The following is a 72,089-nucleotide window of genomic DNA, read 5'->3' as shown; positions in this document are numbered from 1 at the left end:
AATGGAGGAAAGGAATAATTTTCAACAACATTCTACCTTTCCCAGAAAGAGAGATGTGTACCAGATCCAAAGTGAATCTATCTAACCAACCATTAACTTCTCATCCTGTTCATCATCTTGTGTGTCAGTTGTCTTATTTTCCTGTTATACAGGCATCTGCTCTTCATTTTTATGTCTGAATTTATAACTTGTATGCATATTTTTTTTAAAAAACACCAGAACCCACAAAAGCAATTATTTGCTTTTAACCCTGAATCCTATTAGCTTCTGTCTCATCTTTTGACTTTGTTTACTACCAATTTCTTGAAAGTACTGGTTGAAGCACAAGCTGGAATCAAGATTGCTGGGAGAAATATCAGTAACATCAGATATGCACATGACACCACCCTTATGGCAGAAAGTGAAGAATTAAAGAGCCTCTTGATGAAAGTCAGAGAGGAAAGTGGAAAAAGTTGGCTTAAAACTAAGCATGCAGAGAACTAAGATCATGGCATCTGGTCCCAACACTTCATGGCAAACAGATGGGGAAACAGTGGAAACAGTGACAGACTTTATTTTTGGGGCTTCAAAATCACTGCAGATGGTGACTGCAGCCATGAAATTAAAAGATGCTTGCTCCTTGAAAGAAAAGTTATGACCAACCTAGACAGCATATTAAAAAGCAGTGACGTTACTTTGCCAACAAAGGTCCATCTAGCCAAAGCTATGGTTTTTCCAGTAGTCATGTATGGATGTGAGAGTGGGACTATAAAGAAAGCTGAGCACCAAAGAATTGATGCTTTTGAACTATGGTGTTGGAGAAGACTCTTGAGAGTTCCTTGGACTGCAAGGAGATCCAACGAGTCCATCCTAAAGGAAATCAGTCCTGAATATTCATTGCAAGGACTGATGCTAAAGCTGAAACTTCAATACTTTGGCCACCTGATGGGAAGAGCTAACTCATTTGAAAAACCCTTGATGCTGGAAAGAGTGAAGGCAGGAGGAGAAGGGGATAACGGAAGATGAGATCATTGGATGGCATCACCGGCTCTATGGACATGAGTTTGAGTAAACACTGGGAGCTGGTGATGGACAGGGAGGCCTGGTGTGTTGCAGTCCACGGGGTCGCAAAGGGTCGGACACGACTGAGTGACTAAACTGAACTGAACTGAACTGAACTGTTTGGTTGAAAACTTGGTGTTTCTGCTTCCTTTTCATGTCAATCATCTCAATACCCTCCTGGCTGCCCTCTGAAGATATCCTTCAGTGCAGACACTCCTCATCTAGAGCTCTTTGAATTTACTGTTTCCAACAACACTAGCCCTGGGACACACTGCCTTAGATAGGGCAATTAGAGTGCCATATTCTTCTGGACTGAGTGGGACACATTTGGAGCGGTCTGGACTATGTGATAATATTTTGAGTCCTCTCTTTTGCATTGCAATATATTTCCATCAGCAAAAACTCCTGCTGAGAGAAATGGGAAAATTTGAGCTACATGGATTTCAGCTACTTACATTCTACCATCCTCATTAACTTTCTGTATCTTATATTTGAATAATTTCATGTATTTTTTTTCCCAGAGTACAAACTATCTTCTTAACATCAGCTGTAACATTACATCTTAACTTCAGTGAATAGAGCCCTAAATAAATCCAAATCATTAAAAATAAACACCTTGCTGAAAATGTCCAAGATAAAATAATGATATTGTTCTTTTTCTAATAACAAAAACAATGGGCTTCCAAAGCGAAATAAAACAGGCATAAGAGGAGATAGTTAATCTGCCTGCCAATGCAGGAGACATGAGAGATACAAGTTCAATCCCAGGGTCAGGAAGATCCACAGGAGAAGAAAATGGCTATCCATTCCAGTATTCTTGCCTGGAGGATTCCATGGATAGAGAAGCCTGGCAGACTACATTCCATGGGGTTGCAGAGGAGGACACAACTGAGTGACTAACACTTTCACTTCCAGATGAGGTGAAGGAAGTGAGAAAGTGGCTATCATATAAACCCTTATGACCAGCATTCGGTTTCAATATTCACCATGATTTCAAATTTCTACTCTTAATAATATTTCCCCCAGTCCTATTTTCTTACTCCCATTAAAATATATATATATATATATATATATATATATATATTTTGCAGGCCTTTCTGCTGTAGCAACAACTTTCACCAGGGGAAAGTAAGACAATGAACAAATAAATACATAGTAACTAAGATACATTGAAAGTTTTACTCTTCTAAACATTAAAGCAAAGTGACTTATGGCAACATCCTCCTGGGTGGATTTGAGGAGTGAGTGTGAGGTGGTCATTTGAGGAGTATTTGTATGAGGAAATACCCTGGGTGGATGTGGCATTCACTTTATAAGAACAGTAAAAAAAAAACAGAATAAAAATAGTTGGGGGTTGAGGCATTTGTGGCTATATTTTTTACATAGCAGCTCTGATGTTAAAACTAAGCATAATGTGAAGAAAATCACTTACTTTTCTTGCAATAACTTGTTTTCATTTATTTTCCCTCTTGGCTCTAAGAAGGTACCTACTTTTTATTTTTTAAGCTGCTCTGAGGAATCTTGCACTCCAGCACCCCAAAAGGGGTGGTATTGCTGAAATGCCTTAGAGTTGCCCTTCTTGTGTTGAGAGGGGAAAAAAAAGTCAGTATTCCAATCTCAAAGCCCAATGAGAGTAAAAGCTTTACTAGGCTTCATCAGCCAGGCCTTAGATTAAAATGTGGGCCTGTTTCCCCATTTCATTCTTATCTTTGAAAAGACATGGAGAGGGCTGCAAAAGTTAGTATCCAAATGAAATCTTGAGTTAAAATTGTGGAGAGTTACCTAGTACAGTAATTAATCTGAAATCATTACTTATCATTTATCTGGTTCCCTGAGTATGCATTCAGGGAGTGCTATTAGTACCATTAAATATTTCTCACAAATTCCACTGGCTAAATCTGAACACTTCATTTTAATACAGTCACTGACAACTGAAATGTTTCCATAGGAAACAGTCCTGTGATACTAAGTCTTGTGAAGAACAGGTTAAGGGAATTTGCAATTTTGAATCACAAAGAGAAGATTAAATCTCTTATCAATGGAAGATCAACAAAAGAGAAGGAAGTTGTTCAGGGATGTGCTGCTAGTGATGGCAAATCTAGAAACAAATTACAGAATTATAAAAAGGCACACTTAAAATCACTGAATGATAACCAACTCTCTGCAATGTGATAGGCTGACTCTAAGTCTCTGTCCCAGGTGGATGATCCCAAGACAGTGGCATCAAAGAATAACTCCCACTCCCATAGCATAATTGCAGATGCCAGTGAAACTTGGCTGGGGGCAGACCTGCCCATGATACCTGTAATATTCTCCCTTTGATGGCCCAAGAGACTAGATTCACTCAATAATATAAAAGATCAAAAATCACTTCTATCAAAAGGGTTTATTCATTCATTCAGAAATAGAATGGCCTATGCCAAAAGAAAATGGTTTTCCTTATTTGGGCAGTATTCTTCATAGATGGATTTAAATTGACTTCCATAATGTAAACTGAGACTAACACGGAGTCTAATTCCAGTTATTCTCATTAAAGAGAATTATCAAAAGTCACAGTTTGGCAGAAAGTTCAGTTTATTCAGTGAAGAAGTTGATGAGGGAAAGAATGGCTTGACTCTGGAGTCAGGTAAATGTGCAAATTATGTATGCTTTGACCTTGTTAGAAAAACCTCCATTCATTTTACAACTATCTTTTTACAGTATATCCCAGACACAGTGATGTGTTGGATACTAGTCTATGCACCTAATACAGGGATAATAGTGTCCCTTCTTTCAGGGACTTACTACACCTGAGGGAGGACCCTACATGCAGACATAAAATTTCCACAGAAAGACAAGTGCTGAAATTTTAAGTGTAGTATAAGAAGTACCTTGCCCTCACGGGATCTCAGTTTTTCCATTTGTAAACAGAGTGTTGGTACTTTAAGAAGGCTTTCCAGTTCTGAAATAGTTGTGACTAGTACTTGATCATCAGCTACCACCTGAACCCTCACTGGTAGGTGGGCTTCCCAAGGTAACAGTGGAATCCCACCGCAGCCTCCAGGCACATGCTAGAACAATGAATCTCCACCAGTGTCATAAACTTTCTGTCTGTTCACAATGGTAAACATCTCACCACAACAGTTGACTTATGCCTGCTTTTTTAACAATTGCAGCAGATGGTTGACACTTGAACAGAATATATAATTAGCTTTGCAATCTAACACTTCATTCTTATTTGTTCTTTCTCAAAGGAGAGAAGCTGCGCCTTATGCCATTGGGTCTAATCTGTTAGTTTAATCAGAAGCAGCACTAGGAAAGCTCTCAAGAGAGATGAGCTGTGGGAGGATTCCTAATCCCAGCCTTTTGAGGACATTAAAAAAAACTGGGAGAGGGTGGAGAGAGAAAGCTTAGTACTTTTTTTAAAACTGATGCCTCATTCTCATTTGTGTTCCAGATGAGGAAAGTTTTTATACATGTTTTTCTCTCATTTCTTCCACTTTACCTTCCTTAGCCTCAATTGCTTCATCTGGGTTTGCAATGCCTAATTCAGGGGCTGCTCTGATTAGTAAATGGAATAACGCCTGGAAAGACCTAGCATAGAGTTTGGCATGTAGCGGACACTGCACAAGTATCGCTATATATGATGACTCGATGGACATGAGTCTGAGTGAGTTCTGGGAGTTGGTGATGGACAGGGAGGCCTGGCATGCTGCGATTCATGGGGTCTCAAAGAGTCGGACCCGACTGAGCGACTGAACTGAACTGAACTGAATGGGTCCTCACTTCCTATTTGTTTTGACACTGTTAATATGATTCAAGACCTTGCACCTGCCGATTGAACCAGTGACCTTTCTCAAATGCACATTTCAGGAAGAAGCCTCCATCAACATTTCCTTCCTCTTTCATGGAATCTCTTCTGCAAACACTGCTTCTCTGCCCTCTTAACCAAGGCAGCTCCCGGGCTGATGTAGGTCCCTGGAAGTCCAGACATCAATATACTTTTCTTTACTTAACCATTCTTATTCTCCATGTGAATCTATTCCAAATTCCATTCCCTTTCCTGATTCAAGAAATCATAAATCTAATATGGCACTCCCTCCAAAGTTTAAATTTATATAATGGAGCTACTGTCACCTTACTTGTTACATGTGTGATATATTCATGGGGATTTTGATATTCACCTATCTCAATCTTGTCAGTGAATTATGCTATTTAAAGAACAGAACAAAGTCTAAGATTGAAAGGCATGGCGTTGTTAAAAAAAAAAAAAAAAGATGGAATTTGTTGTATCAGAAGAAAATTCCACTTCACCCAAAATATCCTAAAGTGTTCAGATGATCCTTGACCAGAGATAATGCCATAATTATTCCAAAAAAGATTACATGCCAGCAGAGTCTACAGTAAACTTTGCTGATCCAATGAACTTTAGGTAACTCAAGAAGGGAATGGAACCTAGAAGTCTTTAGAGAAAGGGCAACAGAGTACAATTTAGAATAATTTACAAAACCTAAAGAAAATAAATTAGGTAATATAAAATATATAGAAAGCTAATTGGAGGGGTCTTAAAAATTCAGTCACCATAGAAGAGAAATGCATTTTTACTGAGTTCTATGCTTAGTAATTCAGATATTTCACATACTAGAAATGTGGAAACATATATAATGTTCTTAGCATAGGGGGTTGCATGTAGTGAATGTTTAACAGAGGCTGAATACTATTATCTCAGTCAATTTCAGAAACATTTCTGTTTTGCAGAGGAAGAAAATTGGTATCTGAATATTTGGGCAGCCAGGCAAACTTCACAAAGAGAGAATGTGGTGAAATCCGGATTCTAAGTGAATCTTCCAGACATTAAATTTTTTATCTCTTTTTTCCTGTGGTGCTACATGACTTGCCATTTGAGCTAAGAAAGAGGATTTTTCTTTCAAATAATGTCCTAATACTCATCCACATCCTATCTTAGCAGATACAAACATAATTCTATCACAGGTAGGGGATACTTTAAATCTGCTTCCAAGTTGTACTTAAGCCCACTGTGAGAATTTTAGTGTACTTCAAATGTATTCACTCATTCAACAAATATATAATGAACACCCTACTCTGTGTCAGGAACTATTCTAGGTATGGGGAGTACCATGGGAGAGAAAATATTTACTCTGTATATGGAATGAGCTGGACTATCTATTGCTATTCAAAACTTATGACTCAGAGTAACAGTTCCTTTACTAGTCATTGGTTATACTCATTTTTGGTATAATACAGACTGTAAAAGATCCCATGCATACTGAAATCCAATGATAACAAAAACAAAATTCCTGCATTTGTTTACTAAATATATATAATCATGAATGAAAATTATGCAAAGTTTAAGACATAAATACAAAACTTCCACAGCCCCGGCATCCTAAAACAAACACTTTTAACGTGTTTGACATATTAATATGTTTAATATAGTTCTAAATAAGTAAATACCCTACTACACACATACTTATGATTTATAAACCATTCTGTACATTGTTTATGGTTTGTTTTTAAGTAAGATTTAACATGCAATGTAGCAGCACGGGCAAAGCTTACGCATGTCTATGTGCCTGAGTTTCCAGTAACTAGATCAAGGACATTTGAAGCACAACATCCAGAACACTCCTGCCCATCCCAGTCAACACCCTCTCCAGGGAAATTGGTATTCTGATGTATCACCATATATATTAATTCTGGCTGTTCTTGAACTTCATAAAATTTGAATTAGATGGGTTGTACTTTCTTGACTGGTTTGTTCCAACAATATTTTATGCTTTACTTTTAACTTAGCATTACATAATAAATGATTTCCTTCAGCAAATTTCATTCAACAGAGATTTACAGGGTGTTAACCAGGTGCTCTGCCCTGATGCAGACACCATGCAGAAATATTCACTATACCCATTATTATTCAACAATATATTGAGGTTCCAACAAGTAAGAAAAGAAGGAACATTTTTTAAAAAGGATAAAAACACTTGAAAGGAAGAGATTAGAATAATTTAAAATAGAATACTAGAATTAATGCAATATTTGATAATGTTGATGAAGATAAGATACATTTGCAATAGTCTTTTTCTGTTGTAATAGTGCACTTTTTAAAAGCACAATAAATTTATTAATTTTTAAAGATATTATTTGGTACTTACATCCATGTATTTGCCCTCTGTGAAACATAGGGATAAATAAGTTAACAACAGAAATAAATACCTTGACCTCATCAAACATGTATTCTAGAAAGGATAAATAAAATATAATCAATAAACACAATCAATAAGTAAAATTGTATTATAGGTTATAATTTGAAAAGTATGTCAGAAGTGGAAAATTAAGCAAGGTGGGAGGAAATTGTCAGTACAAAGGGGATGCAGTTCTAAATAGTGATCATATTCCCAAACTACCTTAATTGCATTAGTATAACACTGGATGGGGAAAAAAAAAGGGTTATGGAAAAAGAAATGAGGATCCGGTCTTGGCTTTAAATATGCATCATAATTTAATGTATAATAGAGATGCTACTTTAATTCAGAGGAAAGAGGTATGTTATTTATAAAATAAAGCTGAAACAACCACCATCCATCTAGTGGATCCTCTATTCATTCACTTTTATTAAGTGGACCACTCTGCTATATTATGCAGGAAAATAAATACCATTTAGGACAGAGACCAAATCTTAATGTAAAAATAATAATGCAATACTAAAATAATGTAAGAGATCTCTCATTAAAAAATGAAAAGTGAATACATCCTTCATTCCTACCTATTTATTGAATCTTATTTATGTTCAGTGTTTGAGTTCATCAATGTACAAAGCTGGACCATTAGGAAGACTGTTGCTGCTTCTGCTGCTGTCGCTTCAGTCGTGTCCGACTCTGGGATTCTCCAGGGAAGAATGATGGAGTGGGTTGCCATTTCCTTGACAATGCATGAAAGTGAAAGTGAAGTCACTCAGTCCTGTCCGACTCTTCCCAACCCCATGGACTGCAGCCTACCAGGCTCCTCTGTCCATGGGAGTTTCCAGGCAAGAGTATTGGAGTGGGTTGCCATTGCCTTCTCTGTAGGAAGACTGAGGACTGAAAAATTGATGCTTTTGAATTGTGGTGCTGGAGAAGACTCTTAAGAGTCCCTTGGACAGTATGGAGATCAAACTAGTCAATCCACAAGGAAATCAACCCTGAATATTCATTGGAAGGCCTGATGCTGAAGCTCAAGCTCCAACACTTTGGCCACCTGATGCGAAAAGCCAACTCATTGGAAAAGACCCTGATGCTGGGAAAGACTGAGGACAAAAAGAGAATAGGACAACAGAGGATGCCATGGTTGGATGGCATCACTGACTCAGTGGTCATGAGTTTTAGGAAACTCAAGGAGATAGTGAAGGATAGGGAAACCTGCAAGGAGATCCAACCCGCCCATTCTGAAGGAGATCAGCCCTGGGATTTCTTTGGAAGGAATGATGCTAAAGCTGAAACTCCAGTACTTTGGCCACCTCATGCGAAGAGTTGACTCATTGGAAGAGACTCTGAAAAAAAAAAAAAAAGAAAAGACTCTGATGCTGGGAGGGATTGGAGGCAGGAGGAGAAGGGGATGACAGAGGATGAGATGGCTGGATGGCATCACTGACTCGATGGACGTGAGTCTGAGTGAACTCCGGGAGTTGGTGATGGACAGGGAGGCCTGGTGTGCTGCGATTCATGGGGTTGCAAAGAGTCGGACACGACTGAGTGACTGAACCAAACTGAACTGAACTGAGGGAAGTCTGGTATGCGGCAGTTCGTAGTGTTGCAGAGAATCAGCAAAGTCATTTTATCATAATCAGTTCAAATATTTATATAAAATTTAACTCTATAACATGATAGTATATGCATGTATGTTTGTGTGTGCACAAAAGAGTGCATAAATGCACACATACTCATATAGGTGTTTTGGGATAGGCTGAACACTGGAAGAAGGATGCCCAGTGATTTTAGTTTTGGCTCCAGAACCCGGGTTTAGTCATGTACTTATCTGTTTTTGTTTATACATAATTATAGATGTATAAGTGTGTATATATATATACACACACACACACACACAAGTCATTTTAGCATAAAAATTCAAGCTAAAAAAACAGGCTTTTTAAACTTCCAATATTTTTTTCTTGTTGTGGAAACTAAGGCCCAAAGAAATATCCAACTTTACATAGTCTGCGAATAACAAAGCCAATACAGCCTTTTTTCTTTCTTTTTTTTAAAAAAGCATTTCAATTTTCATTTTGGGAAAAGAGTTTGAGCAGTTTGAATTAGATGTGTTCACATAATATAAAGCCTGCTTTTCTTCTCTGAGCCCACTCTAGATTTTTTTTACTGTAGTCCAGAGACTTCCAAACTTTTTAAAGCTATGTTTGAAATAAAGTAACATGGACAAGTTCTCTGTACTGAGAATAGATTTGTTCTTGATTATTGTTTTATAATATTTCCCATTATAGGAATATCAGAGAGAAACATGTAGACAACAAGTGGCCATGGGGTGGAAATGAGGGATTACTGGAAAATGCATGCAGTTCTGTGGGCAAGGGATGAAGGATTCTGGAGGCATTTGATGCCAAAATATTCACATCAGAAAAGAGCAAAGAAAGAGGATTTTGTCCCAAGATTTTCTAAAAAAAATGACAAATACAAATATCAACAAAGGTCCGTAGATGTTTTAAATTTTATTCCAAGTGGGAAAAAGTCTCCCAATTTTATTCAATACTTTGTTTAGGCAATAAAGCTTACATTTTAATTACAACCTCACATTTAATCATCCTGATCTCTGTCTAGATTTATATAAAGAAAATAACAAGACCAAGAGAAGTAACTTGCCTAAGGTCACACAGTTAGTTATCAGCACTTCTAGAACTAGACTTGTATATTTCAACACACTCATTCTCCCATCTCTTCCCTGACAGAATAACTTGGGGTGAGATACTGAATGACTGCATAAAACAAAGAATCCACAGTTCCAGCAAAATAAAGGTAAAACACAAGCATTGATAAAGACATATACCTACTATAACTGAGTAGAACCTATCTTCAATTTTTTATTTCTGAACACAGATAAAAGTTACATGCTATACACCACCTCTGACGTAGCTTCTTGAGGGTGGAAGACAGATGATTCATCTACTACTATTCTGTATGTTTTTTTAATAATATTTATATTTTTTTCAGTGAGCTTTGAACACCTTGAAATAATGAAATATATCTTTAATCTTTGGTCCTTGGGGCAAGATTAATACAACGACAAAGCAGGTGTGGGTAAATGAATGGATGAATGAATGGATGTGTTTCCAACTTGTAAGTGGAAAAATACTTCTACTTGTGGACATGTGACCTCAGGAAGTTGTTGGTGATTCCAAAATCTTTAATCACTAAAATCACTTATTATCATATGTGTGTGTGTGTGTGTGTGTGTGTGTATGCACACTTTACATTCTGGTATGACTTCAGAATAAATTTATCTTCTTGAGCCATTGATCATCTTTGATTTAAAATATAATTTGGGATTTTATTGGTATGTTTGTGTAGTGTATATATTGATAGTTCTTTGAGATTTTATCATCTGAATAGATCTTCAGAATAGAAATATAGAACTGTCCTGTCACCACTAAGAAACTTCTCTGTGCTCCCTCTTTATAGCCACACTCACTCCTTTTTACCTAATCCATTATAATTATTGAACTGTTCCCCATTGCTGTAATTTACGGTATTTCAAGAAAGTTACATAAACGTAATCATGCAACATGTAACCCTTTAGGACTGTAATTATTTACTCTTGAAATTCATCGAACTTGTTGAATTTATCTGTAGTTTGCTCCTTTTTATTTCTGAGTAGTATTCCCTTGCATGGATGTACCAAGTGTGTTTAGCCAGATGCCTAAGACTTTTATTTGATTTTCCAAAGTTATCTATCATTACCACTTAATGCTTATACCTCTCACAGATGACATAGTTAAATTTTTTCCTCCCCAGGATTCTTTGTGTAAGTGCTTCCAATCAGCTTCTTTTCTATCTTAGCTATTTTACTAAATCTTAAGTCCTTACTGTGCCAGCAAAGAATGACTAGATACCCAACTTGGCCCTCTAGCATTCTCCAACCCTGCACCAGCAATAGTTCCTTTCCAGTAGTAAGGACATAATATTTATAGACTCTTGGCAAGAGTTTGGAACTGTACAGGTTCATAGTAAGTAATTTTGGTAAATGTTCCTAATTCATTCTAACTCCTCTTGCACACATTCATCTTTTACCTAGGGTTTTTTTGGCAACACACTTTTAGATATTATCATAAAGAATTTCTTCACATCTAAAGCACGAAATAACTCAGCGAGTCTGAAAGTTTTACTTTGTGGGGAAATATTTTTAAAGGAAACTCAGTGATATTTGAAACAGCTATTGGAAGAACTGAATTTAACAAATCAATAAACAGTTGCACTGATGGCTTGGGGGTTGGAGAGATGGTTGCGGTATCAGTGGGAAAGGTGGGGACAGCATTTACTTACTCTAAGTAGTGGGGTGGGCATTATTTCAGTACAATAATGATTCAACCACACAAAACGAATATCCATGATGCTAAGTAAGGAACATTTTGTGTTTTCTTTTCTTTTCCCATTCTCACCCTGAGATTAGGGCAAATAATGGAAAAAAGTAATGAGAATCTTACTTGGTGAGAGCAAAGTGCTTTCTCTGTTAGGAGTACAAAGAGACATCCCCAGGACTCTCGTGTATATTCTGGAAGGAAAGTCTGCTTCAGAAATGGCAAGCTTAACCTTCTCAAAGTTTCATTTTCCTGAATTATCAAGGCTCAATCTTGTTCTTTTGTTACTGAATACATCTCCTATAGAACTCAGCCTTTTGCACTGACCATGATACTGAGGGTAGAGGCAGCAAACAAGTGGGTGAGGAAGGGGCCAATGTATTTCATGATTCTTATAATCAGTTTATTTCAGGGGCTTCTTCGGGGACTGCCTGATCCCTTCACAATAGTTCTGCTTCTGATCAAGGGGAAAAAAAAAAAATAAATGTGATCTCATAGTCTCCTTGTGGCTCTCCTTCATGGAAGCAATTCTCTTGTACTGAAACCAAAACGAATTCTAGGGCATGGCTGAAAAGTAAGCATTCTTGGCTTGTTTTCAATTTCCTCATCCCCAGCCACAACTGGAAAATTGTTAAGCAGTCTTTCTCATTTTTTTTCTTTTCTGTTTTTACTATTTCAGTTTCCTTTATATGAATCATTTTTCATTGCAGCAGAAAAAGTGAGGGAGGGAAAGGTAGCAATGCCAGGGAATATAATGCTGGTCTCTGTTGAGTGCTCTAACTCAGATGGCTAGTTGCAAGCACTTCTAGGCTGGATTTCTGGCTGGAAAGGGATTTTAAAAATTAGAGAAACTGGAAATAGCTCTCATGACGATGACTAGGATTAACTAGAAGCCTACAAGAATGTTGGGGAGATTTCCAGAAAGATTTTGCCCAAGAAACTTCTCACTTGTGATTTCCAATTTTTTAAGTTTAAGATTAAAATAGATATTTTATAATCTCTAATATCTGTGAAACACTTTCTATTCCATAAGACGATAGGAGAGACACAAAATCGTGGAATTTTCTAACTCTTGGTGCATGTAGTGAGTAGAATTTTGACTTAAAAAGAATTGGATTTTGTAGATAGGCCTTACTATATTTTCTCAGTGTATTATGTATCAGTTGTTGATTTTTAGAAAAGCCCTATTAGTGTTCTGATATGGGACACTATAATGCTATCTTTCTTAAAAGGTTGTTGTGATATTATGATGCACACAGTATATCTAGCCCAGTGCTTGGCACATGGGCTCAACAAAATGTAATGTCCTATTGGAAAAGCTTAGATCTATTGTGGACCTTAAAAACAGTCTACTTGAGTCTCCTCCATTTACAAGCAAGAAATCAAAACCTAGAAACGTGAATTTACTGACACAGAAAGTTAGTATTAGGGACCTTCTAACTTTGTGGTTGCTATATGTAGAATAATTTTAACTCACATTTATAACTTCTGTGTGTACACTTTTAAATATTTACAGTACATGGATACTCTATAATAAATAAATTTAGTGTAAATTTGGCACCTATCTAATAACACAAAACATAAACAAAGGTAAAGGATGATGACTACTCAAATGAGAATAAAACAGATTCTGCTAGATCCAAATCAAAGACTGAATTCAATACGAGGTTACAACATGAGCTCGCTTATTTTTATTATACTCAGCCTGCATCTTACTTTGTCATCCAATACATGTTATGCTGGAACTGTTATGTAACATCCCTGAATTCAGCTGTTGTTCCAGCAGATGACATTAAAACTCCTTGAATTACCCTTAATATAACATAACAAATGAGTTTCACTTCCTTAGAATTTCTGGCAATGATTGAAAACTTATTTAACATATGTCCAGAATGAAAAGCTGCAAAATAGGACAGAAAAATGATTATTCAACTTATTAAGTATATTCCTAAACTTACTTCAAAATAATTCAACTGACAGTTCCTACTGAGTGATAAGACACTTATGGCCCATTCCCTTTGACCTCTATACTGACTGATGGGAAGGTCAATGTTGGCTATACACATACACAGAGGTTGAGGTAAAAATAAATGTTTATTCATGTCTAATATATGATTTAACTTTTTAAAATGCATCAATTAGATGATACATAAGATATATACTTATATCTTTTCTAAATCATACTACTTAAACAAAATAGAACTTTAGACTTATAAATAGCTTTCACAACAACTTAAGTGGACTGATGGCCAGGAGATTTTTTTTTTTTCCTTTTTAACAAAAGTTTAAGTTTATAGTACAATATTAACTATATGTACATCATTCTAAAGCCAGTCTTTAGAACATTTTCATCTTGCATGACTAAGAATCTACATACATTGAACAGCAACTTCCCATTTTTCCCTCCCTCTACCCCCCAGCAACTGCCATTCTACTATTCTCTTCTAAGAATTTGACTACTTTAGATACTTTATATAAAGAGAATCGTGCAGTATCTGAAAGAATTGAGATCAGGATCTCGGGGAGATATTTGCAATTCTCATGTTCATGGCAGCACTATTATAAACAAGAGATGGAAACAACCCAAATGTCCATCAATGGATTAGTGAACAAAACCATGGCATATACATACAATGGAATTTTATCCTGCCTTAAAAAAGAATGAAATCTTGTCCTGTGTTCTAACATGGGCAAATCTTGAAGAAATTATGCCAAGTGAAAGAAGGCAGTTACAGAACAACAAAGTAAAAATGGTTGAAAGTGAAAGTTGCTCAGTCATGTCCGACTCTCTGCAACCCCATGGCCTATACAGTCCGTGGAATTCTCCAGGCCAGAATAATGGAATGGGTAGCCATTCCCTTCTCTAAGAGATCTTCCCAACTCAGGGATAGAACCCAGGTCTCCTGCATTGCAGCTGGATTCTTTACTGTCTGACCACCAGGGAAAGTTTTTCACATGCCATATTTTAGCATTATGATCTACGTTTCCTTATGAAATGAATATTTTTTAAAAGATAAACCAATGTTACACTCATTTGGACAGGGAAATTTGGAGACATCATTAAACAGAAGTTTACTTAGACTAATTATCTAAATGCTTCTCATGAAAAATTTGAGATTAACTTCTTACAGAAAATGTAGAAATGATCAGGAAGAAACATTCAATGTTTTATTAGTGTTTCATAATCTAAACAAGAACTTTTCCCTCTTTGGGTCTTAATTTTCTTAGTGACAAAAAAGAAAATCGTGTTAAGTGATTTATGTACATTATTTTGTATAATCATCCTGATAACCCTATCAGATGAGGATGTGTATTCTTGTTTTACAGATGCAGGTACTGAGATGTTTACAGCCATGGAACAAAGAAAGGACCTGAGCCCAAAGGATTGACTGATATATCTATCTACCTCTCTTTATGCCTATTTCTGTATCTATAAAATAAGAAAATATAAAATTCAAATCATATGTTCATATTGGTGAATCTATGTCAAATAAGAGAAAGGGTTCATTACAAGTAAAATTCAACCTCAGGATCATGTGTGAGAAAATAAAGAAAAATAAAATGAGGAGGGAAATAAGAAATCTGAAATAATTTGTTGCTCTAGTAGGCTAGTATTTCCATGAACAATACTAACAATAATAATAACAAACATTTTTATAGGCTTGTATAACTCCATGGAAGAGATTAAAAAAAAAAAGCGGGAGTAGAACTGAGTGTACATTTGAGGTACATGTTAACACTTAAATCATACTTCACTAGAATAAATCAGTTCTAAGGAATTCCTCAGAACAAGGTATCTTAGGAAAAACCCTGATGCCTCGGCAGTAAGTTATTTGCATTATGGCTTAGCTAATGACTGTTGGAAGAAGACAGAACCTGACCATATGAAGAAAGACATCACAGTCTGTTATCTTTGCCATCAAAAAACTTGTCTACTAAAGGTAAAAAACAATTAGTATATGTGTAAAAACATATGTGGGGAATCTTCAGAGAACATAAATGATTCATCATGAAGACATATTTGTTCAAAGTCTATCGTTTTTTACGAAGCCTACCTATTATTTGAGTCTTTTCTCTCCTTTCTGAACGCTGTTCCTCAGAACTCACTGTGTGTCTCAAGTAGTCTGGGTCCTTTCTCTCCAGTTTGGTTGGAGATTTTTTAATAGATATATGGTTCTCAAACATCACTGTAGGTATGCAAAATAAGCCCTAGACTTTAAGCATTGTGCAAGCCAGATTCTGAATTATGGAAGGAAACTATTTTTTTTTTTTTTGGAAACGCTTTCTTTACTTCCCTGCGGTTTCTGGAAATCTTAAGTAATTTGGCATCATGTCATATCTTGAAGGTCAGACTGACAGCAATGGACATGCTCAATTTCCTTCTGATTCCCAAGGAGATTCAGTGACGTACTATATTTTTAGTGTGTGATTATGCCCCTCATATTAATAACGGAACATAGGCCATCTGCGATTCTAGTTATTATTCTGTCTTAGAAAAATGAAGGGATTTATTTAACTAGTATTGAAGAACTAATTTGAAATTGACTAGCAATTCATTTTTCCCGATTATACATTATAGATCATTGGATTTGAAATCAGCATGGATCCTTAATTCACAGGTGGAAAAAAACTGCTAAGAAATTACCTATAACTAGTTTAAAATATAAAAAAGATACATTTCTCAATTAAAATTAAGGAGACATTATTTCCTGAGATTCTATTGACTGAATTAATGTTAGATTCTAGCCCCTTCAAGCAGATGCACAACTGTACATATTCGTGAGAATGCAGGGGGAATAGTACAGATTTTAGAATCAGAATAATAGAAGTTCAAATCCCAGCACTGTCTTTTAGTTACAGCCAGATCTTGGAAGACTTATTTATTTAATTTCGCTTATTCTCAGTTTTGGGGTCACAAAGAGTCAGACACCACTGAGCGACTGAACTGAACTGATGATTCTCAGTTTCCTCATTTACAAAAATGAACAAAATAATTTTAGACTTATGGGGACTTTTCACCTTTATAGCTATCAATCACTTCTTATCCCATTCTTCTCTCTGCTAATGTCCCCAGGGATGAGTGTGTGTGTGTGTGTGTGTGTGTGTGTGTGTACAACTATCCTAAGGATTTGCAACATCATGTGCATAGGTTTGATATAAAAATATAAAGAATTATGTTTGTAATACCCTTATACCTGATGAATGACTTGCTGAAGAACAGAGAAGGATACAGAGAAAAGAAGTTTATTATTTTTTTAATAAGAAGGTGGAAAACTTATAAACAGGGCATGATTGGTGGTACTGTTCTACAGGTAAATTTATTTATTATACAAGGAATAAATTATTTGGTTTCTGGGAAATGTACATTCTAAGAGTTTTGTTACATAGCTATGCATGGAATATATTCTGCTTTATAGATACTATACAAGCAAACAAACTTTTTAGATCAAAGCATGATAAATTGGGACATACAGAAGAGATAGTTTTGGCATTATTGCTAACACAAAAGAGGAGTAATACACTGAAGCTTTGGAGGAGTCTGTGCAGGAAGAAAATTAAATCCTAAGTGGAAAATGGACATTAAACAATCTCCTTGACTTCTGGTTCTCTGCAGGACTTGTAGCCAACAAAGATATTCCAATTCTTTGTGTGTCTTTGGACTCATGAATCCTGCTTGCTGGCATCTCTATGGATGGAAAACCTGAGGTAAGAGATGTTGATCTTCTCTTTTAGGAAACTTCCTAGATTTTGGTGGAGGTTGATTGAGGAGATCCTAGGCCTTCAGTAGGTAGGCCTTGCACCTGGCCAGGACTAGAGAGGACTCAGCCTTGCCCTTAGTACCTGGGTGTGTGTCTGTTTGTGTGTGTTTAGTCATGTTCAACTCTGTGACCTCATGGACTGTAGCCTGCGAGGCTCTTCTGTCCACAGAACTTTTCAGACAAGAATACTGGAAGAGGTTGCCATTTCTTTTTCCAGGGGATCTTCCCGATCCAGGAATAAAACCCATGTCTCTTTCATCTCCTACATTGGCAGGCAGATTCTTTACCACTGAGCCACTAAGGAAGCCTCCACATTACCCTTGATCTTAGCAAAAAGGCCAAGAGTCTACTGCACTCTAAGCAACATATTAAGAGTTCTTCTCCTTGTATTTAGTTCTGCTGACAAGTGGGTTGGGCTCCATCAAAGATCTATTTAGTGAGAAAGAGAAGGACAGAGAAGTATTTTGGATGGACTAAAAAAAAATGCAATCATCAAAAAAAAAAAAAAGAATTTGTGATGAGTCTGCCATCCCTCTGCCTACTAGAGATTTATTGTATCTGCCTTTTAGAGTCAATTATCTATCAAGTACCTTTTACCAGCTAGCTGGGACTACCATTATCTGTTTATTTAAAATCTTCCCAGAAATATTTCAGTAAGTGGCCAATTTCCCCTCAGCATTTGAGTTATCTTATGTAATAAATGTTGAGGCCCAATATGCCTGGCCTGCCTCTTTCTGGGGTTTCCTTTTTTTATTTCATTTTTACTAAAAGAGAAGATTGGAATTCTCCCTGACTCTGTGTTACTTAATACCAATTAGCATGTCAGCAATACTTTCTCTTTAAAAATACTGCATTTTAATTCATTCCTGGAGGCTGTGCTAGCTGAGAAAAAATATTTGCAAGAGCACTCTAATATCTGATTCAAAAGTGTTATTCTTGGTTGCTACTATTCATATAGTTTTCAGTCAGGACTAATATCCTCTGGTAAAAACAATCTCATTAATACAGGCATTAATCCAGATTGTGTTAACTATTGACTGTTCTAGAAATTTATCTCACATGAACTCATGTCTGTACACTGGACAACTGAATAATTCCTGTTCAGTTATGACATTTTTCATTGCTCCAAACAGGTATATTTAAATACAATTATAGTTCATCTCTTTACTTAGATATTCACTATATTTTAGCTTCTCTAAATTTTGGTCATTTTCTTGTAATAATAAATAACAGAGGAAGAAAAATAAAGAATAGTGATAGATGAAACATAAAAGTAATGCTAATACTGATAACTGCCAACAGTTACTAAGCATCTACTATGTGTTAAGCATTTGGTTAAACATGCTATACTCAATAGCTAATTTAATCCTCATATAGCATATGAATTAGAAATTGCAATTTTATTCCCAGGTTTCTATTGAGGAAATGAATACCTGGAAGGCTAGGTGCTACCAGCAAAATAATACACAAGTATGCAATATATAGAAGTGGGTGAACCTGGACCTCATACTAGAATCTGTTCTATGTCATGTTCTAGCTTGTGCTCTGTATCCTTCCAGGGACAGAGGAGCCTGGTGGGCTGCCGTCTATGGAGTCACACAGAGTTGGACACGACTGAAGTGACTTAGCAGCAGCAGCATGTGCTTTTACCTTTATCCTGGATTTTGAATTTTCTCTGGGTCTTTATATCACTCAGTCGAGATTTCAATCCTGAGCAGAAGTAACAACTTGCTACATACAATGGTCAGTTTCCTCCTGTGGCCGATTTGCTGCTGCTGCTGCTGCTAAGTTGCTTCAGTCATGTCCGACTCTGTGCGACCCCATAGACAGCAGCCCATTTAGGGCTTGCATAATAAAGAGTGTTCTAATAAATGCTAACTGGGTTATAGTTAGTTCCTAAAAGATTATCTATTTTAAGTGATTTTTGTTCAAATATACATTACTTTTTTACTTAGACACACAGTATGAGATTAAAATACACCTAAGTTAATGGTTTTAATAACATTGAAGAAAGTTCTGCTTATTTTTGTTATGGGAGAACAAAGTTACAGAAAAGTTTTATGTTTATAATTCTGTTGATGATGTTAATAGTTTTTTTTAAAGCACTATAATTAAAATCTCTAGTGTCTGCCATCAAATAGTAATGTTATTGGGTATTTTGAGTAACTGAGAATAAATCTCTATACCATAATACTTTTTATGAAAGCGACATTTTCTTCTTTAAATTTTTATGTAAACAATGCTCTCTTGGAATCTGCTTCTTTTATGCCTTGTGTTATGGCACCATGTACACTAAAATTTTGGCCAATACAGTGTTAAAATCAATTAATTATGGGCATTTTAATCTCAGCTAGAGTGTGTGTGTATAAAACTCAAAACTTTTGTATCAAGACAGTATTCTGGGAGTTGATGATAAGGATGATATCTTAATCATATCTGTGCCAACAAAGTACTGAAAATATGTTTCCTCCTAAGTGAAAGTTATTGGCAGCATATACTGTTATTTTGTCTCAAGAGCTAAAATATTTGTATCAAGTTTTTGTTTGTGGACAACAAAAGACAGACAGTTAACTCAAGAGGAAAGTAAGTTTAGTAGAAGGATATTAGCTTGTTCCTATGGAAGCAAGGACTGATACTAAAGCTGCAATACTTTGGCCACCTGATGCAAGCAGCCAACTCATTGAAAAAGATCGTGATGCTGTGAAAGACTGTAGGCAGGAGGAGAAGGGGATGACAGAGGATGAGGTGGCTGGATGGCATTACTGACTCAATGGGCATGAGTTTGAGCAAACTCTGGGAGAAGCCTGGCATTCTACAGTCCATGGGTTTGCAAAGAGTTGGACACAACTGAGCAACTGAAAAACAAGGGAAGCAAGAGAACTAAAGAGGTTGGTCTACAGCCACAGTAGAGTTCACCACTATTTCTGCACCTACTCCTTACCTCAAGAAATGAAAGCTGCTGCTTATAAAGCACTTCAAAATGAATTATAAACTGTCTCCATGGTCTCCATGCTTCATATCCCTAACTCAAGGTCCCAAGTTCTAGACAAAAACACTAACTTGCTACAGAGAGGTCAGGTCATCTGGTCATGGTCTATCTACCATGAGAGTGTTGGACTTGTTGGCTTCTGAGATCAGAGCAGCAGAAGTACAAAGAGATGGCAACTGTTTCCTGGGAAATGATTACATAGGCTTAGTCTTTATTAATCAGTGACAGAGTATTTTCCATTGAAATAAGTTAATTGGTAGGAGGGTGGAGGAAGGCAACAATATAAGGACAGAAAACCTATGTTCAAACATATTCTTTGCTACTAATTAACTTTGGGATCGAAATCATGACAACTCTTCATTAAAAATGATAAAGGTCAAACTACAGAACATTTTTTAAGTAGCAGAGATTATCTGTCAAATTTTCGTTAGCAAACTAAATGGATGGGCCAGATTTATCACAATAGTTTTGAAGTCTCTTTTCACTTGTATCCCTAGGCCCTACAAGATGGAAGGAAAGCAAAATCACACTTTTATGTTAACTGAGGGCCTCCTTTCTGCAAGTTTGACACCTGAGCTCTTAAAAAAGATTTCTGAGAAAACTGAAATCAGAACCGAATTCTATGATGTAGCTGTTGCAGCCAATTTCCCCCAGCCACACTCTTCAGAAAAGCTAATGAATCTAATAAAATCTTATATGTCCTGCCAAAGAACCAATACATGAGTTAAAAGTTGAAAAAATTCTTTTAAAAATGATCAGTTGCATGCCACAAAATCTCTGGTAAACATCCCAGAGTGGGTACTAATAAAGGTAAATGCATATATTGGATTTGTTTATTCTAATAACACTTTGGTTGCTTAAAGGCTTTCAGAGTTACAAAACAGTTTCTTCTGTCTTAATCAAAGTAGCAATGATTACATCAATAGTCAACATTAACTTGTCTTTGCTGTATCAACTTCATATCCATTTTCTTCATGATATGAGGAAGAATGAATGATATTCCCCAAATATCTATGCCTTTAAACTAACCCAAAATGTACAGGTCCCTAATGCCCTACTGATAAAAATCATGGGCAAGCCTTGCATCTTGCCACTCTAAGAACAGAAACAAGCAATAAGAACAGTTTCCAGGGGAATGACTATTTTGTTGTTGCCCCTGTTTCTACTCCACTTAACTGAACCACTTGCAACTAGTTTAATTTACTTTTCCCACTTCTGCCATTTTGGACATTGTCCTCATCTTGATTTCCATGCATTAGTCGTGAAAGTCTCTAAGACTCATATTTACATTATTTTCCTTTTACCATTTTCTGCTCTGATAAGCAGATTCCAGAAAAATATAATTTCTAATCCCAGCTAAACAACCCTGATATCATTCCTGGGGTCCAGATGGGTAGATATTATTATCCTTTCTAGAGAAATGCAGTAACAGAAATTTAGTGGGTTAAAGTCACTTGCTCTAGTATAGCTTTTCTGCTATTTTTATATAAAAATCTGCTTTTAAAAACATCCCCAAATGAATATAAATGTAGGAAAAACTTTATAACTTTTATAACCCATAATCTAAAGGTTTACTATGCATTTTTAAAAATAAATAAATAAAATATAAAGCAAAACAAAAACAAATTATAGAAAACCTGAAGAGTTAGTTTAAATAACATAAATTCTTTGAAATTTTACTAGTGATCTTTGTCATTCTATATGATTTCTTTTTTTCTGGACTAGTGTCATAATCTACTAACTGATCAGGCTATCTGTTGCATCTTCCCATCCAATTAATGCTTTCCACTTTCTAAAATAAGAAGGTAAACATATTTCACCTCATACACAAACACACACACATACTTAAAATGATCAAAATAATCCCAGTAGTGTAGTGAAAACTCTAAAAAGGGTCTTTCATGATTAGTTCTCTTTCTACCTACATTTTAGCTACCATTGATCATTACTAGTATTTTTGACACTGTATGTATGTGTGTATGTATGTGCATGTACTCATTTCATTTGCTTTATATATATCATTACCACTGCAGGGAATGTCCCCAACAAACCAAACTAAATTAAGCAAAGCAACTTATCTGACTTTATCATATAATGTTGAATACTTCTTGATTTTAATCATTATCTTGGATGGAAAATATTTGTTTTAGAGATTAAGGCTACAAATCAGGGTCTTGTATAGAGTGAGCACCATTCACTAAGTGTTATTTTATACTTAATGGTTGTAATTTTATGCCTAGATAGAATTTTATACCTAATGGTTCATATGTGACCGAAGAAAGGATATAGAAATATGTCTTATCTCTTGATGTACTGGACTTTTAAAACATGAGTTTTGGTCCACTATCCTTAAATAGTTGTACTGATCTTCACAAATCTTTAACAAATTGAATTTTAAATTTGTGGAAAGAGGAGAAAAAAAATGTAGGAGATTTGACAAGGGAAGATTTGACAAACTCTAGAATGAAGAAACTTCTGATTTCTGAATTTGTAAGATTAAGGGAGTGCTATTTATGAAGTACAGTTTTCTATAAAAATAGGCTTATATTGATTTTGATGACTTTTCTTTTTTATCCCCCATCTGGTGAATGTTATTGTTGAGTTAAAGCTTGGTGCCAGAATCCAGACAGAAACTGCAGTTCAGTGGGTGGGCCAGACCTCTTCTGAATCAAGAATCCTCTACTGTAAATCTCAAAATAACAAACATTCATCAAAGGCTTAGTGACGTATTTTTTTTCCAGTTTTACTTCTACATTTCCTACAAGGAAATAGTGGGTGAAACCTATTGAGGTATTTATCAGACAATATGATGCACTTTCATATTGTGAGAATATTTATACTACTTTTAAGTTGTGCCATCCTAGTACATACTGGATTTATAGCATACATTTTATTTAGAAGTAGAATATTCTTTTAAAAACTAAATATGTTTGGAGAAATATCAACATATTTTGGGGTAGTGATATGCTAGAAGTATTTTTTTCCTATTTTAATGGAAACAGAATATAAAACAATATTAGAAAACACTTGAATTTTGAGATTATTTAAATTTTAGGGAAAAAACATTTTTCTTTCGTCTACTGGATATAGATGTAAAACCTGGGCAAAAATAGAATTTATTTGAAGACTCTAAAATCTGAAGAGAAGCAAGTAGATTGGGGAAGAAGAGAAGAATTAAAAGCAAACAATGAGAGTATCTTTTTTCTTTCCCTCTCTGATGTCTCTCAGCCTATGGTCAAAGCAGTCCCAAAGCAGAAAGTGAGCCTTAGACAAGGCAGAGAAGGATGAAAAGGAAGCCCTCCAGATCTCATGTGAAGATCAGAAAGGCATCTCCTAGCAATCATAGAGAATGGAAGAAATCTTCGGTTTTCTATAATTTTTATTTATTTTTGTGCCCAAGACAGTCCACAGGTACCTAAAGCTCTCCAGAAGAGGAACTCTGGATTTCAAGAGGTGGGATGAACCTCCTGATATATATTTCTTACCTCTTAACTCTTGCCTGCTGCTGCTGCTGTTGCTAAGTCACTTTAGTTGTGTCCGACTCTGTGTGACCCCATAGAAGGTAGGTGCTAAATGCAGGTGCATTTGCCCGAAGGATACGGCAAAATAAGACTGAAGGACACAAAAGAGAACCCTGGGGAACCATAAAGCATAGAGTATATTGTGAAGAGGAAAGGATTTAGGACAAGAAATAGCATATCATTGTTTATGAACTCCTGGCACCACCCATGAGCTGTTCTTGCATGGCCTTAATCTATAAAGCATTCATTAGATTTTAAAATACTGCCCTACAGGATAGACCACTAGCTAGCTTTCAGTCTGGACACCAGGTAGTGGACAAAGGGAACCGTTTCAAATGCCTCTACAAAACTCTGAAAACGAAACAGACATTTTAAATACTACTTTAAGTTTTAAAATGATTATAGATCTAGTCAAGTTCTCCTTCATTCTCAATGATTTTGATAGTTTGTGATATTTCAGGAAATGGTCTACCACATGCAAATTATTAAGTTTGTGTGTAGATTGTTTGTGTATTTTTTAAAATTCTATAATGTCTATGGGGGTCCATCCTGATATCCTTTCTTTCATTTTTAATATTTTTACAGTTTTCCTGAGGTGTAATTGATATACAAGAAATTGCATATATATAATATATATTTTTGATGTGTTCAAATGTATGCATACACTCATATTAATTTCATCCCACAACCAAGGTGATAAATATATCCAACATCTCCAAAATATTCCTTGTGTCCCTTTGGTGATTTTGTTTTTATTTTGTTTTATGGTAAGAACACTCAAAGTGAAATCTACCCTCTTAAGTTTTTAAGTGCATGGCACTGTATTACTATAGGAACATTGTTGTACAGCAGATCTCTAGAACTGATTCACTTTGTATAACTGAAGTTTTACATGCAATGAATGACAACTTCCCATTTTCTTCTTCCTCCATGCCCTGGGAACCCCCATCCTATTTTCTGCTTATATAAGTTTGACTGCTTTATACACCTCATGTAATTGAAATCATGCACTACTTGTCCTTCTATGACTAACTTATTTTGCTAAATATATTATATTTCAGGTCATCATGTCATCACAGATGGTAGAATATCCTTTTTTTTTTAAGGCTGAATAGCATTCCCTTATGTGTGGGTGTGGGTGTGTAGGTGTACACATACCACACACACACACACACACACGCCACATATTCTTTATCTATTCATCGGTCAATAGGTATCTAGGTTGCTTCCACATCAGGTATAGTGTGAATACTGCTGAAATACACGTGGCACTGCAGATAACACTTCAAGATCTCGATTTAAATTCCCATTGAAATCCCAATAGTAATTTTTACAGCAATAGAATATAATTCTAAAATTGATATTGAACAACAGAAGACCCAGAATAGCTAAAAGTGATCTTGAGAAAACATAAAGCTGAAACATCACTTTCTGATTTCACATATAAATATGATATATATATATATATATATGTTAAATAAAACAGTATGATACTAGTCTAAAAACAGAAATATAGACCAATAGAACAGAATATAAAAGCCAGGGTCGCAAAGAGTTGGACACGACTGAGCAACTGAACGGAACTTAACTGAATGCACACTGACCTTTGGCAAGGGTAACAAGAATAACCTACTGTATGGAAAGAATAGTCTCTGCAACATTTGATGTTTGGAGAACTAGATATTCACATGTAAAAGGATGAAACTGAATCCTTAATTCCATGATACACAAACATTAGCTCAATACTGATTACAGACTTAAAGTCTAAAAATTTACATGTCTAAAAGAAAAATATGAGATTCATGGCATTGATCTTGACAATGATTTCATGAATATGACACCAAAAGTATAGGAAACAAAAACAAAACCAGAAAAGTGCGACTGTGTTTGTGCTCAGTCACTCAGTCATGTATGACTCTTTGTGACTCCATGGACTGCAGCCTGCCAGGATCCTGTGTTCACGTAATTTTCCAAGCAAAAATACTGGACCAGATTGCCATTTCCTTCTTTACGACCCAGGAATCAAACCCGCATCTCTTCTTTCTCCTGCACTGTCAGGCAGATTCTTTACTACTGTGCCACCTGGAAGCCTGTAACAAGTGGGACTACATCAATTTTAAAAGCTTCTGAACAGCAATGGAAACAATCAACAGAGTGAGAAAGCAATGTACAAAATGAGGGAAAACAAATATTGCAAACCACATATTGACAATAATTTCCAAAATATTTAAGGGACTTTCACAATTCAAAGCAAACATACACATACACACAAACACACAAACATGTGCACATGTGCACATGCAAATAACCCAATTAAAAAAAAATTTGGCAAAGCGCTGAATAGATATTTCTCCAGACATACAAAAGGCCAACAAGTATATTAAAAGGTGCTCAAAAATCACTGATCATCAGAGAAAAACAAATCAAAACCATGAAATATGACCTCATAACAGTTAGAATGTCTATTAGTGAAAAATAAAATAGCAAATGTTGGGGAGGATAGAGAGAAACTGAAAACCCTGTACACTGTTAATGTGAATGCAAAATGGTGCTGCTGCCATGGAAAACAGTGTGGAAGTTCCTAAAAAATGAAAAGTAGAACCACCATAATCTAGCAGTCTCACTCTTGGGTATATTTCAAAAAAATTTAGAATCAGAATTTCAAAAAGATATTTATAATTTGATGCTTAATATTTATAATTTATTTCTTCTCTCTTTTATATAGATCTGATAGATGTTTATAAAATTCTTTTTAAAAAAATAATCAAATTTTGCTGTCATTAATTCTATTTTCAATTTTATTTCATTGATTTTTGATTTTATACTTATTAAACTCTTTTCTTCTACTTGCTTTGGATTCACTTTTTTTCCTAATGTTTTAAGTGTTGGAAACCTATATTATTGATTAGATATATTTTTTCCCCTAAAATAAAACTAAATTCTCTCAATTTTCCTCTAAGCCCTATTCTCTTACACTCACAAATTTTGACTTGTTTTTTTTTTTTTTTTAGTTTAAAATATTTTTGTTGAGCAAACTAGTTCCTTTTGGGTTTCTGGAAGGACAGCTTCAGTTTTTCTCTGGCTGTTGCCTGAATACATCTCCCATTTCCTTGCCATGTCTGCTTTTCCATAGAACAGCTCACAGTGTGGCAACTGGCTCCCATTAGGATGAGCAAGTAAGAAAGCAAGAGAGGCTGAGCAAGATAGAAGCCAAATTCTTTTTATAACCTAGTCTTAGAAGTCGTATCCCCTTGTTTTTGTGGTGTTCTCTTCTTTAAGAGCAAGTCATAAGCTCTAGCCTAGACTTAAGGGGAAAGGATCACATAAAAGTATGAATATCAGGAGGCAGGCATTATTGGAAAACAATATTAGAAGTAGCTACTGAAAACAGAAACAAAAACAGACAACCAACCAACCGAACTGAAGATAGAAAAGGCACTGGCAAATGAGACAATGAGGTCCCAGTCACCGGTGGTAATCTAAGCAGGCAGACTGACCCTCTGTCAACATGTTATCAATGGTGGTGTCTGTGTTATGCTGCATTGGAGTAAAGCCTCATAGGAATATTAACTCTTAGATTGCTGTTTCTCTTTTTAGCCAGAGTAGAGGCCATTTCCCCAGTCTAAGCAACAAGAGAAATATTGCACTTGCTTGCTTTCTGACTTTAGTTCAGGAGTTGGCTCAGCCCCACTTTCTTCCATTTGATAGAAAAATTATTGCCTTCCAGACTATTTTTACCTCCTTCCAAGCACTGGTTCTGAGTCAGAGAAAACACAACTATACCCCTGAGACACAAGGAATAGGACACAGCTACTGAAATTCAAATAACTTCTCTAAACCACATGCAAACAGAGCCAAAAAGCTTCTGCAGCGTTAGTGAAACTGCTCTCCAAAGCCACGTAACTGGAAGATTCCAAGTGAACTTAAGAATAACTCCTCCTTAATATTTCCTTCTAGCAGATTTTGGACAAAAGTTATTGCTTGGAGACAACTCTTGGGACTTCTGTGGATTTTCTGTAAATGCAATCTCATTTTCAAAGTTTATCCTGTATCTACATTAAAAAAAGCACATAATAGAATATTCCACCTCCCAAGTACTCACTTCATGCCATATATTTGTCTTTATATTTACCTCATGCTATACTACTATTCTATACTCACTGCATGCTAAGTCACTTCAGTCGTGTCCAGCCCTGTGCGACCCTATGGACTGAAGACTACCAGGCTCCTCTGTCCATGGGATTCTCCAGGCAGGAACACTGGAGTAGGTTGCCATGCCCTTCTCCAGCTCATACTTACCACCACTTTGTAATTCGTGTTTCAGGAATGAGGGTCTGATGTTGCATAAAGTTCCCCTGTGTGTTAGACCAGAGCTGTGCCATGTTTCTCATTCCAGGTCTGTCTAATGCTAAAGTTTGGATTTTCCAAGAGACTTAAAATACACATTCTTAACAACAGATCATACCAGTAGGTAATTCATTCTTTTAAATAGATTTTATGGATGCCTATTATTTTCCAGGTATCATGTTATGAAATGGGGATACAAACCGGAAAAGATTTCAATATAATTGTTTGAAATTTCACAGTCTATTGGAAAGAGTCAACTTATTTAAAGTATTACAATGCATTGTATTAAAAGCTAATAAGCTATGATCAAAGTATTATACGGGTATTAAAAGTTGGAAGAAGCTTTATAGGCATGGCTAGTTTTGTTTACAAAACCTTTCCCCCCAAACTTTTTCTTTTCAAATTCTGAAATAATAAAGATATGGACAAACATCCTTCCAGAGGGGCTGGAATAAATTTCCTGTATTTTAAGAAGTAATTGGTTTCTGATACACCATTTTATTAAATGAATTAATAAATGACTAAACAAGACGTTTATGGTTATGGCTCCAGCAGTTGCATGAGAGGTAAGTCCTGAAGTGGTATAAGTTAATTACAATTATGCTTATGCCAAGCTTACCTAAATAAACAACTCTTAAGATTTTTAAAAGATGTCTGATTAATATCTAAACACAAGCAGGTCTTAACATGCTAATTAGATGTCAATTGTTCTGCAAAAATAAATACAAACATTTGTAATGGTAATTGAAGCTGAACTTTCTATGATTATTTATTAATTCTAGTTTTCAAACATGTTAATTGCTGTAGATAAGGCAAATTCCCATTCAAGATTCAAGAGGTCTCATTAACCCATCTTTAGTCACTGATTATGCATTTTCTGTAAGATGGGCCAGTCTGAATATTTTTACTGCTTACTGCTGAATATGTTTAATATCTTGTTTCTGAAACAGGTAACTGAGTGGATGGCCACCAATAGAATAAAGAGATTTGAATGAAGTAAAATATAAGGTACTGGGCAAAGGTATTTTAAATCTACTATCAATGAAGCACTCATTATAGAAGAATGGTAGTTTGTGCATTCTTTCATAGCCTCAAGGTAAAACTGATCTTCAATGATCATCTTTCTAGTTCTATGTAACTGGAATCAGCCAATTCGCTTTTCTGAACTTTCACAGGAGATTGCTTAGAATTCAGACACTGCTTGTCAGATCCCACTGCTTGTCAGATCCTGAGTCCTCCCCTGATTTCAGGAACTTAAACTATTCAGATTATTGAGTTGATTAGGAAAAAAAAAAAAAAACATATATAGGTCTTTAGTTTCTTTAGGTAGATATATTCCTAAGTATTTTATTCTTTTCGTTGCAATGCTGAATGGAATTGTTTCCTTAACTTCTCTTTCTATTTTCTCATTATTAGTGTATAGGAATACAAGGGATTTCTGTGTGTTGATTTTATATCCTGCCACTTTATTATATTCATTGATTAGCTCTAGTAATTTTCTGGTGGAGTCTTTAGGGTTTTCTATGTACAGGATCATGTCATCTGCAAACAGTGAGAGTTTTACTTCTTCTTTTCCAGTTTGGATTCCTTTTCTTTCTTTTTCTGCTCTGATTGCTGTGGCCAAAACTTCCAAAACTATGTTGAATAGTAGTGGTGAGAGTGGTCACCCTTGTCTTGTTTCTGACTTTAGGGGACATGCTTTCAATTTTTCACCATTGAGGATAACGTTTGCTGTGGGTTTGTCATATATAGCTTTTATTATGTTGAGGTATGTTCCTTCTATTCCTGCTTTCTGGAGAGTTTTTTTTTATCATAAATGGGTGTTGAATTTTGTCAAAGGCTTTCTCTGCATCTATTGAGATAATCATATGGCTTTTATTTTTCAATTTGTTAATGTGGTGTATTACATTGATTGATTTGCGGATATTGAAGAATCCTTGCATCCCTGGGATAAAGCCCACTTGGTCATGGTGTATGATCTTTTTAATGTATTGTTGGATTCTGATTGCTAGAATTTTGTTAAGGATTTTTGCATCTATGTTCATCAGTGATATTGGCCTGTACTTTTCTTTTTTTGTGGCATCTTTGTCAGGTTTTGGTATTAGGGTGATGGTGGCCTCATAGAATGAGTTTGGAAGTTTACCTTCCTCTGAAATTTTCTGGAAGAGTTTGAGTAGGATAGGTGTTAGCTCTTCTCTAAATTTTTGGTAGAATTCAACTGTGAAGCCGTCTGGACCTGGGCTTTTGTTTGCTGGAAGATTTCTGATTACAGTTTCAATTTCCATGCTTGTGATGGGTCCATTAAGATTTTCTAACTCCGGGAGTTGGTGATGGACAGGGAGGCCTGGCGTGCTGCGATTCATGGGGTCACAAAGAGTTGGACACGACTGAGGGACTGAACTGAACAACAATAGAAAGCCTTTTTGACTTTCTTATTGTATGGACAAATAGGTTTCAGCAGTCAAAAGTGAAAAATCATGAACTTAAATCATCTCCACCTAAAGATTGGGTTAAAATTTCAGTGAAGCCAAGTTTATTCTTCATTATTTTGTTAAATCCTGAAATCATCTTAACTTTCATCTCCGCCCCCCGCCCCCCCCCATCTTAAACGCTTTTAAAATGGGGAAGTCATAGGGATTGAAATGGACATAGTTGTGTTGCGTATTTTTTCCTTGGGTTCAGACTCCTCAGAATCATCTCAGAGAATTTAGTCTGTGTATTATTAACATTTTTAAATCTGAGCTTTCTCATCTATATAAAACTTTATTATATATTTATAAAATACATAAAACTTGACAACCTTTAAAAAAAAAAAAAAAGATTTTCTATTTCTTCCTGGTTCAGTTGTGGAAAGTTGTACTTTTCTAAGAATTTGTCCATTTCTTCCAAGTTGTCCATTTTATTGGTATATAATTGCTGATAGTAGTCTCTTATGATCCTTTATAGTTCTATGTTGTCTGTTGTGATCTTTCCATTTTCATTTCTAATTTTATTGATTTGATTTTTCTCCATTTGTTTCTTGATGAGTCTGGTAATGGTTTGTCAATTTTATTTATCCTTTCAAAGAATCAGCTTTTGGCTTTGTTGATTTTTGCTATGGTCTCTTTTGGTTTTTTTGCATTTATTTCTGCCCTAATTTTTAAGATTTCTTTCCTTCTACTAACCCTGGGGTTCTTCATTTTTCCCTTTTCTATATATAGAAAACTATAAAACACTGGAGAAAGAAATCAAAGAGGACACTAATAGATGGAGAAATATACCATGTTCATGGATCAGAAGAATCAATATAGTGAAAATGAGTATACTACCCAAAGCAATCTATAGATTCAATGCAATCCTTATCAAGCTACCAACGGTATTTTTCACAAGGCTAGAACAAATAATTTCACAGTTTGTATGGAAATACAAAAAACCTCGAATAGCCAAAGCAATCTTGAGAAAGAAAAATGGAACTGGAGGAATCAACTTGCCTGACTTCAGGCTCTACTACAAAGCCACAGACATTGAGACAGTATGGTACTGGCACAAAGACAGAAATGTACATCAATGGAACAAAATAGAAAGCCCAGAGATAAATCCACACACCTATGAACACCTTATCTTTGATAAAGGAGGCAAGAATATACAATGGAGAAAAAACAATGTCTTTAACAAGTGGTGCTGGGAAAACTGGTCAACCACTTGTAAAAGAATGAAACTAGAACACTTTCTAACACCATACACAAAAATAAACTCCAAATGGATAAAAGATCTAAATGTAAGTCCAGAAACTATAAACTCTTAGAGGAGAACATAGGCAAAACACTCTCCGACATACATCACAGCAGGATCCTCTATGCCCCACCTCCCAGAATATTGGAAATAAAAGCAAAAATAAACAAATGGGACCTAATTAAACTTAAAAGCTTCTGCACATCAAAGGAAACTATAAGCAAGGTGAAAAGACAGCCTTCAGAATGGAAGAAAATAATAGCAAATGAAGCAACTGACAAACAACTAATCTCAAAAATATACAAGCAACTCCTACAGCTCAATTCCAGAAAAATAAATGACCCAATCAAAAAATGGGCCAAAGAACTAAATAGACATTTCTCCAAAGAAGACATACACATGGCTAACAAACACATGAAAAGATGCTCAACATCACTCATTATCAGAGAAATGCAAATCAAAACCACAATGAGGTACGATTTCATACCAGTCAGAATGGCTGCGATCCAAAAGTCTACAAGCAATAAATGCTGGAGAGGGTGTGGAGAAAAGGGAACCCTCTTACACTGTTGGTGCGAATGCAAACTAGTACAGCCACTATGGAGAACAGTGTGGAGATTCCTTAAAAAACTGGAAATAGATCTGCCTTATGACCCAGAAATTCCACTGCTGGCCATACACACCAAGGAGACCAGAATTGAAAGAGACACATGTACCCCAATGTTCATTGCAGCACTGTTTATAATAGCCAGGACATGGAAGCAACCTAGATGTCCATCAGCAGATGAATGGATAAGAAAGCAGTGGTACATATACAAAATGGAGTATTACTCAGCCATTAAAAGGAATACATTTGAATCAGTTCTAATGAGGTGGATGAAACTGGAGCTTATTATACAGAGTGAAATAACCCAGAAAGAAAAACACCAATATAGTATACTAACACGTATATATGGGATTTAGAAAGATTATAACGATAACCCTGTATGCAAGACAGCAAAAGAGACACAGATGTATAGAACAGTCTTTTGAACTCTACGGGAGAAGAAGAGGGTGGGACGATTTGGGGGAATGGCACTGAAACATGTATATTATCATATAAGAAATGAATCGCCAGTCCAGGTTCGATACAGAATGCTTGGGGCTGTTGCACTGGGATGACTCGAAGGGATGGTACGGGGTGGGAGGTGGGAGGGGGGTTCAGGATGGGGAACATGCATACGCCTGTGGAAGATTCATGTTGATGTGTGGCAGAACCAATACAATATTGTAAAGTAAAAAAAATTTAAAAATTAAAAAAAATAGAACAAAACAAAACAAAAACAAAAACAGGGGGAGAGATACTTGGCTTATGTATGTATTTCATAAGTATGTATGTACTTTAAGTATGTATTTCAGTCTTACATAGGGGAAGGTAATAAATCATTTTAAAAAGAGGGGTTATTTTTTCTAACTTTCTTAAATAATGGATAAAACTTAACTGTTAATGTAACTTTGATTACATTATCAACCACCCAAACATTTAAAGACCTTCTAAATGGATTATGAGCCCCATCTACTGTTTTTCAGACACAGTTATAAGATTATTAACCCTCCTTTTTTCACCCCCATGTATTTTATTTGTCCAAGTCTGAATTTCCAGCAAAAACATTATTCTGGCTTTACTCCTTACTTTGCTTACTTTTTCAAAGAGATTAGAAGCTTGAAATGGGATCACATAAAAGAAAACTTGTCTCAACTATATATTGTTGTTGCTGGTCAGTCACCCAGTTATTCATGTCTGACTCTTTGTGACTCCACTGAATTACAGCACACCAGGCTTCCCTGTCCATCACCATCTCCAAAAGTTTGCCCAAGTTCATGTTCATTGCATTAGTGATGCCATCCAGCCATCTCACCCTCTAAAGCTATATATTATCTGTCTAAAATTAGACAAGTTAAAGTAATGTCTTAAACCAAGTATACTCATCCATAAAGTGGAGATGACAGCAGACTTCCTTCATAGTACTTATAGGACTAGGTGGTGTTCATAAAGCACTTAATCCAAAATTTAGTATATAATAATAATTAGGGCTTCCCTGGTGGCTCAGAGGTTAAAGCGTCTGCCTCCAATGTGGGAGACCTGGGTTCGATCCCTGGGTTGGGAAGATCCCCTGGAGAAGGAAATGGCAACCCACTCCAGTATTCTTGCCTGGAGAATTCCATGGATGGAGGAGCCTGGTAGGCTACAGTCCATGGGGTCGCAAAGAGTTGAACATGACTGAGCGACTTCACTTTCACTTTCAGTAAAGGTAAACACTTAATTAGCCTTTGCCACATTTCATACACTGTACTAATTGCTTGCCCTGTGTTAAAGAAAAATGTACTCCACATAAGAATCTCTTTAAATATGAAGAAACTTTAAGCATACAGAAGTTAACTGACTTACCCAAAGCAATAATGAGAATAACTGGAAGAACCGGGGTTCAAATCCAAAGTCTGTGGCTCCAGATCCTGGTTTTTATCTTGATATATGCTACTGATACCAATAGAGCCACCTCTATATATTACAGTCATTAATTCTTTATATTTTTCCTTCAAACATCTCCAACAGCACTCTTGTTATAATTCGTTATATAGTTCATTTTATAAACATATTTCTTAATAAAAAATCAACTTTCGGACTATGGCTACATCTTAACTGCATTTTTTCTGTGGTCCCTGAACAGAGTCCTATATATGATGGTTTATTGATAAATATTGTAAATAAATGACTATATACATGATATAGCTGGTAGTATACAATTTATAAATCTATAAATTTGTACCACATAGTAATTTGTTGAGCATAGCCCATGTGTGAAAACTATGTCATATGTCATGCGTTGGACTATGAAAAATCCTACAGGTGCATTGATCAAATGAATTATCTCTAAGTTATGATGCTATAAGCACCAGGAAGAGCTGGATTATGCTCAAGTGGAATGGCAAAGGCATCTTACATCCAGGGTAATATTATGACTCGTACCATGTAATCCTGGAAAAGAGGCTTACAGGGGTTATGTTACTGTCTAATGTGTATTAAAAGATGCAGCCATAATTTGAACTCAGGTCTCTGCATCCTTTTGTATGTTTCACATGGGAAACTATGCTACCAAATTTCAAACCTCAGATGAACCTCACATTAAACTTTGAGTTTGAAATAGTCTTGTGTGTGTGTGTTACTCACTCAGTCAGGTCCAACTCTTTGCTATCCCATGGACAGTAGCCAGGAAATAGTGCTAGAAGAACATTTAATTTACCTAGTTATATCAAACAAAATACTCTAGTCCACTTATTTTATTTTGCATTGGGGTGTGCTTTTGTAATGTGTATTTTGTTGTTTTGCTATACATGAAAGGTACACAGCCATGGAATCCAAGGAAGAGTTCTTTTTAACTCTTGTTGATAACTTAAACATAAGCAGTGCACACATAGGCAGCTACGGAGAGCATCTCTACAAGGAACAAATAATTCTGCTAGATAAATGCACCAAGAGACAGCTAATGATTTCATTGTTTCTGGCTCTCTCTTCTTTTCTTGTATCCTTTATTTCTTCTCTTGGTTAAGTAAATTGGCCTACTTGCTCAACACAGACATGGCCATATTCAGCGTCTGGCAGCATAATAATTCTTTTAGCCTTTTCTTAAGTTCTTACAATTACTTAGCAAGATGCTTTGTAATTAATTCACTTCCTCCCTCCTTCTACTTGACCTTTTCTTTCCCAAGAGTTAATACACATTTACTACTTAGTAAGTGGACTCATAATTCACCCCTATACCTAAACCCACCTGCAAATAGAGCACTTCTTTCCCTAGATAAAAGCACTTCAAATATTATTTTGCACAAACTTTAATCATGTGGTTCAGGGAACTGACTGCCTTTAAACTTTTTTAGAGTTTCCTAAATAGATTTAAACATATCTTTTGTCAACTATCTTTTAAAAGTGAAACATAGGAATGTTTTTCTGTTTGTGCCCTTTTACGTTAGATATTGTGTTAAGCATCTTACTCATGCAATGCCAACTCACCTTTGAAAATACTGTGAAATTCTGATGATTGTGCCCTTTTTTTGCAGATGAAAGTGAGAGAAGTTATGTCACCAACCTAGTAGAGCAGGCACTGTAGGAACCTCACCCAGATTTACACGACACGGTTCCAGTAGATGCTTATGGGGTCCCAATGCAACTCCCCACCTTTGAGCTTTTTCTCATCTGTTCATTGGTTAAACCAGAAGTGCCAGGGAGTTAACGGTCTCAGGAATATGACTCAGACAATAACAGATGGATGTTGGAAGCATCAATCTAGCTTCTTTGCCCTTCTGGTGGAGAATAGTAAAGCATGATCCTCACTGTCTCTTGGTTTCCATAACTCTAACCTATTGTATAATGCATATTTAGTTGAATCCTTATGTTTCCCAGTCTCTCTTTCTCACTCCCCTACTGGTACTTCCTGGAATCTCCTTTTCTCAAATCCTATTTCAGTGTCTGCTTTCAGTACAGCCCAACCTAAAACAGCACTAAAAGGCAAAACCCAGATATACATCCAGGTCTGCCTGCCTTAACAACCTCTGTGGTTCTCCAGGGAACATTTAGTGATGTGTTCTGGTAATTATTCCCCTGGCACAGACAATGTTCTGATGTGGTGCCACCTTAGAAAGTCCTGACTGGTGACAGCATTTAATTTTCCTTTTTAAATTTGATTCTGCCAGATTCTTGTCCTCGACAATTAAAAAAAAAATTCTTCCAATAAGCATAAAGGTCTTCCTTTGAAGCTGTAAAAGGGACATATATGTGGTTCCCAATTTCTTGTTTCTTCAGGTAACCTCTGTGGAGAGGCACTCAGATAAGTGCCCACGCAGCCTTAGTTGTTCTCTGCTGTGCACTGAAGCCTGTAACACAGGAGGAAATGGTCCTGCTGGCCCATTCAAATAAGCACTGAGCCAGCAGCAATGAAACTTTGCTAATATTGCTATGGGAACATTCACTGGGAGCCAGTGTTGCTTTTTAACTCTATGAGTTTGATGGCAAAATATAGATATACGGGCATGCAGAGACAGAAATAAAGAAAGAGAGAGAGAAATAGGGTGTTGTTTTGTTTTCTTTCAGTCGTTCAGAACTGAGGAGCTGCTCTCGCAGGTTTCAGGTCATAATTTAAAACATCTTCAGCATTTATTTAAAATAGATAATTTGAAGAACAACAGATAGTAAAAATATATCTGAAGAATATGTTTATCCTAGCTATATGTTTCTCAACAGCTAATGTATATGAGCCATAGTGGTAAACTTGGGACAGATAATGCACAAATGAGTGAAAGAGAGAGAACAAAATTGTAGAGTGAGTTTGAGTCTCCAGATGGAGCATGGGGAGAATGCTTCCCATGTTTGCTTGGGAACAGGCTGTGGAAGAAGAAAGAAATATGATGTATGGAGCCCACATAAGAGAGGATAAGCCTGTGCAGGGCAATGTGAGACTCTTGGCCTCACTTCCAAAGAGATTTGAGAGCAGAAGTACAGAGTAATGATTGATAGGATGGATTTGAATACAGTTAAGTTTAAATTCAAATTTTGGCTGTGTCATTTATATATGATCTATATAGCCTTAATAAAATTTGCTGTCTTCTCTGCGTTCACTTATTTGAAAGTAGAAACAAGAGTACAGATCTCACAAATGAAATGTACTAAAAAAAAAAAAAAAAAATTTATAAAACCTCTTCTTCAATCTTTTTGTTTCCAGTAGAGAATCAGACTCATCCATTACTCAAGCTATGATGAAAATGATTAATCCTAATAGTAATAGTTAATCATTTTAATTCATAATATACTTGCATTTAGACTAGAGAAAATATTCTGTGTGAAAATAACACAGAATTAATCAGAGAGGTAATAATATTACAATTTTACAGAGCATATGCTCAAAGATCTCAAAAGTGTTAAAATGATTCATACCAACTAGTAAATTAGAAAATAAACTGGTAGGTATAAGAGCTGATGCATGAAATTTTTAGTTTATAGTGACTCGAAGTAAAAAAAAAAAAAAAGTCAAAACTAAATAAGGTATACTTGGCCTGCTTCATTCAAGGGATGACCAATAATTTTGGTATGGCTGTACTTTGAAGGACATTTAGTTGTGCCCAAAATATCCATAGATATTTGGTCCATAAGACACCCGATCAATAAAAAATTCAGTTCACACTAAAAGATAGTTGAAATTGGGCCCTATCCAAAAAGTACACGAGCACATTTGGTCCATGCCAAGTAGTTTTGGATAGGACAAACAACCAAGGACCTTTTGGTGTGGATCATATGTCTCCATGGATCTTTTTGGACAGGACCAAATGTCTGCTAAAACTAGCAAGTTCTGCTGGAGAGGGATGGGCTACCCACTCCAGTATTCTTGGGCTTCCCTTATGGCTCAGCTGGTAAAGAATCCACCTGCAATGAGGAAGAACTTGGTTCAATTCCTGGGTTGGGAAGATTCCCCTGGAGAAGGGAAATTGAAAGGCTACCCAGTCCAGTATCCTGGCCTGGAGAACTCCATGGACTGTATAGTCCGTGGGGTCACCAAATAGTCGGACAGGACTGAGCGACTTTCATTTTCACTTTCAAACACGGCTCCAGGCAAGAATACTGGAGTGAGTTGTGCTCTCCTTGAGGGAATCTTCCTAAACCAGGAATCGAACCCGTGTCTCCTCATTGCAGGCAGATTCTTTACTGCTGAGTCACTGGGGAAGCCCATACATCAATCATTCATATATATATATATAATTTAAATAAATATTTGAACTTCATATATAATAGAATATATTTATAGAGAAAATCTTTTGAACTTTAAAAGATAATTTCTATAATGAATAGTATTGTAATAAATTTGCAAGTACAGAAAATCCATTGTAATATTCTTTTGGCTGAGAAAAATCCTAGGTAATTGTACCTTTAAATATTTACCAATTTTTATTAGCAATTACATAATGCATTATTTCATTATTCATCATGTCTTTAATCATCTTTTTTTTTCCATTTGAATTTAAATTTCATGGGAGATAGTGTACAGTAGATTAGTCCTTGGTCTTGACGTTACTTGTACTCATGAGGGTGAAAGGAAGATATTTTTAGGAAAAAAAAAAAAGTACCTCTATGGCCCTGTATTTAAATGATTTCAACTTGAAAATTCTTCAATATAGGAGAGAGATATATATTGTAATGATTAAACTGCATGTTTCTTCCAACATAAGATTTAGGAAAAAGAAGATAAATTTTAAGGGACAGATTTCAATTCATAATGTTAAAAACAACACCCTTTAGGCATGTATGTATGCATGTGGGTGCAGGCACACCAGAAAATGGAACAGGCTACATCAGATGCTGTGAGTTCAGTGAGACAGTTTTAAGCACAGAACGATCACTCACTGGATTAGTCTGCTATAAACAGGCTTTTAAAGTCCATCCAGTGTAGCATGATATGACAACCATCACAAACTCATCCAGTTCAAAAGCTTTGGCCCCAGGAAATATAGTAGTATACCGGTATATGATGCTAGAAAGAAAAGTCCATCCATACAGACAAGTCAACACCTATTTATTAGGCACTGACTGTACACCCGGCACTGAGGCATCAGAGATGAAGAAAGTTCTCTCTTCTCTGTAATGAGATGATAATCAATGAGATCACTGTATGGGAGAGGAGTGATGATTAAGAAACCAAGAAGAAATAAATTTGAGTCCCAGTCCATCATTTATTAATATGTGATCTTGACCATATTTTTTGGTTCTCAAATCTTCAGGTTTGCCAATAGAAAAGAATGAAAAAACATTCACAGAGGCTATGCAACCGAGCAGATGCATAGACAGCTTTGTGTCTAAATTTGCATTTCTGATAAAGTTCCAGGCTGAGTGTTGAAATAGCACCATTTAGAGAGAAATAGTGCATTCTGTGCTTCATTAGTCAGACAACCTAAAATCATTACATATTAGCTAAAAAGAAACCAAGTATTTCCACAGGACCTTCCAACTCTGCATACCACATGGATTTACTACACATTAGCTCACCAGCCAGAAGTACAGTGTGTCTAAGGCTGACACAGAAAATAGTACATTATATATCCTAAAGTTTACTTGTGGAAATATACGTGCACTGAGCTAGGTTTTTCTGACTATGTAGTTTATTCGACAAACATATAAACAAAGAAAAGTCCTAAAATAAGTGTAGTTTAATCAGAAACAACATAAAGTGTTAACAGATTACATCCAATTTCTGTCTATTACTTAATTATAGAATGCTAGGAAAATTACTTGCCCTCTCCGATAATTAGTTTCTTTATCTTAAAATTGGGGATCATTCCCCTTCCCCATTGAATTATTATAAATATTAAATGAGATAATCTCAATCAAAAGCACTTTATGAACTATAAAGAAATATATATGTACACTTATAATTATATATACAAACACATGTATATATGTGTGTACATATATATTATATATACATATTTATTAGCATTACCATAGTATCTGGCACATAATAGGCACTCATATAAGTTTTGAATGAATGAATAAATGTACTGTAGATTGTAATCATACCATCATTCAATTCTTACATCCAACAAGCAATTTTGAGTTTGGAATACAGGCAGAGGAATATTTAATCTACTGATTGCTTTCTTATTCTAGAGGAATTAGTCATTTCTATGTCATTAGGCTCGAGATCCAACTTGGAAACACATTAAGGATAAAGATACTTTAGTAGACAAAACAGCATATTAAAGTTAATTTTTATTTGAAAAACTAAGGCATTTTTAAGTTTGGTAACTAAAAGTCATAGAATAGTAGTATTGGGGGGCAAATCTTGCTACCACCTTCTTTACATAGATAAAGAAGCAAGGGAAGGGAAGTTTAGGTGTCCTACCTGAGTTATACATGGATGGAGAGAATGTCTTGGACATAAAGACAAAGATGATATTACTAAGTTAAAGACTGTGTCAAATGCAAGGTAAAATATCCCAGGAATACCATCTCTAGCTGTTGTTCTGGTAAACAGAAATGGAAAACTCTGTGTAAACAAGAACATTGTGCATTTGAGATTGTAGAGAACCCACTCTCTATTTTACTTTAAATATAAACCATATATGTTCCTGGAAAAAAAATAGTTTTGGTGAGAAGTATATAGAATCTGTAAACTTGCTGAATTCTAATTATGCATCAAGCATATTCTTAATAATTTTGCATACATTATGTCATTTAGTTTCCCTTATAGTCCAATGATGTAAGAATTATCATTGCCATTTTACCAAAAAAAGAAATAATTTAACAAAATGAAAATCTGACATTTAAAAAATAATACGTGTAAGATTATATTGTTCAAAATACAGTACTGGGATTCGAACCAGGAATGTCTGATTCTGAACCCTACAGACCTTATATTTTTATTGAGAAGGCTATATGCCTCCCAGCATGTAATCAGTGGCCTCTGACCCAGAAAGGAATTTAAATGTAGGATTTTGTTGTTGTTTTTAAAGTGGGTTTATGCTGATACAAGTCATAGAGGAAGGAGAGACTTGAACACATGACACATTGTCAAGGAAACTTCATTGGTATGCCAAATGTCACAGAGTCCAGGGACATAAAATCATTTGTCTGTGGACATACTTATTTTCTTGATCAGTTTACACAGCAAGGGGGAGATATCAGATACTCCAGAATCTTATAAAGGCAAATCATGGAGTGAACAGGAAGTTTTCAGAGCTTAATTGGAGTGTTCAGGGATTTAATGCATTCTCCACCCTGAGAAATTGGACATTGTTAATTTGAATTTTCTTCCGAAACTCTAAAGAAAACTGCTTTGAGACATTTAACTTCAAAACTTCCATGGAGCTCCAAGGCAGCCTTCAACTCAAAGTTAAAAAAGAATAAGTTTCTTACTCTAAGAGGTTCAGGCAAGCATGGAAGTATCTTTTAAAACCTAAGGAGCAAATGTATACAATTACTTAGGTACTAGATGTCAGGTACCATTCACTTGAAGTAGCCACAACATGTGCAGTAAAACCTATGAGACAATCTGAGTAACTTCATTTAGGTTTATTTTCCTATTGGCTATAGGCACTGGGTATCTAACTGAGAAATTCTGTCCCTAGTGCATTGACTACAATGACCTTCTAGACATGTTTTGTTGGTTCATTTTAAATATTCTTCTCTAGAGATAAATCAAGAGATTTCTTTCATAGCACAATGTTAACACTAATACCCACTGTGATTCTGATGGTAACATCCCATATTAGGGAATTTTTAAAAACATTATGTAACAACCTGTAATTACAAACACTCTTTCTGTTCTCTGTGTAGACCTTTGAACTTCTCTTTACCAACCTGATACTCTTCTCTCCCCCAACTATACTGTGCCTCACACCCTTGATTTTAGAGTGGCATTTTTTAAAGTCAGTATTTAAGTTCAGTTCAGTTCAGTTTAGTGGCTCAGTCATGTCTGACTCTTTGGGACCCCATGAACTGAAGCATGCCAGGCCTCCCTGTCCATCACCAACTCCTGGAGTTCACTCAAAGTCATGGCCATTGAGTCAGTGATGCCATCCAACCATCTTATCCTCTGTCGTCCCCTTCTCCTTCCACCTTCAATCTTTCCCCACATCAGAGTCTTTTCAAATGAGTCAGCTTTTCCCATCAGGTGGCCAAAGTATTGGAGTTTCAGCTTCAACATCAGTCCTTCCAATGAATACTCAGGACTAATCTCCTTTAAGATAGACTGGTTGATTCTCCTTGCAGTCCAAGGGACTCTCAAGAGTCTTCTCCAACACCACAGTTCAAAAGCATCAATGCTTCACTGCTAAGCATTCTTTATAGTCCAACTCTCACATCCATACATGACTAGTGGAAAAACCATAGCCTTGACTAGACGGACCTTTGTTGGCAAAGTAATGTCTCTGCTTTTTAACATGCTGCCTAGGTTGGTAATAACTTTTCTTTAAAGGAGTAAGCATCTTTTAATTCATGGCTTCAGTCACCATCTGCAATGATCTTGGAGCCCAGAAAAATAAAGTCTGTCACTGTTTCCACTGTTTCCCTGTCTATTTGTCATGAAGTGATGGGACCAGATGCCATTATCTTAGTTTTCTGAATGTTGAGATTTAAGCCAACATTTTCACTCTCCTCTTTCACTTTCATCAAGAGGCTCTTTAGTTTTTCTTCACTTTCTGCCATAAGGGTGGTGTCATCTGCATATCTGAAGTTATTGATATTTCTCCTGGCAATCTTGATTCCAGCTTGTGCTTCTTCCAGTCCAGTGTTTCTCATGATGTACTCTGCATAGAAGTTAAATAAGCAGGGGGACAGTATCTAGCCTTGACATACTCCTTTTCTTATTTGGAACCAGTTTGTTGTTCATGTCCAGTTCTAACTGTTGCTTCCTGACCTGCGTATAGATTTCACAAGAGGCAGGTCAGGTGGTCTGATATTCCCATTTCTTTCAGAATTTTCCAGGGTTTATTGTTATCCACACAGTCAAAGGCTTTGGTATAGTCAATAAAGCAGAAATAGATGTTTTTTCTGGAACTCTCTTGCTTTTCCAATGATCCAGCAGATGTTGTCAATTTGATCTCTGGTTCCTCTGCCTTTTCTAAAACCAGCTTGAACATCTGGAAGTTCATAGTTCACGTTTTGCTGAAGCCTGGCTTGGAGAATTTTGAGCATTAGTTTACTAGTGTGTGAGATGAGTGCAATTGTGTGGTAGTTTGAGCATTCTTTGGCACTGCCTTTCTTTGGGATTGGATGAAATCTGATCTTTTTCAGTCCTGTGGCCACTACTGAGTCTTCCAAACTTGCTGGCATATTGAGTGTAGCACTTTCACAGTGTCATCTTTTGAGATTTGAAATAGCTCAACTGGAATTCCATCACCTACACTAGCTTTGTTTATAGTGATGTTTCCTTAGGCACATTTGACTTCACATTCCAGGATGTCTGGCTCTAGGTGAGTGATCACACCACTGTGATTATCTGGGTCATGAAGATCTTTTTTGTACAGTTCTTCTGTGTATTCTTGCCACCTCTTCTTAATATCTTCTGCTTCTGTTAGGTCCATATATTTTCTGTTCTTTATTGAACCCATCTTTGCATGAAATGTTCCCTTGGTAGCTCTAATTTCTTGAAAAGATCTCTTGTCTTTCCCATTCTATTGTTTTCCTCTATCTTTGCACTGATCACTGAGGAAGGCTTTCTTATCTCTCCTTGTTATTCTTCAGAACTCTGCATTCAAATGGGTATATATCTTTCCTTTTCTCCTTTGCCTTTGCTTCTATCTTTTCACAGCTATTTGTAAGGTCTCCTCAGACAGCCAGTTTGCTTTTTTGCAGTTCTTTTTCTTGGGAATGGACCTTGTCTCCTGTACAATGTTATGAACCTCTGTCGATAGTTCATTAGGCACTCTGTCTATCAGATCTAGTCCCTAAAATCTATTTATCACTTCCACTGTATAATCATAATGGATTAGATTTAGGTCAAATCTAAATGGTCTAGTGGTTTTTCCTACTTTCTTCAATTTAAGTCTGAATTTGGCCATAAGGAGTTCATGATCTGAGTCACAGTCACCTCCTGGTCTTGTTTTTGCTGACTTTATAGAGCTTCTCCATCTTTGGCTGCAAGGAATATAATTAGTCTGATTTGGTGTTGACCATCTGGTGATGTCCTTGTGCAGTCTTCTCTTTTGTTGTTGGAAGAGGGTGTTTGCTATGACCAGTATTTAAGTTAAGTGACCTCAACTCCTCATTTCCCCTTAGGCAACTAAGTTAAGCTTACATTTCAATTGCAATGCTTAAAGTTTTTCCAAGAACATGAACTATTGATTGCCCCTATTCCACTGTACACAAACAGAAAGGTCTGGAATACAGTCTTTATTCCTGTGTTTTCGCAATATAACACCAGTTGCCTCCCAAAACTTCTTTCTCTATAACTGAGCTCTTACCTCTTGTTTTGCACTCTGTCTCTCTAAACACTAGTGTTGTTGTTGTTTAGCCCTTAAGTCATGTCCGACTCTTTGCAAAGCCATGTACTGCAGCCCACCAGGCTCCTTTGTTCATGGAATTTCCCACACAAGAATACTGGAGTGGGTTGCCATTTCATTCTCTAGGGGATCTTTGTGATCCAGGGATTAAACGTGTGTCTTATGCATTGGCTGGCTATTCCTTACCACTGAGCCATGTGGGGAGCCCAAAATCTAGTATAGTCTATGAATTTTTAAGACGAGACAAGAACTTTAATTCTAGCATTATTTTTCAAGAGGCCTATTTCCCCACTTTTTAGTGATTGATTCTATCTTTTTATGATTTTATTTTCATAATCTTTCTCAGCTACTATATCTTTAGACATCTTGTTTAACTATTTCACATCCATCTCAATGAATATTAAAAAAAAAAAAGTTACAAAGCAAAGGAAAATCCTCTCTTGTGGGCAGTATAAAATTAGAAAAGTTTGGCAGATAGCACAGTTTTAATATTTTTATAGAATGTGTTTCATAGTGCTCACTGCACAATTGTGCATGCAAAATCTCAAATCGCAGAGCAAATATATCAGCAATAATTTCATGGAAGCAAGCTCTGCCTAATATGTGCAGAGTCTTACATTACTTTATCAAACTGTCTCTTAGTAATTAGTCTGTCTGCAATGCCTGGTATATAAATTAAGCATCTAATTTATCTTGACTGGCCTCCAGATCACTTGATCAGTCCATTCTGCCTCTGTGGCACTTTAGTGAATGCCAAGTGCAGAGAAGGACCCTTAGGAAGCATAAGTGTGTAAAAGCTGAAACTCCCTGAGAGATCAGAGGCAATTTTCAAATTTACTCATCACTGACATCCGAGTGGAATGTATGCCATTCCTTCCAATGACAGTGATCTTCATAAGGGGCGTTATTGATGTCCCTGTCCCTGGTGGCAGGTTACTTTGTATCATGGCTGGTAAATAATAAATAACTACAACTCAAGATGTAAAGTCAGGTTTATGAAATCAAATTAAAAGTAAATTAAACTTTCCTCCCAATTCAACACCATTTCTCATAAGCCATTTATCAATACCACAGCAATCTGTACAACTGTAAGAGACAAGTTACATCTATTCAATCCTGATAAAAACAAAATAACTCCTATAGTCATAATCATTCCTCAAGAGCATTTAATTTGTTGGTTCTTGCATTATTCCTATCAAAACAAAATCTTGCATCTTTATTGGAATACATAAATCTCTTTGATTTAAGGGTACTTTATTTCTTTTCCTCAGATGAATTTGAAATGGTACAGAGTTAAATTTTTATGGAGTGATTTCTAGGGGGAAAGGCTCACATAATTTTCACTACGGGACAGTGTATTCTGCTGACAACTCAGAAAGTTTGAAGCCATATGTTTAGCTCACTAGATGCTTTTTGTCAGAGTGTTCTTTCTTCTCTAGTTGTGAATTCACACCCTCTATGGATATGTCCTTCCTTCTCTATATGCTAATATACATTCACTATGGATGTGTGGCCTCTTTTTCTATGTAAATGGATATACAGTAGAGGAGCCAGAGGCCTGAATTCATGAAGGAAGCCTCTTCTGATCAGTATCTTGTCACTTTCTACTGCTGAGGATTTAGCTTTTAAAAGCATCCCATTGATAGTCTATGTTTGGTAGTGAATTTATCAGAAAGTCTGTTTTTTCTCTAACTTTCCTAGAGGATGCTGACATGGATCTGGGGCTCCATGGCTCTGCCAAACAAAGAGGAGTTGACCAGACATTATATCTCAACTCTGATATTACTGATTTATATTTAACATGGCAATCCGACATCTTTTTTTTTTTTTTTTCCTTTTAATGCAGTTTCTTTAAAATATAAAGAACAAAAGATACTCTGGCTCTAAATATATTCTGATTAGGTATCCACTTGGTGGAGGCTTGGGGCTCTAAGACTGACAGCTTTTTTTAAAAATGAAAGTGTGATCATATTCATGCTGTTCTGACCTTCAAAAAAAAAAAAAAGTTTCTCAGTGCTAGAGGATCTGCCAGCAATGCAGAAGTTGCAGGAGACACATGTTCGATCCCTGGGTCAGGAAGATCCTCTGGAGGAGGGCATGGCAACCCTTCATTAGTCTTGCCTGGAGAATCTGATGGACATAGGAGCCTGGCAGGCTATAGGCCATAGGGTCACAAAGAGTCAGATATGACTGAAGCCACTGAGCACACATATATACATTAAGTCCCCCACATACAAATGAGTACCATTCTAAGAGTACATTTGTAAGTCTAATTTGTTCGTAAGTCCAACAAAGTTAGCCCAGGTACCCAGCTAACACAATTGGCTATAAAGTACTATAGTGTACTGTTTAAAGCAGTAAATAATAGGTTGAAAATAGTTTTCACACAAATAATACATAAACCAACACAAAAATAAAGAGAATATTTTAATCTTACAGTACAGTACCTTGAAAAGTACAGTAGCACGGTACACCAGCTGGCATAAAGGTGCTGGCATCAAGTGCACAGGTAAAAAGAATTACTGCCTAGAGGAGAGAGAGGAGGTGGGAGATGGAAGAGCTAAGGATTGTTAGCAATAAGAGACAGAGGGCAACCTGATGCTGACGGAATGCATGTATGCATCTTTGAAATTTCACAACTTGAAGGTTTGTATGTAGAGGACTTACTGTATAGAAGTACAGTATACGTGGAGGGTAGGAGTGAAAGAGATTTGAAATTATGTAGAGGTGAATTATGGTCACATATGTTTACTATGGTCATGTAAACATAAGATGGTCACTTCTTTCCTAAGACAGATGCATCAGTAAAGAATGGCTATCATCAATTTATTGAAATGCTGAATTTACCTTCACATTATTTGAGTCATAGAAGATTGAGCTGGAGGATCCATTTTAGATCACTAAGTCTAGTGACCAAATGTGAACACTGAGACCTATAATATCAAGTGATCTTCCGAAGGTCATACAGCACATTTACAGTAAAAGGAACACTGAAGCACAGAGTTCTTGGTTCTTTTATTTTATCTTTGCTTTCTTTGTTTATGTATCTGTGGGTCAAGCACTATGTCAGGGCTTGAAATTCAAGAATGGTAAGTGAAAACAGATACGATCTCTTTTCTAGTGGTCCTAGACCATTATGGGAGCCAAACACTAATCAAATAATTACTTAAATTTAAAAAAGGTAAATTTTACAGAATGACAATGCAGAAGCATATAAAGCAATAAGGTCAAGAATGGAATAATTTTTTTCAGGCATATAAAAAGAAAAGAATGCATGCATGCATGATGAAACAACTAGTTTTTTGATACAGATTTTCTTGTAAGCACTACTGAAGTTACATCTCAGAGGCAAGTCCTTTCAAGGCACTGTGATTCTCCGAGGGTAACATAGATGCAATGTTCTCATTTATCCTATTTGCATATATTCTCGACTACCAGTTCAGATTAAAATGGTTTGCTCTGCCTTTCCTGTTATATCATGATCCCATTAGTGGCAGGTAATTGGATCGTGCCCATTATTTGATCTATACGTATACCTGGATCATATTTTTTATGTTCAGGCAGGAAGAAAAGAAAAAAAGCAAAGAGTAGGATAGGAAGAGGAGAAACCTGTTGAAGGCAGATACTTCTTGAGTTTCACAACACATTCTTTAGCTTATCTAGTTCCACCACAGCTGTGAGGGGCAGCATTTTAAAACTCCCAGTATCTCATCTCAAGAGACTCAATGGAGACATGTTTTCTTCAATGTCAGACAACTGCTTGTCTAATGTCACAGGAACAGCCTGACAGTGTGTGAAGAGGGAAACATACCTAACATCTCTAGAGGAAACCCATAACCAGTAAGCTACAGAAGTTATTGGATAATTGCCTCATATTCTTATCATCCTAAAGTGTTTCTGTGGCACATTCTACATGGTTTCATACAGGGTCAATAATAGGATGAAGTCCCATTTTTCTTGATGATAAACTGTTCAAGGATGCATTCTTCAATGACTTTTTTCCCTTCAATTGATCAGTTTCAGTCTCTCTATTCCCTCGTTCTTCTTTCTGAGATAACATTGGGGGGAAAAAAATGCTTGCATTCAAGTCTATGTCTCAGGCACTGAGGAGGCAAGAGGAGGAAAGAAGCAAATGAGGTAAAGTTTCAAGGTGAGAAAAGAGTAACTAATATAAGATTGGGTAGAAAGTATGACTAAGTCTAATGTTTAGAAAATAATTAGCATTTGGTGGATGCTAATAATATTAAAGAAAGCTGATTCAATTGGATTGTTGAGGCACTGTAACATAAAAAAAGTATGGATTAAGATACAAGGATTTATGTATAATTATAGTTTACTGTTAGTTCTCAATCTTGACTGAATCAAAATAGTGTTGTTGTTTAGTCACTAAGTTGTGTCCAGCTCTTTTGCTACCCCACGGACTGTAGCCCTCAGGCTCCTCTGTCCATGAGATTTCGTGGGCAAGAATATTGGAGTGGGTTACCATTTCCTTCTCCAGGGGATTTTCCCGACTCAGGGATTGAACCCATGTCTCTTGCTATAAAGGCGGGTTTCTTTACTACTGAGCGACCTGGGAATCAAAATATTACAAAGGCTTAACAGTTTCTGGTACTCCAAAACTTCAAATAAGAATTTCTCCAAAATTGTATATCTAGTACATAGATGTTAAAACATGTGTAAAAGAGTTAAAAACCACTTGAGCCTTATGACTATATACTGAAAGTGAGAAACAGATTTAAGGGACTAGATCTGATAGACAGAGTGCCTGATGAACTATGGATGGCAGTTCATGACACTGTACAGGAGACAGGAATCAAGACCATCCTCATTGAAAAGAAATGCAAAAAAGCAAAGTGGCTGTCTGAGAAGGCTTTACAAATAGCTGTGAAAAGAAGGGAAGGGAAAAGCAAAGAGAAAAGGAAAGATGTACCCATTTGAATGCAGAATTTCAAAGAATAGCAAGGAGAGATAAGAAAGTCTTCCTCAGCAATAAATGCAAAGAAATAGAGGAAAACAATAGAATGGGAAAGACTAGAGATCTTTTCAAGAAAATTAGAGATACTATGGGAACATTTCACGCAAAGATGGGCTCAGTAAAGAACAGAATTGGTAGGGACCTAACAGAAGCAGAAGATATTAAGAAGATGTGGCAAGAATACACAGAAGAACTGTACAAAAAAGATCTTCACCACCCAGATAATCATGATGGTGTGATCACTCACCTAGAGCCAGATATCCTAGAATGTGAAGTCAAGTGTGAAGTGTGAAGTCACTATGAACAAAGCTAGTGGAGGTGATGGAATTCCAGTTGAGCTATTTCAAATCTCAAAAGATGACGCTGTGAAAGTGTTACACTCAATATGCCAGCAAGTTTGGAAAACTCAGCAGTGGCCACAAGAAAAGGTCAATTTTCATTCCAATCCCTAAGAAAGGCAATGCCAAAGAATGCTCAAACTACCGCACAATTGCACTCATCTCACACGCTAGTAAAGTGATACTTAAAATTCTCCAAGCCAGGGTTCAGCAATATACGAACTGTGAACTTCCAGATGTTCAAGCTGGTTTTAGAAAAGGCAGAGGAATCAGAGATCAAATTGCCACCATCCGATGGATCATCAAAAAAGCAAGAGTTTCAGAAAAACATCTGTTTCTGCTCTACTGGGGCTTCCCTGGTGGCTCAGAGGTTAAAGCATCTGTCTGGAATGCGGGAGACCTGGGTTTGATCCCTGGGTCAGGAAGATCCCCTGGAGAAGGAAATGGCAACCCACTCCAGTACTCTTGCCTGGAGAATCCCATGGAGGGAGGAGCCTGGTAGGCTACAGTCCATGGGGTCGCAAAGAGTCGGACACGACTAAGCAACTTCACTTCACTTCTGTTTTATTGACTATGCCAAAGCCTTTGACTGTGTGGATCACAATAAACTGTGGAAAATTCTGAAATAGATGGGAATACCAGATTACCTGACCTGCCTCTTGAGAAACCTGTATGCAGATCAGGAAGCAACAGTTAGAACTGGACATGGAAAAACAGACTAGTTCCAAACAGGAAAAGTAGTGCACTTATGCTGTATATTATCACCCTGCTTATTTAACTTATATGCAGAGTACATCATGAGAAATGCGAGCTGGAGGAAGCACAAGCTGGAGTCAAGATTCCCAGGAGAAATATTAATAACCTCAGATATGCAGATGACACCACCCTTATGGCAGAAAGTGAAGAAGAACTAAAGAGCCTAAAGAAGAACTAAAGAGCCTCTTGATGAAAGTGAAAGAGGAGAGTGAAAAAGTTGGCTTAAAGCTCAACATTCAGAAAACTAAGATCATGGCATCCAGTCCCATCACTTCATGGGAAATAGATGGGGAAACAGTGGAAACAGTGGCTGACTTTATTTTTCTGGGCTCCAAAATCACTGTAGATGGTGACTGCAGCCATGAATTAAAAGATGCTTACTCCTTGGAAGGAAAGTTATGACCAACCTAGACAGCATATTAAAAGGCAGAGACATTACTCTGTCAACAAAGGTCCATCTAGTCAAGGCTAAGGTTTTTCCAGTGGTCATGTATGGATGTGAGAGTTGGACTGTAAAGAAAGCTGAGCAGAGAAGAATTGATGCTTTGAACTGTGGTGTTGGAGAAGACTCCTGAGAGTCTGTTGGGCTGCAAGGAGATCCAACCAGCCCATCCTAAAGGAGATCAGTCCTGGGTGTTCATTGGAAGGGTTGATGTTGAAGGTGAAACTCCAATATTTTGGCCTCCTGACTCATTTGAAAAGGCCCTGATGCTTGGAAAGGTTGAGGGCAGGAGGAGAAGGGGATGACAGAGGGTGAGATGGTTGGATGGCATCACTAACACACTGGACATGGGTTTGGGTGGACTCCGGGAGTTGGTGATGGACAGGGAGGCCTGGTGTGCTGCGGTTCATGGGGTTGCAAAGAGTCGGAGATGACTGAGCTGAACTGAACTGAACTGAGTAGCTGTTCTTAAACAAAATGTTGCAGAGAGAAGTGTACTAGAGTTTGACAAAGCAGCATCAAGGATAGATCTTGCTGCTGCTAAGTCATTTCAGTCGTGTCTGACTCTGTGCAACCCCAGAGACGGCAGCCCACCGGGCTCCCCCATCCCTGGGATTCACCAGGCAAGAACACTGGAGTGGGTTGCCATTTCCTTCTCCAATGCATCAAAGTGAAAAGGAAGTCACTCAGTCGTGTCCAACTCTTAGCGACCCCATAGACTTCTCCATCCATGGGATTTTCCAAGCAAGAGTACTGGAGTGGGGTGCCATTGCCTTCTCCAAGCATAGATCTTAAAACCATATTAATCAGCAAAAAAAATTTTTAAATGTTGTTAATGTAAATTTTAAATATATTCACACAATTTTAACAAATATACATTAAAATTTTTAGGATCATTGTCAATAGAAGACGAGAGACATGTGAGGAGAGAGATGAAAAGGAAACTGATCAAACCAGATGGGGGGCATGCACAGATCAATAACAAGTATGATTAACTCATCCTTTTTTTTTATCAATGTTCCATTCCCAAAAATATTTGTTGAAAACTGGAAAGGTATATTTATCATAGATAATGTTAGTTCTAGTATGTGTTTCTAAGTATACTTATACTGACACATGCATATTTAGCAGAGGAGGATTGAAAGCCCAGTGAATTACCCTGGCTAAATGACAATTACAAATAATCAATAATCAGTATTGATTAAAACCTTTTTATCTCCTGGCTATGTAAGGCAATCACTTTTGCTGATGATTAGTCCATGTCCCCCTGTTAAGTAAACTAGTAGTAGCAAGAGCTAATGCAGAGCCAAGACTAAACAGAAAAGGCAATACGATAAAATTAAGTGACTGAATCCCAGTTTTCATGCTAATAAACTGGGCAAATATCTGAGACGGCAATGATGTAAGAGGAGAGACACAATAAAATATATTATTCTGCATGGGAGGTTTCTAAGAGGAGACAGGGACTGTCTAGCACATAGAATTCAATCATATAATGCATATTCCTGTGTGCTTGATCTTAGTATCTACTCAAGGTTTACAATCCCTTTCTTCTTTACCCAAGTTCAGGGAGTTAGAGACTGTCAGGTTTGAGTGGGAATTTGTTCTGTACCTGACAACTTATTTGACTTCCTATCTGCTCTATGGATGGGCTTTCCCAGGTGGTGCTAGTCATAAATAACCTTCCTGCCAATGCAGGAGACATAAAAGATGTGGGTTCAATGCCTGGGTCGGGAAGATCTCGATGAAGATTATGGAGGAGGGCATAACAACCCACTTCAGTGTCCCTTCCTGGAGATCCCATGGACAGAGGAGCCTGGAGGACAACAGTCCATAAGGCAACACAGAGTCAGACACGGCTGAAGAGACTTAACATGCATGAATAATTGAACAACATAAAAATTTTCCTGGTAAATATATTTCCTCACAAACATAATTGCTAAAGTGAAATTCTCATGAATGTCTCAGCTAGTTATGAGTAACCATCAGATGAAAAAAAAATGATAAAAATGGCTATACATTTTCAGAAATAGCTTCTCCACACATGAAATTATATGTGTAAACAGTTAAATAAGCAGATAATTCCTCTCAGTTCATTTGACTACTCTCTTTTTTGGCTTTGGATAACAGTTTAGGTGTGGCATTTTGAAACAGAAAGGAATACATGAAGTTTACGTATTAGTTAATTTATTTGGACCCACACAATTTCAATTTATAGTGCTGGAGATAGTCACATGCAGAACGCATTCTTAAACTTATCATACCCAAATTTTAGAATATTTTCAATCACTTAAAAAAAATGGTTTCAGCCTAGGCAACTGTTATAGACGGCAGCAGGGCAGGTCCTGGTGCTAGATGGCTGAGATCACCTCCTGAGCCACCCGGCAGCCGTCGTGGTTCTTCCAGGTCAGTGAGAAGGCTGTGTTTGTGTGCTGTGAGGGCATCAACATTTTGGCAGTTTCTACAGAATAAGTTGAAGTATCTGGCCTTCCTCCACAAGTAATGAACACCAACCCCTCTCGTGGCCCCTACCACTTCTGAGTCCCAGCCGTGGGGGACATGCTGCTCCACAAGACCAAGCAAGGCCAGGATGCCCTGGACCACCTCAAGATGTTTGCTGGGATCCTGCCACCCTATGACAAGAAAAAGCAAATGGTGGTTGCTGTTGTCCTCAAGGTTTTGTGTCTAAAGCCTACACAGAAGTTTGCCTACCTATGCCACCCAGCTCATGAAGGTTGGTTGGAAGTACCAGGTGGTAACAGTCACCCTGGAGGAGAAGAGAAAGGAGAAGGCCACGATCCATCATCAGAAAAAGCAACTTATGAGGCCATGGAAGCAGGCCGAAAAGAATATACAGAAGAAAACTGACAAATTCACAGAGGTCCTCAAGACCCACAGTTTTCTAGTCTGAGCCCAATAAAATTGACAGTTTATTCCTCAAAATAAATAAATAAAATATAAAATGTATATACAGGAATAATGTCCATTATTGTGCTCTCATACATTTGAAAATTTTTTAGTATCCAGATCCTCAATTAAGATTCCAAACAATGATTTGGTACTTTTCCCAACCTCAGAACAGTATTGAGCACTAATATGAAATTACTGGGCATCAAATTTTAATAAATAAAAACATAATAATTTCTACAAATGAAGCCATTTTTCTACCAATCAAATTCCTAAGAAATATTGAATATGGTCACATGCTACCTTTATCTTAAAGTTGCTCTAAAAATAACATATTTGATAGTTGCACTTTTGATTTAAACTAGACTGATATAATATACAATATATTATATGACTCATTTAAGGAGGAATGGTTGTTTAGGCATATTTTACTTCAAGTTTCATTCTGTTACTAGTTCCGTTGCATTACAGTCTACTGCACACACTATCCTAGTACCAAGACAAAGATCAGATGAACACTGTCAATTTCTTAAGAACTCTGAAGCATACAAGTATAATACAGTATTAAAAATTGTGCATTATAGTCCACAGAAAGTTACTTCTTCCTTCAGAAGCAGTAACACTGAGCAGGAGAAAAAGTACCACTTCAGCTGCAGTTAAATCATGTTTCCATGTGTAGGTTAACATTAAGCAGGCCCATGTGTGGATGCTGCAGAGAAAGCAAAAAAGAAGTGATTGTGAAATATGCTGACTTGACTGCAAAGTAGTTTCATGTGCACAACAGCTTACTGTTGGTTAAGAATTTAGACTTGTAGCTCCTCCATAACTACTTATCTTGTGGCTCATCTACCAGGGAAGAAATATCTCAGACTGTGAAATTTAGCCAGGCTCTGGTTCACAGAGGCTGCTTAACCTTCTTATGACTCAGAGTTCTCGTCTGTGAAAAATGCCTCATGTGATGATCCTCAGAATTAAATAAGACAGACCTCAGAAAAACCTAGAAGAGAGCTCTTCATGTGAGCCTTCAACAAATGTTAGCAATTATTTTTCAATACAGTATTTAAAATAAATAAGAGTCTAGAATTTGCAGATAAACTTGGAGTGCACTGGAGATAGGTTTGCAAATTTCTTCAATGCCAAGCAAATAATAATAATAAGTCTCCTCTATTACAATCTCTCTTTGATTTCAGTCCTTATATACTATGTGCTAACCCTGATAAAATAAAAAGAAACCTAAATTAATTTTGAGGTTGTTATACTGTAGCAAATGAGCAAAGAAGCTATATTTGTCCTAAACTGACAGTGATTACACCTATTTCTCTGAGTTTGTAAACTGACACCTAATATCTGTAGTTTAGAATATATCATTATTAGATATTCCAGGATATGGGACTTACCTGGTGGTCTAGTGGTTAAGACTTTGTACTACCACTTCAAAGGGCAAGGGTTCCATCCCTGGTCAAAAACTAAGATCCCACATACCAGGTTGTATCCATATTAAAAGGAAAAACAAACAAACAAAAACAAAACCAACAGTGCACAACAGTATATACTCCAGGATAGTTCCCTATTTAGATAGACAAATTAATACTGTTTTATTTTTAATATAAAAGCATTAAATTATTTAGGTAGGAAACATTTGACTAATGTCTGTGAGGGATGCCAAATAAATATATCAATTTTAGAAGCAACTGGTTTTTATTTTGAAAGAATTTCTGTTACTATTTGAGCTGCCCTTTTGATAGAAACTCAATGTTATCTCTTGTATTAGTGGTAGTTGCCTAATATTTCATCTTACCTTTTTAAAGTACAAGATTCTAAATATATAGATCTTGACTTATTTAATCTTTATATATCCAGGGCTAGAATAAACTATATCCATGTCTCAGTACTTCTTTGGTGAATGAAAGAATGAGAGCTAATGTCAGATACACCACAATGCCCCCTGCCCTAGCACTCTGCTCAGCACTTTACACTTTGTATATCAGAGAAAGTGTTGGGAAATTAATGGATATCAGTATGTCAGAGAGATAACATAAGATGCTTTCATTAGAAACTGTGACACAATTTTTACTAAAGTGCTAACAAATATCACAGAATCAGTAACATGAAAATATGCTATGAAATAAAAAATATGACCTGTTAGACAGACTCTAGGATTCTAATGAAATATACATTTATAATCTTGGGAAAGGGCAACCTATCTTCATACAGGAGCCCTAGAGTATACAATCCAACTAGGTGAAAATGAAAACTTATATGTCAATATGTTGAAACAAATGTTATGACCAATCAGCTAAACTAAAGTTTGTAGTCAGTAGTAAAACTTTCATAGAGCTGCCATACATTTATTAATATAATGGAAGCCACTACACAGATATTTCCTGAATGAATTAACAAATTAAACAATAAATAATTTTTTCATGAATACATAATTATTAGGTTATCTAGGTGAGTAACTAAGAGAGAATTTCAAAACCCCAAAGTACTCAGAAAAGTTTAGTTGCTTGTTTAAGCTCTTAAAAAAAAAAATAATAATCAAGATTCATAGTCTGAATTTAAGGATGAAGATCCTTCTACCTGATACTCCTGAATCTTGTAAGAGTTGTTCATTGCCCAAGAGAACTTAGCATCATTGGCCATAAAACTATTTCCTTAGTGTTAAAATCATACTAAGGTTCTGAATAATGGTATCGCCCTAGTGATCATGAAGCAACATTCTCCTTGGAGTCAGTCAGGTGTTTCCATTAGCAAAAATCAGTGGCAAGGCACTATTCCCCTGGAGTGGCATTTGCTGCAATCATTTTATGCTTTAACAAGACAACTTGCATTTTATAATTTTGTAATCCCCTACTCCCCTCATTTTTCCCCTGACTTTGGAAATGTCTTCAAATTTATTGCCAAACAAAAATTGTTCCAGTGAGAAATAGCTATTGTTAATTAAAAAAAAAAAGCTAAAGAGAGAGGGGGAAAGAGAGATTATACCTTATCATTTTTATTGCAGAATGATAAAGGCATTTTCAAATAACTTTAAAATGAAGAGATGTGGAGTCTGGCTCAAGATAGTAGAGCAGAAAGATCAAATTTATCTCCTTCAGTGGACACACCAAAACTACAACTCCATATAGAACAGCTGTCTCTTGAGAGTGACCTGAAGATTAGCAGAACACATTTCCTAGGACTAAGGATATAATGAATAAGAACCGCATTGAGATGAATACGAGGGGTGGAGATGTGGTCTAGTCAGACCCACACGCCCTGTGTGACAAACGCTAAGAAGGAGGCACAGCACATAGTAGCGCAGCCACTATGAAAAACAGTAGGGAGGTGCTCAAACAATAATAGTACGATCATATGATCCAGAAATTTCAGTTATGGATATTTTCCCAAAGAGAACAAAAACAATAGCCTGCAAAGATATATGCAGCCCTCTGTTATCACAGCATTATTCACAATAGCCAATATATTTTAATAAAAAACCTAAGTGTCCATCAATAGATGAATTGATAAAGAAGATGTGGTATATTTATAATGGCATGTTACTTAACCATATAAAAGAATGAAAGCTTGATAACTGTAACAAATGGACGGACCTAGTATTATGGGATGGTATTATGCTAGGTGAAATTAGACAAAAAAGACAAAAGCTTCATGATTTCACTTTACATGAAAAGTCTTAAAAAAAAAAAAAAAAAAACGAACAAACAAAACAAAACAGACTCATAGTGACAGAGATACTGTGAGGTTGGGTAAAATAGATGAAGGGGATTAAGATCAAGGTACAAGTTTCTTTTTTTAATATAAATTTATTTATTTTAATTGGAGGCTAATTACTTTACAATATTGTATTGGTTTTACCATACATCTACATGAATCTGCCACGGGTGTACTTGTGTTCCCCATCCTGAAACCCGCCTCCCATCTCCCTCCCATACCATCCTTTTGGGTCATTCCAGTGAACCAGCCCCGAGCTTCCTGTATAATGCATCGAACCTGGACTGGCGATTCATTTCACATATGATAATACACATGTGTCAATGCCATTCTCCCAAATCATCCCACCCTCGCCCTCTCCCACAGAGTCCAAAAGACTGTTCTATACATCAGTGTCTCTTTTGCTGTCTCGTACACAGGGTTATTGTTACCATCTTTCTAAATTCCATATATATGCATTAGTATACTGTATTGGTGTTTTTCTTTCTCGCTTACTTCACTCTGTATAATAGACTCCAGTTTCATCCACTTCATTAGAACTGATTCAAATGTATTCTTTTTAATGGCTGAGTAATACTCCATTGTGTATATGTACCACTGCTTTCTTATCCATTCGTCTGCTGATGGATATCTAGGTTGCTTCCATGTCCTGGCTATTATAAACAGTGCTGCGATGAACATTGGGGTACACGTGTCTCTTTCCCTTCTGGTTTCCTCAGTGTGTATGCCCAGCAGTGGGATCACTGGGTCATAAGGCAGTTCTATTTCCAGTTTTTTGAGGAATCTCCACACTGTTCTCCATAGTGGCTGTACTAGTTTGCATTCCCACCAACAGTGTAAGAGGGTTCCCTTTTCTCCACACCCTCTCCAGCATTTATTGCTTGTAGACTTTTGGATCGCAGACATTCTGACTGGCATGCAAAGGTACCTCATTGTGGTTTTGATTTGCATTTCTCTGATAATGAGTGATGTTGAGCATCTTTTCATGTGTTTGTTAGCCATCTGTATGTCTTCTTTGGAGAAATGTCTGTTTAGTTCTTTGGCCCATTTTTTGATTGGGTCATTTATTTTTCTGGAATTGAGCTGTAGGAGTTGCTTGTATATTTTTGAGATTAGTTGTTTGTCAGTTGCTTCATTTGCTATTATTTTCTCCCATTCTGAAGGCTGTCTTTTCACCTTGCTGATAGTTTCGTTTGTTGTGCAGAAGCTTTTAATTTTAATTAGGTCCCTTTTGTTTATTTTTGCTTTTATTTCCAATATTCTGGGAGGTGGGTCATAGAGGATCCTGCTGTGATGTATGTCGGAGAGTGTTTTGCCTATGTTCTCCTCTAGGAGTTTTATAGTTTCTGCTCTTACGTTTAGATCTTTTATCCATTTGGAGTTTATTTTTGTGTATGGTGTTAGAAAGAGCTCTAGTTTCATTCTTTTACAAGTGGTTGACCAGTTTTCCCAGCACCACTTGTTAAAGAGATTGTCTTTAATCCATTGTATATTCTTGCCTCCTTTGTCAAAGATAAGGTGTCCATAGGTGTGTGGGCTTATCTCTGGGCTTTCTATTTTGTTCCATTGATCTACATTTCTGTCTTTGTGCCAGTACCATACTGTCTCGATGACTGTGGCTTTGTAGTAGAGCCTGAAGTCAGGTAGGTTGATTCCTCCAGTTCTATTCTTCTTTCTCAAGATTGCTTTGGCTATTCGAGTTTTTTTGCATTTCCATACACATTGTGAAATTATTTGTTCTAGCTCTGTGAAAAATACCATTGGTAGCTTGATAGGGATTGCATTGAATCTATTGATTGCTTTGAGTAGTATACTCATTTTCACTATATTGATTCTTCTGATCTATGAACATGGTATATTTCTCCATCTTTAGTGTCCTCTTTGATTTCATTCACCCGTGCTTTATAGTTTTCTATATATAGGTCTTTTGTTTATTTAGGTTGATATATTCCTAAGTATTTTATTCTTTTCATTGCAATGGTGAATGGAATTGTTTCCTTAATTTCTCTATTTTCTCATTATTAGTGTATAGGAATGCAAGGGATTTCTGTGTGTTGATTTTATATCCTGCAACTTTACTATATTCATTGATTAGCTCTAGTAATTTTCCTGGTGGAGTCTTTGTGGTTTTCTATGTAGAGGATCATGTCATCTGCAAACAGTGAGAGTTTTACTTCTTCTTTTCCAATTTGGATTCCTTTTCTTTCTTTTTCTGCTCTGATTGCTGTGGCCAAAACTTCCAAAACTATGTTGAATAGTAATGGTGAAAGTGGGCACCCTTGTCTTGTTTCTGACTTTAGGGGACATGCTTTCAATTTTTCACCATTGAGGATAATGTTTGCTGTGGGTTTGTCATATATAGCTTTTATTATGTTGAGGTATGTTCCTTCTATTCCTGCATTCTGGAGTGTTTTTATCATAAGTGGATGTTGAATTTTGTCAAAGGCTTTCTCTGCATCTACTGAGATAATCATATGGCTTTTATTTTTCAATTTGTTAATGTGGTGTATTACATTGATTGATTTGCAGATATTGAAGAATCCTTGCATCCCTGGGATAAAGCCCATTTGGTCATGATGTATGATCTTTTTAATGTGTTGTTGGATTCTGATTGCTAGAATTTTGTTAAGGATTTTTGCATCTATGTTTATGAGTGATATTGGCCTGTAGCTTTCAAATTCTTAGAAAAGTACAACTTTCCAAAACTGAACCAGGAAGAAATAGAAAATCTTAACAGACTCATCACAAGCACGGAAATTGAAATTGTAATCAGAAATCTTCCAGCAAACAAAAGCCCAGGTCCAGATGGCTTCACAACTGAATTCTACCAAGAATTTAGAGAAGAGCTAACACCTATCCTACTCAAACTCTTCCAGAAAATTGCAGAGGAAGATAAACTTCCACACTCATTCTATGAGGCCACCATCACCCTAATACCAAAACCTGACAAAGATGCCACAAAAAAAGAAAACAACAAGTTTCAAGTTATAACATAAGTCATCAGGATATAATGTACAGCATAGAAAATTAATAATATTGTCATAATTTTGTATGATGACAGATGGTTACTAGAATTATGATGGTGGTAAATTTGTAATGTATATAAATGTTGAATCACCATGTAAAAGAACTGAAACATATAATATTGTATGTCAACTGTACTTCAATAAAAAAATAAAAAAGGAAAAATGTAGAGATGTATAATAATTACTTATAAGGAGTTTTCAGAACTTGGATTAAAAAAATACTCCTTTTGTGCTAGAGCAGAGTAATTAAAACATAACTTTGAAAATTTCTCTTGCATTCTTCACCATTCTTAAAGAATTAAGTATATGTATTCATGCCAGGGCAGACTAAAAGCTTTATAAATCACAGGATACATAGTTTTTTTAGTCTTTTTCTCTGTAAGTACATAAACTGAATATGCGTGCATGGTAAGTCACTTCAGTCATGTCTGCCTCTTTTCGACCCACTGGACTGAAGCCCACCAGGTTCCTCTGTCCATGGGATTTTCCAGGCAAGTATAGTGGAGTGGGTTGCCATGCCCTCCTCCAGGGGATCTTCCCCACCCAGGGATCTAACCTGCATTTCTTATATGAAACCTGCATTTCATCAGCAGGCATGCAGGTTCCTTACCACTAGTGCCACCTAGGAAAGTGAATATAAATCTGTATAAACTCAAGATTAGGAAAACACACAGATAATGATTAAGAGCATAATGAAACTGTTACCTTCTAATCTTGACATTGGCTTACTTCCAGACGATCCCCAAAACTTTATCTAAGGGTTGTGGTTGCTTAAATTGTTTAATGAAATAAATTATATCGATTTGGGAAATAAGTTTACTGCAAGCCAAGAATAATGTGTTAATTCATAATGTATTATAGTGCAAAGGCTAACTAATTTCCATATGACTGTCTTGCTAGTAATTATGATTAGTGTTCTGAATTTCACAAGTGTCACTAATCACAAGCTTATCCATCCAGTATGTGATAATAATATCTGATCATTTACATAAATACACATGCATTAGCTTTGGCTATGTAATTATAATAGGAATAGTACTACATTTATTCATTTTCCTGCCTTTGTTGCACATAATGGCTCCTACTTGATCCCTATATGAGTTCCTTATATCAGTAAATCTTCACCCATGGAGACAGGGCCTTTTAAGAGTCAAACTTGCTAATGGCTAAAATGTCTCTGTCCAAAAAAAAAAAACAACAACTTATTTAGAGTTGATCTAAATCAATGAGTCAAGTCACTGTGACTTTTCTAAATGTCAATTTTATTTAGGCTTGTAGAAAAAAATTAGAATGCATAACTTCACTCACATAAAACTGGCAACAAGATCTGCTATATTCATGATAACTGCCTTTTCTTTTTCCATAGCTCCTAATTTTTGCTTTGTATCTCCTAAACTATGCATCAAATATATTTATGTTATAGAATTCCCAAAGCTATTAAATAATAGCAGCTAATGTTTATGATTATGTGGCAAATTACAATTCCAAGATGTTGCGCATGGATCCCTTTTGAATCTCACAATAAGGCTGTGAGGTGGCTATCACAATTAACACTTTGTGCACAGGAAGTAACTGGGGCTAAAGGAAGTTTAGTAAACCAGTAAATGATGGTGCAATGATACAAAACCCCCATGTTTGGGTGGTGATATGATGAAGGACCTGCAAAATACAGTAACTAAAAAATAAGATCTTAATATGTGAGTAGATGATTATATTTTTCTTGTTATATAAATAATATTCTCTCATTTACATAAATTCATCAGTTTATATCAATACAAACTAAATGTTAATGTCTAATATTATTCAGAGGACTAGATTTTACTCAACATGTATGTACACAATAATTTTTTTTTGCTTTAATTAGCCTAGTATTTCCAGTGAAGGAGATGATAATCCCATATCACTAAAAATAGTCAGTAAGAAATAATTAGTACAAAACTGATTCTGAAATTAAAAGCATCTGCTGAATAAATAATATAAATTTCCCTGAATAGTTCAGGATAGAAAAGACTTTGATTTGGGGGTGAATGGGAGCCATAAAATATTCAACTTTAAAAAATTTCTTTGGTGCTACTGAGACTCCTTGCTTTTGCAAAATGACATCTTATTTCAATGGATATAAGTTATTGAGTAGCTGTTTCTCTCTTATAAGAATTTTTTTTCAAAAGTATTTTTAGGGAATCTGAGAGTTAAGCATGAATAACTATGATGTCTAAAAAACAAAGAGCTGGCGGTACAGTGATGAGCATAGCTGCCTTCCATATAGTTGTTTTATAAGTGGATGGGCCATTACTAGATTTTTTTTTAATGGAAAAGGAAAGGGAAAGTAGATACTATATCAACAAATCATGATATATTATATAAAATATATAACTTATTCTTTATATATACACATATATATGTAGTGCTTCTTTTCCAACCTCAGAGCAGCACCAAAAGTTGCATTATATTAATTTTAACAATTAAAATATTTTTCATCCATTTAACAATTAAAATAAATAAAAAGATACTGGATGATCATTTAAACCCAGGATACAAAATTCCATGCTCTTCCTAGATACCAGAGAAAATGGAAGTTTTTCAATAGAAGTGCTATATTAAATGCTTCTTAAGTCACCGTTGACTGTGAATATCTACAGCTATCCAGTAGATCAGGCTTTAATTGGATAATAATTAAAACAATTTATATTATCACCAATATTTTCAATGAATTCCTTGAGAAGTCTAATCACAGTAGTTGCATCGAGATGGAGGAGTTTTAGACATTCCCATCGAACAAGGGATCTCATCTACATCTCATCCCATTGAACGATCTCATCTATATTAACTTTTGTTCAATCAACATCTACTTCACAATGACTGGCTATTTTCCTTCTTTCCCATTCCAAGATATGGTATATTCATACTATGGAATATTGCTCAGCCATAAAAAATGAATGAAGTATTGCCATTTGCAGCAACATAGATGGACACAGATATTTTCATATTAAATGTAGTAAGTCAGACAGAGAAAGGCAAATATTAAATGACATTGCTTAAATGTGGAACCTTAAAAAAAAAGATAAAAATGAAATTATATATAAAACAGAAATAGACCCACAAACACAGAAAACAAACTTATGATTACCAAAGATGAAAGTGGAGGAGTAATAAATCAGGAGCTTGAGAGTAACATATAAAGTAACATATGAATAAGCATTTAATAAATCAGGAGTTTGAGAGTAACTGCTATCTAGAAAATAGATAACGAAGAAGAACTTACTGCATAGCACAAGGAAGTATACTCAATATTTCATAATAACCTATAAGGGAAAAAATCTGGAGAATAATTGATACATATATATGTATAACTGAATCACTCTGCTGTACACATAAAACTAACCCAACTTTGTACATCAACATTAATTTCATCTGTTTTTCATTTTTGATGGGGCTACTGGAAATCTAAAATTGTTTATGCAGGTCATATTCCATTTATACATCAATAAAAAAGAATACTGCTTCAGAAGTTACAAAATAAAGTTGACCTCTTTGTGAAATGCAATTAAGCAGATGTCCTCCGTTCTGACTTTCCTTAATTTCTCTGTAGAATTTAACATTACTGACAATCTCTTCTTTGAAACTCTCATAGGCATTGCCCTGAAGATGGTCACCTTAAATTGGATTATTTATAGTGTAAAGGATATCTGATATGATTGTTTTTAAAAAGCCATATCAATGGTGTTCTTATCCCTTCTCTACTTCATTTGCTCTGACTTTGAGAAGCTAATTAACATCTTTCAGGCTTGGTTTTCTCTTTGGAAAATGTGAACAATGGTGCTTAGATTATAAGGTTGTTGCAAAGAATAAACAAAACACCATATATTAAATATTCTATACATAGAGCAGTTTATAGTCTTTTGCATATAGTAACATTTTTTTTTTTTTTTTAGTAAAAAGGGATAAATTGAAAAAAGAACTTTAAATCCCTTGACACTGAGATGGAATGAGATGGAAGGTAGGTAGCTAAGTTCTCTGTGAGGTAACATGCTTAAACAATGTCTGGTACATTATAGGCCCACAGAAATGTTATGCATTTACACAAGAAATAAGGTCTGAGGCAATCTTTTTGGACTTGTTGACTCTGTATGAGCAGAGATGAGAGGTTGTAGCATTTGGGTGGCAAATCACTGTTTTTATGGAGTCTCTCCTATATTCTGTTGAACATAAAGATTTAGTCTCAAAAAGGACTTCTAACTTTAAGCCTCCAACTGAGTTTGATATAATGAGGTGCGATTTTTTTAAATGTTATGCTCATATTTCATTCATCAATTTGCTTTTCAGCAGGTTTGCTGTCATTTGATTGTAATTTAAAGGTACAAGAAGACTTCTTTTATGAGTGAAAAGATTCATAATTCTTAACTGCTATTATCACAGCAAATCATTCTAAATGAAACCTGGAAATATTTATTGATAAAAAATAGATATAAAGATTTTGTGATGTTATACTGAATGGATGCCTACTTGAGAATATTTACCTAGTCTGATTTATCTGTTCCGTCTTTCTCATTCTATGTCACTGTCTTAATTCAAATGCTTATTATTTCTCACTTACTGAATGGTACTAACCCTCAATTCTTCGCATGACATTACTTTTCCTTAAGCATAGTGCCAATCAACTCAGTCTTTGTGTTGAAAACATAACTTGTCTACTGTTTCAAATCCTCACTTTTCCATTCTAGACTTCCCAAATTATAACCAATAGTTCTACTGTCTCATCTTATTTTTACACTGAACTCCAATACAGACTCTAATCTAGATCCATTCTGTCCAATACAGTGGCCACTAGCCACACACGTGGTTATAAAGCATTTTGCACGTGTTTCATCTGAGTTGAGATGTGGTATGATTACAAAGTATACACACCATTTTTGTAACTTGGTACAAGAATATTTAATATGTCTACATAATTTTACATTGATTACTTGTTAAAGTGTTAATATTTTTAATCTATTGGGCTAGAAAAAATATCATTAACATTAATTTCACCTGTTTTTCATTTTTTGATGGGGCTACTGGAAATCTAAAATTGTTTATGCAGGTCATATTCCATTTAATTTGGACAGAGATTCTTCAGAAAAGAAGAATTAATGAATGTAAATCAGATATGTCATTTTTGTTCCTACTTTGACTCTTATATAGTTTCTCTATGCATTGAATAAATATTTGTTAAGTGCCTACTAGTTATCAGACATGTTTCTCAAAACTGAAAATACTGATGTGATCAAGATTGAAAAGGTCTGCCTCTCTTAGAGCTTAACTTTCATGGAACATATGGAAAATAAAACAAGAAAACAAACACAATTTCAAAGTGTGATAAATGGCAAAGTGTGAATGGATGATATACATGAGATATTACCTGGAGATTATGATTATTTTATAGTTTCACCAAAGAAATCTGTATGAATAGGTGACATTCATGATGAGAAGAATGAGAGAGTGCCAGTATCTTCCTAATTTGCATTCATAGATAATATGAAAACATTTGGTTTTTCATGTATGTGTGTACACCATCAAGTAAGGTTTTACTCCAGGATTGAGGCTCTGTGTTTGATATTATGAGAGGGGAAGTCTGATCTAGAAATTTATTCTATATAACAAAAAAAAGAACCGAGGTAATCAGAATGAACCTAAAAATGAAATTAGGTCTGCAACCAAAAAAAAAAAAGAAAAAAGAAATTAGGTCTGCAGATCTTGAATAAACCATTCCCTGATTATCTAATATGTGTATGGAAATTTTAAGGTTGCATTTTTTTATTCACCTGGAATTTAGCCAATTATTTTTCTTTTAAATCAGTTTACATCTGGGCATCAGGTTAAACCTTGAAACATCTGTGAAGGCAGGTGTTCTGCTTCTGCTTTCCAAATGATGCACAAATCAACAAAGGATCCAGAACAACAGATGGTGTAAATTATAAGAAATTCTAGAAGTTGCATGTGCAGGTAAAGTGGATGTACTCACATCTGTAACAGGCAATCGCAGATATGCCCCTGAGTGACTTTTTCCATTACTCTGACAATTGTCAGATTCTTCTCAAGGGCAAATTCCAATGACATTGGTTTTTCATGACATGGAGAATTATTGCTGCCATCCAAAAAGGAACTCCTGTATTGAATTGTGGGACAGAACTTTCTGGGCAATTAGTTCTACTTTCCCCAAAGAATGAAAGGTGAGTCACAGAATATTTTGAAATATTACCACATTTTTTATATATTATGGAGTTCATTCATGACACTTACAAGGATTTGCTTTATATTGTTTTGCTAATCTGAATGCATTCCTTTTATAAAATAAAAAAATAATTATTATTTCTCCTTTAGTGCAACTTACTAGTCATATTTTATTAGGGTAAACATTTTAGAGTGTTACTAACATCAATACACTTCATTAATATAGCAAATCTTAAGTGTCTCTGTGTGTCAGACTCTATGCTAGATGATAGAGATTCAATTTTATGAGAGGCATGCCCTTGAAGAAATAGGAAGAGGTGAGTCTACAGTATCAAAAGCATAACAAATTGATTATAATATGAAGCAGGAACATTCTTGTAAAAATACCATGAGTAAAGTTTTATGGAAATATAGAGAGAACATTTATTCATTTTGCCTGGGACAGTCAGAGAAAACTTTATGAGGGAGGAGGCAACAAATGAGTTCACTCTGATACATTAGTAAGAGTTTACTAAGAAAGACACATAAAGGCATCCCAAGACAGCACTGATAGATTGCTAGCTCTAAGATTGTTTAAAATCAAAACACAAAAATGATGATGAATAAATCCAAATGGGTTGTTTTGTGAGACTGCTAGACAAGTTGTTCGATGTATAGTGATGGGAAACTTAAATGAAAGAGCAAATGAGGCCAAGTTGTTAAAGTTGGTTTAGTATTTACTGCAAGTTAATGCTCCCCAGACACTTTTAGTAGCTATAGTCCTTTGCTGCTGTTGCTGCTAAGTGGCTTCATTCGTGTCCGACTCTGTGTGGCCCCATAGACGGCAGCCCATTAGGCTCCCCCGTCCCTGGGATTCTCCAGGCAAGAGTACTGGAGTGGGTTGCCATTGCCTTCTCCAAAGTATGAAAGTGAAAAGTGAAAGTGAAGTCGTTCAGTCGTGTCTGACCCTCAGCGACCCCATGGACTGCAGCCTTCCAGGCTCCTCCATCCATGGGATTTTCCAGGCAAGAGTACTGGAGTGGGGTGCCATTGCTTTAAATATGGCATTCCTATTTATCTTCCAAAAGGAATATTGTGGAAGTTGCTCAGTCGTGTCTGACTCTTTGAGACCCCATGGACTGTAGCCCTCCAGGCTCCTCTGTCCATGGTATATTCCATGCAAGAATACTACAATAGGTTGTCATTCCCCTCTCCAGGGGATCAGTTCTAAGATATGCTATTAATTGCTCAATATTGATAATGGCATGAGAGTCATATGTTATGATGCCCAAATATTACTCAGTTAAGGATCATTTCACCAAGATTTGATAAATAGTGATATATTAGCCCCAGCCTTTTCCAAATTATGCACCCCTTTCTTTCCCTTAAAGTTTAAAAAACAAAAGGAACAGAATATATTTTCAATTGTCCTTATCTAGGAACCTGGTGTCAGCCTCTGATTGTCTGAATTCTTTATGAATCTGCTATATAAATAATCCAATGGTGGCCTCTGTGTGTTGGTCCCAGCTTACTTGTTTATTTCTTCACTGCAGATTGAGACCCGTTAGTTCAAAAGCCTGCAGGTAAAAAACTCAAATTTTTACACATCAAGTATTTAAAAACCAACCCAAATAAGCAAATTTTTAACTATTTAGAGTCTGCTTGTTTTTCATCCCTCACCCAGCATCATTAGCCACCAATAAGATAGTCTTGTAATTAGAAGAAACCAAATCATTCCTACCCTTAGAGCTGTCTGGCACAGACTCCTTGCCTTGCAGCTCAGCAATATCATCTTGACATATAAAGCCTATCTCCCATTTCCCTCTCCTCCAGGAGTTCCATTATCGGTTCCCCATTCTGGTGTCCTTGTCATAGGCTTCTGGATAGTCTTATGCTCTAAGGAACTTTCTTTCTCATTCAATTGTACCCAAGCATCACTCAGTAAAGCTTGTTACATTTTACTGTCTCTTGCAGTCCTATCATTTTACTTGACAGCCCCTAAATCCCTAGAATATCCTGCATAATCTAAGATTCTAACCCACCATGAGTACCAGTGAGTTCAGCATTGAACTTGAGAAGAGCCCAAGTTCTTTCAATGTTACTTCTCAGTAGAATGAGATTTTTATGAAAGGACTGTGGAAGGTAATGGTGGTATTATAAGGGAACTGAGAAATTAACAAAAGGGACAGTTTACTGCAAAATTTATCTAAGAATGGCTGCTGTTGTTGAATTTTGACATTTTCTTTCCCTTTTATCTTTTAATATTAATCTTATCATTAATATTGTTAATCAGCACTATAATATACAGGTGTGTATAAATATTTGTTTATTCAACAATGAGTAAGAAAGATGGACTGGAGAAGGAGTTAGACTTTAAGGCTGACTGCATCTGTGGACATAAAGAAATGTGAAGAGGACTACAGCTGGAGCCAACAGAATAATAGTTCTGGTATCAAACCAAGATGAAACAGGCAAAAACTTTTTAACTTCCAAATCTTATTTACCAGCAGAAGTCCTTCTGAGTCAATCCTAAAGGAAGGTCACCTCAGAAGAGTAATTTAATTCAATATCTTAAGTCTGGCATTGATCCTAGGCTAATAATCTAAAGAACATTTGATTTCTTTTAAACACCATCACAATAACATCTTACTATTGGCTCAGATACTAAAGAATCCATCTGCAATGCAGCAGACCTGGGCTTGATCCCCTGGAGGAGGGCATGGCAACACACTCCAGTATTCTTGCTTGGAAAATTACATGGACAGAGGAGCCTGGCAGGCTACAATCCATGGGGTCGCAAAGAGTCAGACACGACTGAGCAACTAAGGACAGCACAGCACACTTGGATGCCTGAAGAGTTTGAAGGAAACTGTCAGTAACTGACAAATGGAATGAACCCAAGTGGGGTTTTCTAGATTTCTCTACATTGATACACTGAGCTGACAAATCACAATACAGGGGTCCAAATTAATTCAGTATTTCTAAATTCCCAGTTGAGTTATGTGTAGGGAAAACAAAGGCATTTTCCTTGACACAGGTGACTCTCAAAATCCTGATAAATCTACAAGGTTGATCATCACTATTTTTTTTTTTTTTGAACCTGTTGCATTTGCATCACTAATCATTTTTAACAATGGGGATTTATTTCTTTCACAAGATGTTTCACAGGTGACAAACAGAGTTATATAATAACAGGATTCAAACTTTTTGGCCTTTTAAATTCAAACACTGTTTTCAGAAGAAGCACAAGGTACCAATGCCTGCCAGTATCTTCCATTACAGCAAGCCAAAGGGGTCTCTTGCTCCTGATTGCATAAATTGAAGAAATCCACTCAAAAGTTTAACATACAGTGGCCCAATTGGGGGGAAAAAAAGCTGACATCAGTTTGGATTGTTTCCTTGACTCTTTCCCTGTTTGCACTTCTCTTTTTCTCTTGCTTCTTAGCTCTTGTCAATTCTTCCTCCATAAAATATAGCTAACCATCTCTCCATATGTTATTCTGGATGTCAGTTTCCCTCTAGTTGTAAGACAGTCCTCTGGTTGTTTTATATCCTGTTCTATGGTGAAAATTACTCTTTCAAGCCTTTAATAAAAGCAGATCTGTAACATAAAAAAGTAACATATACAAATAAATTGAAAGGAAGGGAAAAAGTAAGAATAAAGGGAAGAGAAGAGGGAAGATGCCTGGAGGTGGGCATATAATTTGAAAATATTGTGAGCAACTGCACCACTTTATTGATATAGGGTTAGTTTATGTGTATGTGTGTGTGTGTGTGTGTGTGTGTGTATATATATATATAAATTTAAATGTTGATGTTTATATAGTCACAGGGGAGGTTGGGCAGAATCTGTACATTTTGTCCATGTGGTTTAATGGAGAATACACCCTGTTGAATTGTAGTCAGTTACAGTATCCCGCTTTGCTGAGATGCTAGAGAATTCTGTTGGAATACTGGGCTGAACAGGAAGGTGGCTTTGATATAGGCTGGGAAAAAAGGCTGCATTTTGATAATAATGGAACTGAAAGCTCTCTTGCTCCTTCTCAGAACATACAGACAGACAAACATGCATGTATGTGCATAAATATACCACAAACTCTTTATTTCCTCTAAGCAAACCCTCACTAGCCAGTCTAATATTTTTTGACTCATCTGTCATAAGTATGGAAGATTAAGAAACTAAAGGATGGAAGTTTCTTTCCTGAGCTTTTAGAAAGGGCAGCCAGAGGATAGGGGATAAAGAAACAGCCTCTCTAAGGATCACCCACTGTATTTTAAACCTGAGTGAAGAGGCTCCAAAACGAACAAGTGTCTGGTTAATAAAGTGGGGGTAGGCATTGGAGCTTGAAATTATGGGTCACTTTTGATTAAACATTGCTCACAGAAAACAAGCCCTGGCTTTCAGTCATACAGTCTCTGCTATAATATGCAAGAATTTAAATGCCAGCACTTATTAACTCTACCCTGAGCAATAGCTGAGGACCACCTTGGGGATGATCCATTAAAAAAGAAAGACCTACAATTCTCCTCAAAAAATAATTAATGCTCAACCAATGGACAAGATAGTTGAGAGAATTTATTTTAGTATTTTTCTGTGTTTGGAAGAGGCAGCACAGTTTAGTGGAAAGATCACCAAAATTAGAATTCAATATGATCTAAACTCAATCATATATTAATTGTGATTTGGCACAATGAGTCAACCTCTTTGAGTTTCCACTTCCTCATTCTAAATTGTGGGCATTAAAACTCAAAGCTCCAAGGATTGCTGAGTATTAAATATGATAATTTATGTAAAA

The 72,089-nt window shown here is 36.1% G+C and overlaps 1 pseudogene; it reads left to right on the top strand.

Annotated features, from left to right (window-relative positions):
* Positions 1–37,305: 37,305 nt before the first annotated feature.
* On the top strand, positions 37,306–54,395 carry LOC112442399 (large ribosomal subunit protein uL13-like; annotated as a pseudogene).
* Positions 54,396–72,089: the final 17,694 nt, after the last annotated feature.

Source organism: Bos taurus, chromosome 18, assembly GCF_002263795.3.
Source record: "Bos taurus isolate L1 Dominette 01449 registration number 42190680 breed Hereford chromosome 18, ARS-UCD2.0, whole genome shotgun sequence".
Taxonomy (NCBI): domain Eukaryota; kingdom Metazoa; phylum Chordata; class Mammalia; order Artiodactyla; family Bovidae; genus Bos; species Bos taurus.
Note: the sequence above shows the minus strand (reverse complement) of the source record. Positions and strands in the feature narration are given on the sequence as shown.